General features: G+C 39.8%; 3 protein-coding genes and 1 long non-coding RNA gene across 12 annotated transcripts; 1 reads left to right on the forward strand and 3 right to left on the reverse strand.

The window, feature by feature from the left end:
• The first annotated feature begins 15,368 nt into the window (after window positions 1–15,368).
• Window positions 15,369–15,761, forward strand: LOC130082386 (uncharacterized). The gene is made up of 2 exons (XR_008806767.1): window positions 15,369–15,488; window positions 15,577–15,761. It is a non-coding gene; the product is annotated as an uncharacterized LOC130082386 (long non-coding RNA).
• Window positions 15,762–17,604: 1,843 nt separating this feature from the next.
• On the reverse strand, window positions 17,605–19,651 carry LOC130082383 (uncharacterized). Of its 5 annotated transcripts, none has more exons than XR_008806766.1 (3): window positions 19,576–19,651; window positions 19,407–19,486; window positions 17,605–18,751 (listed from the first exon to the last, which is right to left on the reverse strand). XR_008806766.1 is itself a non-coding variant. In XM_056247239.1 (2 exons), exon 2 carries the CDS (start codon window positions 18,734–18,736, stop codon window positions 17,984–17,986), a length of 753 nt encoding a protein of 250 aa, XP_056103214.1. In that variant the 5' UTR covers window positions 18,737–18,754; window positions 19,576–19,645; the 3' UTR covers window positions 17,605–17,983. The 5 variants fall into 5 exon arrangements, 3 of the variants coding, with proteins under 3 accessions (XP_056103214.1, XP_056103215.1, XP_056103213.1); XR_008806765.1 differs by having other exon boundaries at window positions 17,605–18,754; XM_056247239.1 differs by lacking the exon at window positions 19,407–19,486 and having other exon boundaries at window positions 17,605–18,754; window positions 19,576–19,645.
• A 5,987-nt stretch (window positions 19,652–25,638) lies between these two features.
• On the reverse strand, window positions 25,639–28,010 carry LOC130082385 (uncharacterized). The gene is made up of 2 exons (XM_056247242.1): window positions 27,928–28,010; window positions 25,639–26,749 (listed from the first exon to the last, which is right to left on the reverse strand). Exon 2 carries the CDS (start codon window positions 26,738–26,740, stop codon window positions 26,072–26,074), a length of 669 nt encoding a protein of 222 aa, XP_056103217.1. The 5' UTR covers window positions 26,741–26,749; window positions 27,928–28,010; the 3' UTR covers window positions 25,639–26,071.
• A 3,500-nt stretch (window positions 28,011–31,510) lies between these two features.
• osbp (oxysterol binding protein) lies at window positions 31,511–60,262 on the reverse strand. Of its 5 annotated transcripts, none has more exons than XM_056247230.1 (17): window positions 60,171–60,262; window positions 59,050–59,220; window positions 54,333–54,541; window positions 54,034–54,190; window positions 52,171–52,282; window positions 44,119–44,317; window positions 42,580–42,694; window positions 42,349–42,409; window positions 41,421–41,588; window positions 41,094–41,339; window positions 40,859–40,979; window positions 38,250–38,353; window positions 37,938–38,033; window positions 37,598–37,785; window positions 35,373–35,623; window positions 35,228–35,266; window positions 33,863–34,125 (listed from the first exon to the last, which is right to left on the reverse strand). In XM_056247230.1, exons 2-17 carry the CDS (start codon window positions 59,181–59,183, stop codon window positions 33,938–33,940), a joined length of 2,388 nt encoding a protein of 795 aa, XP_056103205.1. In that variant the 5' UTR covers window positions 59,184–59,220; window positions 60,171–60,262; the 3' UTR covers window positions 33,863–33,937. The 5 variants fall into 5 exon arrangements, with proteins under 5 accessions (XP_056103208.1, XP_056103205.1, XP_056103204.1 ...); XM_056247229.1 differs by having other exon boundaries at window positions 33,864–34,125; window positions 42,349–42,412; XM_056247233.1 differs by lacking the exons at window positions 33,863–34,125; window positions 35,228–35,266 and adding an exon at window positions 31,511–31,758 and having other exon boundaries at window positions 42,349–42,412; window positions 60,171–60,261.
• Window positions 60,263–60,948: the final 686 nt, after the last annotated feature.

Raw genomic sequence — 60,948 nt, forward strand, 5'->3', positions numbered from 1 at the left:
CTGCCACATATATCCTCTTCGAGATCACCGTTGAAACTCCCGAAACCCTGCATACTTACCTTTGAGTTAAATAAAGATACATTTATGTTTATCACTTACCTCTGTCTCCGAGCCTGAATCCTGACAGAAGGCTTGACCTAACAACAGAAAGAGGTGAGAGAGGGATTCCGGACAGCCCGCTGTTGCTACCAGCTCCACACCTACCACCGATCCTCCGACAGAACCCATGTTTGATCCAGTGAGAACTTCCGCGAGCGCCGCTTCTTCGATTACCTGCTTTGCAACTCCCCCGTCGCGCCCAGCGCCCTTCTCTGGCCGGGCGGAGGACTGCAACGGATTTTTACTCCAGTGTTCGCTAGCTCTGGAACAGCAAGTTCAGCTCTATCCCAATGAGAGATCGAAAGTGGCATTTATCATTCAGCAACTCTCTGGAGCAGCTCTGAGGTGGGCAGAGGCGTTATGGATGCAGGAATCCACAGTGGTTGCGTCAGTTCAAGAGTTTGTCAAACATTTTAAGGAAGTTTTCGGACGACCCGCGGATGATTCCTCATTTGGAGAACAGCTCCTACAATTACGTCAAGGAAAGAAGTCATTGACTGAGTATTCTGTGGAATTTCGCACACTTGCATCAAATAGTGGATGGAATGAGAGAGCTCTGATTTCTGTTTTCCGTCGAGGTTTAAACCCAGCTTTGCGCCTCCAACTGGCGATCTATGATGACAGCTTAGGAATTGAGAAATTCATTCAGCAAGCCAAGCGAGTCCATCAACGATCTTTGAGTTGTTACGCTGATCAGTCTCATCACCATCCTGTGTCTTTTCAGAATCCCAAGAATCTCAATCCAGAAAATCAAGTTGAAGAGATGCAAGTCGACACTTCAAAAATTTCTCAGGCTGAACGTGTTCGTCGAAGAGAGATTAAGTTATGTATGTACTGTGGTACCAAGGGTCACTTCAGACTTAACTGCCCAATTCGACCGGGGAAAATGATGGTAAGCTCAGTCTTTAATCAACCCATTGTCTCAGCACCACTCACGATTCCTGTGATATTAAAGATTCAAGAAAAACACATCTCTGTAACAGCTATCATCGACTCAGGGTCCGCGGGAAACTTCATTTCTGGAGAACTCTGTAAGAGGCTCAGTCTGCGAGAGATCAACACTCCCAAGTCTTACGCCATCTACGCTGTAACAGGTGAGTTAATTAACAAGACGAACGTTACTACCCAGATTGGTCCTATTCAATTTTGTGTGGAAGAGACGCACCAAGAGTGGTTTGAACCATTTGTGTTGATAAACAGCCAAACAGATCTCATCCTTGGTCGGCCATGGCTCGTCCATCACCAACCCACCATTGATTGGACGTCTGGGAAAATCCTGCAATGGGGATGTCAATGTCCAGAGATCAACGATCCAGTATCCCGTTCATCCAGTAACCCAAGGACCCAAGTGCTCAAAGTTAACTCCACGTCCATAGAGAGTCCCACAGAAAACTTGTCAACTAATATCCCAGCCTGTTATTCTAAGTTCTCTGACGTCTTCAATCCTGTCACTGCTTCCAAGTTACCCCCTCATCGACCATGGGATTGTGCTATAGACCTGATCCCTGATGCACGTCTCCCCAAGGGTCGGATTTACTCCTTGTCCATTCCAGAGCAAGAATCCATGAAGAAATATATCCACGAAGCTTTAGATCAGGGTTACATCCGACCTTCCACATCTCCTGCCGCCGCAAGTTTCTTCTTCGTGGCCAAGAAAGACGGTGGTTTAAGACCATGCATTGATTACAGAGCCTTGAATCAAGTCACTGTGAAGTTTAGCTACCCTTTGCCTCTCATACCCGCTGCTCTCGAACAACTCAGTGAGGCAAAGATGTTCACCAAGCTTGACTTACGGAGTGCGTACAATCTAATCCGTATCAAAAGAGGAGATGAGTGGAAGACTGCTTTCATAACCCCTGCTGGCCACTACGAATATCTTGTCATGCCATATGGTTTGGTCAACGCTCCTTCCGTTTTCCAAAGTTTCATGGATGAGATCCTCAGAGACTTTCTAGGGAAGTTTGTTCTGGTCTATATCGATGACATCTTGATCTATTCCAAGAATCCAATCGAACACCAGAGACATGTGTCTCTAGTCCTACAACGTCCCAGAGAATTCACTCTGTTCCTGAAAGCTGAGAAGTGTACCTTTCATCAAAGCACCATCGACTTCCTGGGATACATACTCAGCGATCGAGGAGTGGAGATGGACCAACAAAAGACCGAGACTGTCCTGTCCTGGCCAACTCCCAAGTCCGTGAAGGAGCTTCAGAGATTCCTCGGGTTCGCCAACTTCTATAGGAGATTTATCAACCAGTACAGTCTTCTCACTTCTCCATTGACCTCCTTGCTAAAAGGAAAACCTAAGATCCTGCAGTGGAACCCCGAGGCTGAGAAAGCTTTTCATGCTCTGAAATCTGCCTTCACCAGTGCCCCTTTGCTTCACCATCCAGACCCTGAAAAACCATTCATGGTGGAAGTCGATGCCTCCACCACCGGGGTTGGAGGAATCCTGTCCCAATGTTCCGAGTTCTCCTCAAAGCCACTCCCTTGTGCATTCTTCTCCAAAAAGTTTTCTCCAGCAGAGGCAAACTACGATATTGGAAATCGAGAACTTCTCGCAGTAAAACTTGCCTTGGAAGAATGGCGACATTGGCTAGAGGGAGCCAAACACCCATTTCTAGTCCTAACCGATCATAAGAATCTCCAATACCTGAGAGATGCCAAGCGGTTAAATCCACGTCAGGCCCGATGGGCGTTATTCTTTACACGCTTTCATTTCAAGATTGCCTATCGTCCAGGATCCAAGAATACCCGTGCAGACGCTCTTTCCCGTATCCATGCCCCTGAGAGCCCTGTTGATCACCCTGAGACCATTCTACCCGAGAGGTTATTCGTAAATCCTATCCAGTGGGAAATAAACGAACAGCTTCAAGAATTGGCTCATCAGCAACCCAGAGTTCCCGGATGTCCTCCCGGGAAGATTCATGTCCCTGAAGAATTTCGCAACGCCTTGATTTCTTCAGCTCATTCTTCAGTGGCCACTGGACACCCAGGTATAACCAAGACCTTAGCCACACTTCAGGAGAAGTATTGGTGGGCTCACATGCGCCAAGATATCACTCAGTTCATTCAAGGTTGCATCCCATGTGCCATCTCCAAGGTCCCAAGAAATCTGCCAGTGGGGAAACTGGTCCCCTTGCCTATTCCAAATAGACCTTGGTCCCACATCGGAGTGGACTTTGTTACTGACCTTCCGATTTCTGACGGAAATACTTGCATCCTAGTAGCTATCGATCGTTTCGCGAAAGCATGCAAGTTCATTCCATTAAAGGGACTTCCAACCGCCTTTGATACTGCTGAGCTTCTCATGGAACATGTCTTTCGAAATTTCGGTCTACCAGAGGACATTGTCTCCGATCGAGGGCCACAGTTCATTTCCCGAGTCTGGCGATCATTTTTCACTCTCATGAATGTGACAGTGAGTCTGTCTTCCGGGTATCATCATCAAAACAATGGACAAACCGAGAGAAAGATCCAGGATCTAGGTCGGTTCTTGCGCACATTCTGCCACTCCAACCAGAACATCTGGAGTAGGTACCTCATCTGGGCAGAATATGCACAGAATTCTCTCCGACAAGCATCCACTCAATTGATTCCATTCCAATGTATCCTTGGTTACCAACCTCCGTTATTCCCATGGTCCGGTGAACCTTCAGAAGTGCCCGTGGTTAAAAAATGGTTTGAGGAGAGCGAACAGGTCTGGAACCAAACTCATCAGCACATCCGACAAGCTGTGAATAGACAACAGCAGTTCGCTGACACCCGCCGAAGATCCACGCCAGAATACCAACCTGAGCAACTAGTCTGGCTTTCCACTCGAGATATCAAACTGCGCCAGTCATGTAAGAAATTAAATCCCAAGTACATCGGACCCTTTCCAATTGTCAAGCAAGTCAACCCAGTCACTTACCAGCTCCGGTTGCCCCCAGAATACCGTATCCATCCCACGTTTCACGTCTCACTTCTGAAACCCCATCATCCACAGATTCCCCAGTCAGTCAACGAGGTCGAACCCGAAGAAAACCCCCCGATACCACCCGTTGAACCCGAGCCCATCTACCTCATCAAGGAGATCTTGGACTCTCGACGTCGGGGAGGTCAGTTAGAATACCTCATTGATTGGGAGGGATATGGGCCAGAAGAGAGAAGTTGGGTACCTCGTAATGATGTTCTTGATCCCAGTCTGCTCCTAGAATTCCATGCTCAGCATCCCGAGAAACCTGCACCACGACCCAGAGGCAGACCCCCACGACGACGAGGTCCAAGGTCCGCTGGCGCGGACTCTGGAGGGGGGGGGGGGGGGGGTACTGTCAGGAGCCAATCAGATCCCTCACATGTCACCACGCAAAGATCACTGTCCCCAGATTACTGATCACCTGCACCTGTTTCCACTCAGCACTCACTTCCCAGCCAGCACAAAAGCACCCGATTCACTCCCAGTCATTGTCAAGCCTCCAACAGGAACGACCCTTACCAGTCACCACTTGTCTCACTCTGAGCCATCCTTCAGCAACGGACGTAAAGTATACTTACCAGAAAGAAACTAACCTTGTTGTCCTTGTTCTGATGTTCCCAGGATCCGCTCCATGACTCATGTTCTCCGTTTCCTGGAATCCGCCACGAGTCCCGTTTCCCACTGGATGAGCTGCAAGAGAAAGTGAAAGTATCACTGAACTGGTGAGCTCATTGTCAAGTGCACTTCAAAGGATCTACTCACCTGGAATCCTTCCTGAATCACGCCTATCCACGAACGATCTGAAAAGAGAGAAAAACTCAAGTTATTGATCTGTGTTACCCGCCACGTTATTCCTTAAGAAGAGGATTCACTCACCTGGATGCATTCCTGCCACATATATCCTCTTCGAGATCACCGTTGAAACTCCCGAAACCCTGCATACTTACCTTTGAGTTAAATAAAGATACATTTATGTTTATCACTTACCTCTGTCTCCGAGCCTGAATCCTGACACATACAATGAAATATTATTATGCAATAATATTAAATGTTATATTATTATTAACTGTAAATTGAAATCACTCTTATTACTGGAGTGAACACTTTCTGGGTTGGCTTGTTTTTGAAAGCCAGTAAATGATGACAGAATTTTCATGTTTGGAGGAACAATTCCTTTAATGCTGTGAAATTAAACAGTTAATTAAACAATAAGAAGTAAACAGACAGAACACAATGCATCTTATTAATTACAGCGATACATGAAGAATCATAAGCTTCTCATCCAGCACACAGTAATGACACGCGCATGAGACATTTATAAGACCCAAATCAATTTACTCAATTCAAATCAATGCATTTGTTATTGGTTATGAAAATTCCAGGAAGACATTTGCTGTTAAATGCATTTTATTTTTTGGATGAACCGAAATATTTGATTTCAATAATGAGTGTCTGTAGGATCCAGACTACTTAGATAAACTTTCACACACACCACAAGCTCAACGCCGATTACGACGCTAGGCTAGATCTTAACTTCACTAATGAAATCTGACCTTTCCATACTTTTAATTATCCTAATGAGGCCTTTGCTGATGGGGTAGGTGCTGTTCTTATCGAAGCGACCTTTCCCTATGTGATGTGTCACGTAAATCATGTCAAACCGTTTGCCATTCCAGACTGAAACGACAATACGATCTGCGTTGCTTTCACGCACATCGGGGTCGTAGTTTTTAGTGACTTGATGAGGCATGTTGCCCGGATAGTGCAGGTTACCCACTTCATAGTACGGTAGGTCAGAATAGGGAAGAATGCCTTCCTCGTTTTTGAATGGATGGAAACCAAAGTCTTTATGTTCTGGGTCGCATCCTTGTGCAATCATATTGCCGCCGCCGTCATCAATTTCAACACATTTATTAGCAAACCACCACAGCAGACTGAGACCATGTCTGGGATACGGCTGACCAAACTCGGTGTCTCTCAGATGGGACAGTTCATTCAGTGTTCTCAGTCGCGCCATTCTGTGTCTAGAAAACGGTAAGAAGAAAACGTAACAAATAGGACTGAATACAGTGAATACAGTTACTGAATAGTTTATCTCGAATATATATTACTATATGCCTATTATTTGTGTATAGGCTACAAATATGACAGCATATGTAGCCTATTTAATTTATTAAATGTAGGCTATTCATATTTTTATAAATGTTTATATTATCTATATATTATGTATTACTACTATAATATAATTATACATATTTTTTTAATTTAGAGGGACCATAATATAGTAGGCCTAGGCTACTAAAATAAATCAGCTATCATTCATTTCCTTAATTCTCCTATTCACTACAAACTTTAGTTAAAACTTTTGTCCTTGAAGAACCCTGAAATTAGATTAAATATTTCTGTAATTTGCTTTCAGCTTGGTACATATTTAAAATGTGTTCTGTGAGTATCTTCAAGAATTTATATCTTCAGATAATCTTCATACAGATGAAAATGTAAAACAAAGTTAAACTGCAACCAAACACAGATCCTCCAACAGTCTGACAGTGAGCTCAACTCTTCATCTAGATCTAGTGAATTGTACTGATATTATAAATAAATAGAACAAAATAAAAGGAGACAAAAACCAAATGTAACTATTTAGGCCTATTTTATATTATTTTACTTTTCAATCTAGTCTGTTTTATCGGACCAACCAGTTAGGTTTCATTTCTCAGTCTGCGCTACAGTCCATCTGGACTACGGACTACAAGTCGGAGTGGAAATCGACGCAATAAAAGCGCTGTTTGGCGTTGTTTAATAACGCATATTTAAGCCACGACATCTGGCGTAAAGTTTAAAATGATCCTAATAAGTAATTAAAGTTGGTCTTATTAAGAAAAAGCAATACAAATCTGACTAACAGAACAAGAATAGGCCTACTGTACCTTGTTCACGCGCTGTGAGAAGATCTGCATCTGTGCAGCGCACGCGCTCCTTTTATTCTTCTTCATGTGTGTTTAGTGGGCGGTGAAAAACACGCGTACAGAAACTATAACTGGACTTGGATGATTATCAAGGGAGAAACTAAACTAAACTGTGTAATGTCAACCTAGATTTGAATAAGAAAATAACAGGGTAGCCTAGTCTTTTAAATTACCATCTAAAATTAAATTAATATAGGCTACATATTTTTTACAGAAATTAAAACGGGTTGGCCTACTATTTCTTTGATTCAGTCTTTAGTTGTGGAAATTTATTTATTTATTTTTAATTTTTGAAACAAAAGCAGACTGACAGTAGCCTGGGTGTGTCTACTGATGAGAGATGAGAAAAGCACTTAAGGGATTAGTATTACCTGGTGACCTCTAGTCATTTGTAATAATTGCGGAGGTTGTCTGTGATCTTAATCCCGTGCGAATGGGGCTTTATTTGTATATTCATAAAGGCATAGTGTCATGCAGTTGAACTAATATTAAATGTTAAAAAGTGTTTACAATCGCCATAGATAGGCCTATATGTCGCACTGTTTTTCTTGGTTATTTAGGTTGATTTTTTAAAGTCCGTTTCTGTATCAGACACTTATAAATGCGGAAATGCAAAATGAAAATATATTATTGTTACAGAAATTAAAAGGTTAGTTGTTGCTGTTGTTTTTTGATTCAGCTTAGTTATGAATAACTATTTACTTTCTCTAACTGCAGAAGAACAGTAGCCTGACTACGTCAGACTTCCTACTTCCGCTAATTTCATTTCGCTCCTGTACTCAGTCTGAGCAGGGGTGGTAAGTAATGAAGTAAAAATACTTCGTTACTTTACTTAAGTATTTTTTTCGGGGATCTGTACTTTACTTGAGTATGTTTTATTTGCATCTACTTTCACTTTTACTCCACTACAATTGTAAGGAGAAAGTTTACTTTTTACTCCAATACATTTCCCCATGCCCGCTCCAAGTATTTATTACACTGGCTTTCCAAACCATTGGAAAACGTGTTTTTCTTTTTTTAAAAAGAACGTGCAAGCTCTTTGCCAGTATACGCTCACATAGCAGTCAGTTCACCATTGACCGCAGAAACCGGTGAAGGTGCAGCTCTCGCTGCCAGCAATGATCCCAAGATTTCCGACAGGGATCACCCATGGCCATATATCAATGATATGTTCAAATTCACTGAAGTCGAGGGAGATTAATATCGGCTGAAATGTCTTCTTTGCCTGCCACGGGTGAATTAAATTTCAGCATTCAAAACTTCACCCTCAAATCTGAGAAAACATATTGAGGTGAGTTGACATTAAAGTCCCCATGAATTCAAAATTGACCATACTTACTTTGTTTGCCTAAATTGAGTTTTGTGGTGAACAATTCATCCATGCAAGTCAATCCACACAAAAAAATTTTTTGGCTTCGTAATCTTTAATCAAAATCAGAAATTTCCCCTCCCCTCTGCGTTGGAGGACCTTGCCTGATGACGTAGGTTTAACGGTTTGGGCGTCGTCTTAACATCCATAATCACGCCCCTCCAACTGACAGTAGACAGGCTGAATGAAAACACCTACTTTTCTAGATCCAATCAGGTGCTAGTTGGGGAAAAAGCCACGCCCACCATTTTGCCTCATTTAGTATTCCGTTTCTCTCGGAAATACGTCACAACACTGGAGAAAAGTCGTTTGCAACTTCCGGTTCACGGGGACTTTAAAGCAACACTAATTTTTTACCTTAAAATAATGTTTCCAAAATCGTTTCAGCGGTTCATCAAGTCGTAACAGGGTGAAAGGCACTTCTGCCTTAGCTTTGTGGTCCTATATCTGCTAGAACCACACTATATAAGTTTGCCAGATCGGGTCGCGTTTCTGTAGTTCGAATGAGACATAAGAAAACTACAAATTTGACTTGCTTTACGGCAAGCGTTACAATTGGACATCATTCACTCTAAAGCCGGTGCTGGATAAACAGTGGATAAACAGCGAGCATGCGTGCGACAGTAGGCTGTGGTAGGCTAAATTATTTACGACAGCGGTAACGGACAATGCCGCTTCTAACCTGTAGGGGGACCGCAGAGGAAAAGTTATTTAGTGTTGCTTTAATGTTACTATTGTTAGCCAGGTGATTTCATATTGAAACATGCCTTGTAAACAGCTAGCTAACATTCTTAATTGCAGTATCTAATCTTATCATTTGTTCAAAAAAACATTGCATATCACTTCCAAAACAATTGATCTGCTTAATTATTGATATTTACAGTTAATTTGAATATTTACTTTTTACTTTCGGTACTTGAGTATGTTTTAAATCAGATACTTTTGTACTTTTACTCAAGTGATGTTTGAATGGAGGACTTTCTACTTTTACTGGAGTAATTTTTTATTTAGGTATATATACTTTTACTCGAGTATAACCTTTGAGTACTTTTACCACCCCTGAGTCTGAGATAGCAGCCTATCTTTCTGTTTTCCACCGGCCTGAAAACAGCCTGGCCAATCAACGAACAGAGGGCGGGCTGAAAGCCGTGACGTAGTCGGTAAGCGCCGTGTTTAAGATTAGGTCAGGGAAATCGAAAACGACCGCTGATATGGAGACGCGGATGCAATTCGCTCTGTTGTGGAGAATATTCCCGGCATTAGCAAACTGAAGCCCGAACACGAAGAGTGTGTATTAAACATTTTGAATGGAGGTGATGTTGTGGCCCTACTCCCTTTGGGAAAAGTTTAATTTATCAACTATTACCGATCGTCAGCGAGAAACTGGGGAGCCTTTTGACAGGTCAGTGTCTCTTTTCTTTTCCAGGTCTTAAATACCGTAAAACTTCAAATAATAGCCCGGGCTTTTATTTGCCCAAATCGTCGAACTGCACCGGCTTGTACTTGAGATAGGCGTCTAACTTATATGAGACAGGCCTTTATAGTTGAGATGTTGTTCATTGAGATGTTGTTCCTAGAGTCTATAATCTCTAAAAATCTCCAAATGCTCCACGTGAAACCGCGGTCTTCCGACCTCTTACTATCTTGTCGATTGATTTTTATGAATATGCGCGAGGGAGAGAGAGCAAGACAGCGCTCGTGTTGTTTGTAGACGTGGGAGTGCGCGCGCGCGGCCGGGGCTCTCTCTCTCTCTCTCTCTCTCTCTCTCTCTCTCTCTCTCTCTCTCTCTCTCTCTCTCTCTCTCTCTCTCTCTCTCTCTCTCTCTCTCTCTCTCTCTCTCTCTCTCTCTCTCTCTCTCTCTCTCTCTCTCTCTCTCTCTCTCTCTCTCTCTCTCTCTCTCTCTCTCTCTCTCTCTCTCTCTCTCTCTCTCTCTCTCTCTCTGCTCGTTTGTGCCCTGTCAAGCGCAGCAGTCATTCTATTACATCACTCACAGATCAAAAAAGTCGTTTACAGCCATGTTCACTCGGGTATTTCGCTCGCATCATCAAGTGTTTACAGTGGAAGTTCGATCATAGATTTGAGTTCGATGCATGATGTCTGTGGTTCGATGCGGCTGTGTCGGCGCATAACATAGGTCATAAACAAACTTATCTGATTGGCTTACGGGTAACCAATGATTTTAAACTTCAGTACGCGCCCCCTAGCGAGAGAGAAAACACTTCTCTATTATGCTATCCCAGACTCTGTGTACGAAGCAAAGTGAAGTAGCAGAGTCTGGTATTACCAGGCTAGAAGAACAGGGGAATAACTGGGAAAATGAAACGTACCGGTAAGCATGCAATATGCGATACTAAACACATGGATATGCCAAAAGACTCCATATATGGGAATTCGTTCAGTGGTACGGTCTAAATCCTGACTGAAAATCCTCGCAGATATCATTTCTTTCTAAAAAGGAACATAATTGTGAGGATACTGCCTTTTCTAGTATCTTTGACAGAAAATGTAGATTCGAGATCGGCCTGTAATTGACCAAATCTGTACGATCAAGTTGCGTTTAACAAGTGGTTTAATCATAGCAGCTTAAAGGTTTTTGGTACGTATCCTAGTGACAAAGATTAATTAATGATATTGAGAAGAGGATCAATGACCTCTGGAAGCATCTCTGTCAATAGCTCAGTCGGTATAGGGTCTAACATAGCCTACATGTTGTCGATTTAGATGATTCCTATAGCAATGAATGAATCGAATTTTTCCTTGGGGAGACTACAATGCACTCCCTGATGCGATGCTGTAGTAAACGGTTGCATAAGCAGTGGTGGACAGTAACGAAGTAAATGTAATTCGTTACTGTAGCCTACTTAAGTAGTTTTTTTGCGTATCTGTACTTTACTCAAGTATTTACATTTTGGGAGACTTTTACTTTAACTCCACTACATGTCAAAGTCAAATATCTTACTTTTTACTCAACTACATTTTCAAAATCAGTCGTTCCTTTTTATTTATGAGTGGATAAAAACGTAACTAGTCAAACGAGCCACCAATCACAGTACAGCGCGCGCGCGCTTTGTTTTGAAATTGCCTTGGCGGTCTCTACTAAGCGCGAATCTGGGGTGCGTTTCCCGAAAGCATCGTTAGCCAACTATGGTCGCAAGTTCCGTCGTTACCAATAGAGTTCAATGGGATTTGCGACCAACTTGCGACCATAGTTGGGAAACGATGCTTTCGGGAAACGCACCCCAGAGCCATTAAATATGAGAGTTGCGAACATAGATGGTTGTGACCGTGATCTCGCCGCCGCGCGGTCACGTTATTCGTGTAGCTCTTAATAGTTCCAAACAAATCGCACTGACAATGATTTTAAGCGGGACAGAGAGCAGCAGCTATTATTGCAGCAATTATTGGTAAGTATTGACGCATAATGTACATTGCTTACGTTGCCACTAAAATGACTTGCATATAATAGCTTTTTTTTCTTTCTGGTTGAGTAGCAGAAACACTGCATTAATAAGTTTTTGTGTTTAATTTTGGAGGGAAATTGGCTGCTCCCATAACATAGAATATATATATATATATGTAGCCTATGTGTGTGTGTGTGTGTGTGTGTGCGCGCGCGCGCGCGCGCGTGTGAATATGTGTATGTGTGTGTATATATGTGTGTGTATATATATATATAATGGCGTTGTGCAGGTTTATGTGAATGTATCATAACATTAAGATGTTAATAATTATGACCATAGGCGCTGGAGAAAAATATATACAGTAAATACTGTAAATGTTTTATACCTTATGGGAACAGTCCCCTTCCCTCCAAAATTAAACACACAAAAAATTAATTTTTATCAATTTTTATCAGCTTTATCATTTGTTCATTTGTATTAAATCTGTTTTTTATTTGTTGAACATCAATTCAATTTTTAACCTTAGATGGGTTTGGAAGTTTTTTGTATTTCCTAATTCGGGGAACAGACACAGTCTCTATGTGATGATATCTTGGTGAAAGAGGATGGGATTTATCTGACCTTGGTGACGTGAGACAGCTAGCAGACGGACGGTTTAGCCAGTCTGTTTGCTTCCTGAGCCCCAGATTGTCATGTTTCAGCTCTAAAACTATGTGCCATATTACTAGAGAGAAGAGCAGCACCATCCCAGGAGGGATGAATACCATCTCTTTTCAACAGGTCAGGTCTGCCCCAAAAACATTTCCATTTGTCTATGAATTCTATGTTATTTTGCGGACACCACTTAGACAATCAGCCATTGAGTGAGTACAGTCTACTAACTATCTCATCACTCCTGCGAACAGGAAGGGGGCCAGAGCAAATTACAGTGACTGACATCGTACTTGCGAGTTCACACACCTTTTTAACATTAATTTTAGTGATCTCCGACTGGCAAAGTCGAACATCATTTGTGCCGACGTGAATGATAATCTTAGAGAATTTACGATTAGCATTAGCCAGCACTTTTAAATTTGCTTTGATGTAAGGCGCTCTGGCTCCCGGCAAACATGTGACTATGGTGGCTGGTGTCTCTATTTTCACGTTCCATTGATAGAATCGCCAATAACTAGGGCATATTCAACAGATTCTCAGTGGGTGTTTCACTGAGTGAGGAGAACCTGTTTAATGTTGTAATCGGAAAGGAAAAGCGGTGTTTTGTCCCGCGACTATAGCGGCGTCTTTCCGTCACCCAATTGCCCTGCTGCACGGGCTCTACTTCAGCCGGAAGCGAACAATGTACAGTGTTCACTAAGCTAGGCGCATGAAAAGCAGTATCTAAAGCCCTTGCACTCTTACTACCCTCGATTAAAGTTTGGATGTATCTAGTTCTGAAATCTTTTTCCGTCAGCCTGACTATCTCCCTGCATTTATCACATGTAAATTCTATGCTGACAGAAAGGGCTATGGTATACATGTTACAATAAGAGGAGAAGATGACACGACTCACCGTGTTTGTTGACTGATTCTACTTACCACAGCTTTGATGGATTTGTAAAAGGCGCGAGCTAAATAAATAAGTAAACTCCAGCAAAACAAGCTTCTTCTGCAAGCATCCATTGTGAAAAAAATACAATGTTAGGGATCACATAAATGCTGTGAAACCTGTTCCACCTTGAGTCAAAGGAAACAATATGGCATCAGTGTTGCTTTCATCTGACCATCCTGTGTAATTCTTAACACTCACAAGTTGTGCTACAGGTTGTATGTGTGTGTGTCTGTAACTGTAGTGATGAACAGAAGTGCATCAGTGTGGAAAGAGAATCTTATGCAGAAACACATTAGTGCAGGTGCCGGTTCATGAGGGGATTTACATTAAATCTACTTTAGGTTGAACTGTATCATGTGCCTGTTACATTCTCACTCATATTCAGAGTTCTGTCTGTTTGAAATCTCCACACTGATTAAAGCGCTGCAGTGATGATGTATATTTTTGTAGGCCAAACCACATTTAAGTTCACATCACCCTGGATCCCTCTACAAAAACCCTTTAGGATTTTTCCATTGTCCTTTAAAGGGAGGGTAGGCGATTTGTTCCAGAATTTTTCATTTTTATGCTGGTTGAAAGTCTCTTCACATCCTGATAGCAATCACTAAGTTAGGTGGTCTAAATGTATTTATATGTATATATATCGTCTGTGGAAGCGTAAGATCATAAAATGTCCATCCAATAATTGCATTCGGTCCGAATGCAGTGATACGATGTCCTACCTATCAGCCTATGTTTTTCCATATCTCCGCACACCTGCTCACGCAGACATCACACGTCATCGGCGCATTTCATGCTATGCAGAACTAGACAGACGTCAGTCACAGAGAGCCGCAAACGAAACATCATCCTCCTTTTACAGTTCCAGATGGAAACCTGTGACGTTATACTCGGAGCGGTTCGTGACTTGAATTTATGTGTTTCCCACTGCATGTTAACGCTTTGGAGACACTCTGAGATTTTACACTGCTATTTTAATTTTTGCAAATATTTTTTTTTTGAACTTGTTCACCACGGACCTTATTTTAGGCATTCAACCAAAAACGCAGGATGATGGAACCGGAGGTTCTTTATGCTACCTCATTTCTGGGTTATAAGCATGAGATGATCGACATGAACATATGCATGTGACCCTATGTAATAATAGCAAATGCTATTTTATTAATAACTATAAATTGAAATCAGTCTTTTTACTGGAGTGAACATTTTCTGGGTTGGCTTGTTTTTGAAAGCCAGTAAAGGATGACAGAATTACAATTTTTGGGGAACAAATCCTTTAATGCAGTGAAATTGAACAGTTAATTAAACAATAAAAAGTAAACAGACAGAACACAATGCATCTTATTAATTACAGCGATACATGAAGAATCATAATGCATCTCATCCAGCACACAGTAATGACACGCATGAGCCATTTATAAGACCTAAATAATTACTCAATTCAAATCAATTAATTTTTTGTTGGTTTTGAAAATTCCAGGAAGACATTTGCTGTGAAATGTATTTATTTTGGATGAACAGGAATGTTTGATTTCAACTATGAATGTCTGTAGGATCCAGACTCCATAGATAAATAAACACAGACACACAACACAAGCGATTCTTTTTAAATTCTTTTAAAAATTATTGTTTCTTTTTGGAAAAAGTATGGATTCATTTTGGAAAAAGTATCGATTCTTTTTGAAAAAGTATCGATTCATCTTGGGAAAAGTATCGATTCATCTTGGAAAAAGTATCGATTAATTTATGGAAAAGTATCGATTCAATTTGGGAAAAGTATCGATTCTTTTTGTAAAAAGAAGCGATTCATTTTGAAAAAGTAGCTATTCATATTTGAAAAAATAGCGATTCATTTTGGGAAGAGTATCGATTTAATTTGGGAAAAGTAGCGATTCTTTTTTTTTAAAAAGTAGCAATTCATCTTGGATTCATCGTTTCTTTTTGATAAAAGTAGTAATTCACTTTGGAAAAAGTATCAATTCTTTTTGAAAAAAGTATCGATTCTTTTAGGAAAAAGTATCGATTCATTTATGGAAAAGTTTCGATTCAATTTGGGAAAAGTAGCGATTCTTTTTGTAAAAAGTAGCGATTCACTTTGAAAAAAGTAGCGATTCATCTTGGAAAAGTATCGATTCACTTTGGAAAAAGTAACGATTTAATTTGGGAAAAGTACCAATTCACTTGGGAAAAAGTATCGATTCATCTTGGAAAAAGTATCGATTCTTTTTGGGAAAAGTATCGATTAAATTTGGGAAAAGTAGCAATTCACTTTGAAAAAAGTAGCGATTCAATTTGGGAAAAGTAGCGATTCACTTTGGAAAAAGTATCGATTCTTTGTGGAAAAAGTATCGATTAATTTTGGGAAAAGTAGCGATTCTTTTAGGAAAAGTATTGGTTCATCATGGTAAAAGTAGCAATTCACTTTGGAAAAAGTATTGATTCTTCGTGGAAAAAGTATCAATTAATTTGGGGAAAAGTAGCGAATTCTTTTAGGAAAAGTATCGGTTCATCATGGAAAAAGTAGCAATTCACTTTGGAAAAAGTAGCGACTCTTTTTGAAAAAAGTATCGATTCGGGAAAAGTATCGATTGATCTTGGAAAAAGTATCGATTCTTTTTGGGAAAAGTATCGATGCAATTTGGGAAAAGTGTCGTTTCAATTTGGGAAAAGTAGCGATTCAATTTGAAAAAGTAGCGATTCATCTTTGAAAAATTAGCGATTCTTTTTGGAAAAAGTAGTGATTCATTTTGGGAAAAGTAGCAATTCAATTTGGGAAAAGTAGCAATTCACTTTGGAAAAAGTAGTGATTCTTTTAAGAAAAAGTATCTATTCATTTTGGGAAAACTATCGTATCGATTCAATTTGGGAAAAGTAGCGATTCAATTTGGAAAAAGTATCGATTCAATCTGGGAAAAATAGCGGTTCACTTTGGAAAAAGTATCGATTCTTTGTGGAAAAAGTATCGATTCATTTTGGGAAAAGTAGCGATTCTTTCAAGAAAAAGTATCGATTCATTTTGGGAAAAGTAGCAATTCAATTTGGGAAAAGTAGCAATTCACTTTGGAAAAAGTATCGATTCTTTGTGGAAAAAGTATCGATTCATTTTGAGAAAAGTAGCGATTCTTTTAAGAAAAAGTATCGATTCTTTTAAGAAAAAGTATCGATTCATTTTGGGAAAAGGAGCAATTCTTTTAAGAAAAAGTATTGATTCTTTTAAGAAAAAGTATCGATTCTTTTAAGAAAAAGTATCGATTCATCTTGAAAAAAGTATCGATTCATCTTGGTAAAAGTTTCGTTTAAATTTGGGAAAAGTACCGATTCAATTTGAAAAAAAGTAGAGATTCATTTTGGGAAAAGTATCGTATCGATTCAATTAGGGAAAAGTAGCGATTCACTTTGGAAAAAGTAGCGATTCAATTTGGAAAAAGTATCGATTCAATCTGGGAAAAATAGCGGTTCACTTTGGAAAAAGTATCGATTCTTTGTGGAAAAAGTATCGATTCATTTTGGGAAAAGTAGCGATTCTTTCAAGAAAAAGTATCGATTCATTTTGGGAAAAGTAGCAATTGAATTTGGGAAAAGTAGCAATTCACTTTGGAAAAAGTATCGATTCTTTGTGGAAAAAGTATCGATTCATTTTGAGAAAAGTAGCGATTCTTTTAAGAAAAAGTATCGATTCTTTTAAGAAAAAGTATCGATTCATTTTGGGAAAAGGAGCAATTCTTTTAAGAAAAAGTATTGATTCTTTTAAGAAAAAGTATCGATTCTTTTAAGAAAAAGTATCGATTCATCTTGAAAAAAGTATCGATTCATCTTGGTAAAAGTTTCGTTTAAATTTGGGAAAAGTAGCGATTCAATTTGAAAAAAAGTAGAGATTCATTTTGGGAAAAGTATCGTATCGATTCAATTAGGGAAAAGTAGCGATTCACTTTGGAAAAAGTAGCGATTCATTTTGGGAAAGGTATCGTATCGATTCAATTTGGGAAAAGTAGCGATTCACTTTGGAAAAAGTAGCGATTCATTTTGGGAAAAGTAGTGCTTCTTTTTAGGAAAGAATCGATTCATTTGGAAAAAGTAGCGCTTCTTTTTTGGAAAGTATCGATTAATTTGGAAAAAGTATCAATTCATTTGGAAAAAGTAGAGATTCATTTTAAGGAACATATCGATTCTATCGAAAAAGCAGCGATTCAAAAAAACTAAATCACACAAACACAAGACAATGGTTTTTGGAGTTTTAATACATTCTCTGTTTGTATATGTCAAAGAATAAGCACAACAATTATGAAACGAAATTACTATAAATCAGGTCGCAAACACAGAAGACATTGATTGGAGTGTGTAGCCCAATATTCAGATTAATATTAATATTGATTCTTGGTCCTTCTAAATCTTGGATATTTATTTACATCAGTGCAATGAACCATTAATAAGAACGCAGTGATAAACATGCAACGCTCACCATTGTATTTTATGCTATATAATAATAAACATGAAAATGTTTTTACTTTCTTTCATTCCGATAAGCAATTGTCCAAAAGGAAACCAACTGCAACATGCAGCTTCAAAATGAGCTGGAATAACAACAGAAATGGACGAAAACTATTTAGGGATAAATTTAACACATAAAACGACAATAGCAATAATGAGCAACAGTAAAATCAAGACGCATATCAGCACACACCAGCATTTCTTACTCAGACAGGATTCACTATGCACTGGCTGAGGTGTGTATGGCTGAGGTGTGTGTGGCTGAGGTGTGTGTGGCTGAGGTGTGTATGGCTGAGGTGTGAGTGACAGTCTTGCTGAGATTGAAGGAATATATGTGCTGGGCATGTCTATGGACACATCCTGAGAAGGATTGGGTTGATTTGTGCGGACGGGTCCTTTGAGGAATTCCTCACGGCTCAAACCTATAATGTCCTTCATGAGTTCAATGCTAATGCAGTAAGTGTGATTCTGGTCAAAATTCACCAGATCTGAGTGCTGTGTCACATAAATGCTGTCAAATCGGTTCCACCTTAAGTTAAATGAAACAATGATGCGATCTTTGTTGCTGTTGTCTGAATATCCTGTGTAATTCACAGTGACATATTCAGGCAGTGAGTCAGTGATGTGCAGGTTGCCCACCTCATAGTACGGGAGATAAGACTCAGGAAGAAGATTCTCCCTGTTATAGAATCGGTGGAAACCAAAAGCGCCATTTTTAGGGTTGCAGAGTGCAACTATACGACTGTTGAAATCAATCTGAACACATTCATGAGCAAACCACCACAGCAAGATCAGCCCGTGTCTGGGAGGAGGCCGACCGAACTTGGACTCTCTCAGATCAGACAAATTATTCAGAGTCCTCATCGTGTTCCTGCAATCCTGCTAGAAAGAAAACAGTGCACTTGTAATGCAATAAATGTTATAATATTATGTTTTTTTATATAAACTATACAATTACAGGGAAAACTGCTAAATGTAAAACCAAGAAGCAACAGAAATCAGTTCGACTTCATTTAATCAGTTAATTTCATCATGTCTGCAGAATTGGAACGCCTGTCATTGATAAAGTTCTGTAAATCCCCTTCTGTTGATCATTGATCACATGTTGATCACATGATAATTTGTTAAATATTTGGGGTAGTGGTGGTGGTGTTTTCAGCTACCAATAAGAGTGTCTCTGTTTAACAAATTTGAATGTATTTAGCAGATTTTCTCTCAAAAGCAGCACATTGACCAAGACCAAACAGCAGCCTCACACATATGTGGTTAATGGGGACTCTATATAGGCGTGAGGGTTTTTATACTGTACAAACTGTACATTCTCTCCCCTTACACTAACCCTACCCATAACAGAAAACTAATTAACATAAAAAACAAAAAACACAGTTTAGTATGTTTTTAAGCCAAAGGAAGTCTCCTCATAAACCACATTACGTTGTAATACCTGTCATAAGACACATTTGAGTTCCTCATAAACCACATATGCCAGGACGAGGGGAACGGCTAAACACTTTTACAGACACGGATTACTTACAAAGAACTGAGAAAAACTGATCCTCCCAAATGATTGGAGTGAGACGAAGGGTTAATCTGTAGTGCACTGATCTACCATTTCTGTAAAAGTAAACCGTTCAAAATCAATAAAACACACACAACTATATACACTGTATATAAAGTATATATTCAAAAATGATATACCATACCTTGTAGTGATACACCTTACTAGACCTTTGGCACTGACTGCCTCATTTATATGACATGACAACAGCGCATGTTTGCTGATGTCACTTAACTAGTAGTAACATAGAAACAGGAAGTACTCTAGAGGTTGTACGTGTTTACAATGTTGTACATGTTGATGAAAAGAAACTCACAATGCAGAAAGCGAAACCTATGCAGAAACACATTAGGGACTGTTCATGAGGGGATTTACATTAAAGCTACTTTATATTAAACTAATGTCTCACTCATATTCAGATTTCATATTACAGCTTTGCCTTCTGTCTCCCTCGATCTGAAATATTTATCTACATCATTGTAATAAATCATTAAGAGAATCAAGTGATAAACATGCAACGCTCAACACCATAGAATGATGAGCATTTATATTTAATATCATAGATTATATTCATTTAGCATCCAAATGGAGACAAGCTGCAATACAGAGCGTCATAATTCAAAACAAACAGCATAAAAACTATGGCTGTGTTTAAAATCACCACCTCATTCACTATTCGCTGCATTACTTCACTAATATGTAGACTATGTTGAAGGAGTGAATGAAAACGAGTGAGTTTGGATATTTGCACTGGAAGGGCTGCCGCTTTTGCAGTTTGTGCTTGCTGTTTAATAATAATAATATTAATTGAAACTTAGCAAACTGGCAGCTCCAGTAGTAATATGAAAAGATTAGTCATGGAAACTAGCATGTATAAACCTTAATTAAACAATTTAATAATCAATTAAAAAGCAACTTACACTTATGAGCCTATGATATTACGCTGTAGCCACATTGGACCAGCGGTTTGGGAAATGGACGGCTGGATGATTCGGCTGCGGGCGCCATTTGAAGAGTTGCCAAAAGCTCCATTTGCAGGATTGCATTTCTCCAATTGCATTTCAGAAAGCAATTATATGTCCATTGGAGTCAATCTGAACACATTCATGAGCAAACCACCACAACAAGATCAGACCGTGTCTGGGAGGAGGCCGACCAAACCTCGACTCTCTCTATATTATTCAATATTTGGGATATTTTGATGGGGTTTTCAGCTCAGCTCACAACTAACATAGCCTTTTAAAATCGATTCAGCAGACTTTCTTTCTTAAAATCAGCACAAAAAAGTTTGTTGGGTCCTAGACTATGACCGAAACACATCTGCAGACATTATTAAGAAAGTAGAAATATAAATATAAGAAATATAAGTAGAAAGATCACTGCATCAGTATAAGTCTGAACCTCTAAGAATCTTGTAGTGAGATGAACAGTTAATCTGAGATAGAGTCAAATTTTAAGTAAAACAAAGTCCAGATCGGATGTGCTATTACAGCTAATTTGATTCTGATTCATAATTTATCTTTTTAAATGAAAAAAAGGACTCTCAATAGGGACTCTCACCGTGTCTCTGATACTTCTGCATTTGAAAAAGATTGTTGTATCCAGCCTTGCATGTTGCAGCTTCCACAGAGTCAAGATGCTATATAGATGCTCCTGACCTGTTTTGTAACAGGAAAGTAATAATAATCAGATATGAGCGCATTAAATGAATCCACCCTGCCCTGCAGAAGTGATGGGAGCTCGTGTAATAATATCTTTTGAGGGTGGAGCAAAGATCTGCAAACAGAAACTGATGCTGCTCCATGCCAGATATTTGCATGAGCAGAAGAACTGACAGGCTAATGTGAGTTAAGTGGAAAAAGTTTGGTTTAATATTATTAGCATTTTAATTGTTGCTTCCCTTTTAACACTAAAATCATGTTTGTTCCATCAGAAATACTCAATAAAGAATGGAAATTCTGTTAACCAGCCCCAGTCTTATTTCAAACCAAGCCAGACAAATCACATATTTATGGAAGCTTGTTTCCGCCACTGAATAAAAAAAATAAAAATAATAATTGCGACCTTTTTATCTTACAATTGCGAGATATGAAGTCAGAATTGTTAGAAATAGTCGCAATTGCAAGATATGAAGTCAGAATTGTGAGAAATAGTCGCAATTGCGAGATATGAAGTCAGAATCGTGAGAAATAAAGTCGCAATTGCGAGATATAAAGTCAGAATCGTGAGAAATAAAGTCGCAATTGCGAGATATAAAGTCAGAATTGTGAGAAATAAAGTCGCAATTGTGAGATATAAAGTCAGAATTGTTAGAAATAGTCGCAATTGCGAGATATAAAGTCAGAATTGTTAGAAATAGTCGCAATTACGAGATATGAAGTCAGAATTGTGAGAAATAAAGTCGCAATTGTGAGATATAAAGTCGCAATTCTGAGAAATAGTCGCAATTACGAGATATAAAGTCGCAATTATGAGAAAAAAAAGACAGAATTGAGAATTTATATCTCACAATTCTGACTTTTTTTCTCACAATTGCAAGTTTACATCTCGCAATTCTGACTTTATAACACATAATTGCAAGTTTATTTTGCAAAATTCTGACATCTTTTCTCAGAATTGTGAGATATAAACTCGCAATTGCGAATTATCAGGCCAATTCTAAGGGAAAAAAAATACTTTTTCCCCCTCAGAATAGTTTATATCTCACAATTCTGACTTTACAACATGTAATTTCAACTTTATATCATGCATTTCTGACTTTATATCTCGCATTTCTGACTCTATAACACGCAATTGCGACTTTATATCAATCAATTCTGACTTTATATCTCACAATTCTGACTTTATAACACGCAATTGCGACTTTATTTCACGCAATTCTGACTTTACAACACGCAATTGCGATTTTATATCAATCCTGACTTTATATCTCGCAATTGCGACTTTATATCAATCAATTCTGACTTTATATCTCGCAATTCTGACTTTATATCTCGCAATTCTGACTTTATAACACGCAATTGCGACTTTATATCTCGCAATTCTGACTTTATAACCTGCAATTACGACTTTATATCAATCAATTCTGACTTTTATATCTCGCAATTCCGACATTATAACACGCAATGCGACTTTATATCTCGCAATTCTGACTTTATTCTGACTTTATAACAAGCAATTGCGACTATATCAATCAATTCTGACTTTATATCTCACAATTCTGACTTTATAACACGCAATTGCGACTTTATTTGTGTATGAAAATTGTGTATGAAATGTGCTATATAAATAAACTTGCCTTGCCTTATTTCACGTAATTCTGACTTTACAACACGCAATTGCGACTTTGTATCAATCAATTCTGACTTTATATCTCGCAATTGCGACTTTATATCAATCAATTCTGACTTTATATCTCGCAATTCTGACTTTATAACACGCAATTGCGACTTTATATCTCGCAATTCTGACTTTATAACCTGCAATTGCGACTTTATATCAATCAATTCTGACTTTATATCTCGCAATTCTGACTTTATAACACGCTGTTACGTTCCACGTGGGGTTTGTTTTGTTTTCACTAGTCTTATATTGGCCCTTTACCTGAGTGTTGTTCCATGGCTCACGAATATAGCCTACCTGCTGATACTCTAACTCATCATTTTTAAACATTATACTTTTTTGCGCTTAAAAATTAAATATGTGTAAGAGACTCATGCTAGGCTAATTTATAATATCAAATCTTTGATGGTGTAATTCTGTATTTAAATATATTAAAATGGCAATACTATAGCAATGCTATAGTATTTGGCAATACAGTTTTTTACAATCACTTTGTTACTATTTTCAGAACCTTGATGTCATTTTTTACAACTCTAGACACAAAACTCACAACCAATGATCAAAATGCACATTTTTCAAAACTCTAACCCTTTCCTCAATTGCTTGGATACAATACACATATTAAAACTTGCATTATTTGTTCATTCAACAAAAAACACCTGTTCAATATGACACAACTTAACATCAAAGTATTCAAACTATTCATTTCCTTACAATGATCTAACTATCAACTGATACAACTGATCAAAATTATAAGTAGGCTAACTGTTGCGTTACTCCTAATGCAGTTGTATGGAAACAGACACACAAAGTGCCTGGAGAAAAGGTAAGAAGCTCTTACAGTGGCAGACCATTTACTGGAAAACAAACACACAAACAAACAAACCCAAAAATCATGCAGATTTTACAGAAAAAACTGAGAGGTTACCAGAATAATTCAGTAAAAATACAGTAAAAATGTAAACGTATATAAAAGATAACGAGATTCATTGTCACCAATTAGCGTGGAGCATAAACCAATGGATGTACGTAATATTTAATATTTTTGCTTTGATTTCAATAAACCTGTGTTGTGATTGTACTGTAGTGTTTTGCATCAATATATTACACACTTTGGTCAGTGATTCCACTATGTCTGTATTCTCTCTACTTCTGCAGTGCTTTTACAGAAATGTGTTTACTGTACATGTAGACCATAATGAAACCTGGATCACCTATTTTGTTCTACAATATTTAATGATTGTACGAACAATGACACAGTGAAACTATCGGTTGCTTGTGTGTGGGTGATCTATAGTTGTGTAACATAGGGGCAGTCGGGATCAAGACGCGCGCGCCTTCGCGGGGAGCTCCCGGTTGATTTGCCATAATACAGAACTAAATAAATAACAACTCTGTGCTTATCATGATGCCCGATAAAGAGCGCTGTAGGTCCATTTCTTTTTATTTATTTATTTTATGTTACTTTTGTTGTGCGATTCCCCCAACAGGAAAAGTAAATCCCTCTACTGGACGCATCAGGAACAACAGGGTCCCAAAACTGCCGGGGCGTAAAACTGCCAGGGGCGTATATCTGCCGGCTCCAGGTCTGCAGCCTCCCCCTACTCGCCGATATAACCATTTTTCTCACAGATGCCATCCTATCCACAGCTCTCGTGGTAACGACTTGCACAGACAGACAACATCCCGATGTCAATGTTATTTGACGCTCAAGAAACGTAAAACACGGTGGCACAGTGATTAGTTATGAAATCTTACTACATAAATTCAATCTTATTTAATCCTCCATGTGAAAGTTTATCTGCTCGAATTATTTATATTTATTAAACAATAGTTAAAAACAAATCGTTTATACTGATTATTGTTGTCCATAAATCGAACTTCCATGCCTCTTATATAGTATATATTACTATGTACCAATTAATATAGGCTACTAATGCCCGGACACACTCGGTCTCTCTCGCGCGCACTAACACACTCGGTCTCTCTCGCGCGCACTAACACGCTCGGTCTTGCGCGCACTAACACACTCGGTCAGCAAAATATCTTCAATGTGTATCCCAGTGTGACGCTGTGGGGTCCTGTAATTCGACTCTCTCTGGGAAAGAGAACGACAGGTCAGTATGCCGCGGTATACACAATGCCCGTAGTGTTTATTTGTTAGATACACTAGGTTAGGAGTGAGCGCCACTCTGTGTATGTTTTGTTTTAGTAGTTAGCTTATTTAGGAGCCGAATGCACTGAAGATTTCGGTTTTCTTTTCACCTTTTTCTTTGGTTAGGTTTAGGGTTAGTATAAGGCTTGTTTTGTTATATTCTGTTCTTTTCTTTGGCGCCACTTTTTGGTTCTCTTTCCTATTATTTGATTATTGTAATATTTGTAAACATTGTAAATAGCGCACCCATTTATCATCCGAACTGGAACTAGTGGCTTCGGCTTTGTGACAATAAAATCCAGTTTGTTTCTCTTCAAGTTGAGTCTGTCATGGTTTCCTCTCCCCCGTATTCATCCATCAGCAGTAGGCTACTAATAAAACAAATGTTGCGTAACATCTCCTAGACTTTAAAAAGATCGTAACACACGCAATTGCGACTTTATATCTCGCAATTCTGACTTTATAACATGCAATTGCGACTTTAAATCTCGCAATTCTGACTTTATAACACGCAATTGTGACTTTATATCTCGCAATTCTGAGAAATAAAGTCAGAATTGCGAGATGTAAACTCGCAATTGTGAGGAAAAAAGTCAGAATTCTGAGATAAAAAGTCGCAATTACCTTTTTTATTTTTCATTCTGTGGCAGAAACAAGCTTCCATACATATTTAATAAAAACAAATTCAAGGAAATAAGGAATCAACTTTCTGAAACTTCGATTCAACTGAACCAATTGCTTCGCTAAATGAATCTTCGAGCTCTCGAAACTCCGCACGCCGACGACATCTGCTGGTTTCACTCATGTAAATGCATTCCAATCAACTTTGATAAAGTTAGATTATAAAAATGACTCGAGATTGTTTTACAATCACACGTTTAATACATTTAATAATACCATCCCATCCTCACACCACTAACATTTCAAAACAAAGAAGTCACGTGACTTGGGCGGGTACTTGATCCGATTCACTCACTCGATTCACTTATTCGATTCACACACTTGAAAGATTCATAAAGACACGATTTCCCCCACATCACACACCAATAAATATCTTAATCAGTTCAAGGTAAAAGATTATACAAATGTGTATATAATAATCACGAATAAAATAAGAGTAGTTTAATTACTCTTTATAGCCTATTTAAAGAATGGTACACCAGGAGTCGTTGTTAGGCGGCGGGTTATAATGACTCTGTGGTGTATGCCTAAATCCGACCTGTTCTCCAGGTGTATGCCTAAATCCGGCCTGTTCTCCAGGTGTATGCCTAAATCCGACCTGTTTTTCAGGAGTGCTGGAGAGCTGGGAGAGATACTGATCTCGACTCATGTTCTTGATGATCTGGAGGAGGCCCTGACTCACACGGAAGGTTTTGCTGCTGTCGAATGATTTCGGGTCGCTGTGTTCAGTCACATACACCCTGTTCAAGCTGCCATTGACGTCCAGACGCACAATAACCCGATCTTTGTTACTGTCAGGAATAGGATTATTGCGCCTGTAATTTGCCCTGACATAATCTGGGAGGTCGTCTGCTCCTGGAAAATTCAGGTTGCCCACTTCATAGTATAGGAGATTCTCCTGGGGCACAATGGGCACAATGGGATCCTCTTCATCAATTCTGTTGTGGTACTTGTGAAAGCCAAAGTCTCCCTTCTTAGGCTTGAACCTCAGGACAATTTCACCATAGTTAATAAAGCCTATGTATTCATGAGCAAACCAGTACAACAGATTCAGGCCATGTCTCGGTGGCCACGGCTGACCGAAGCCTGACTGTTTCAGCTGGGACAGTTCATTCAGTGTATCTTTCACCATGATGGAGGACTGTGTGAGAGAAAGAGCCAGTGATGAAATATTCAAAGATTTAAACTAATAGAAAAACATTAAAAAAATAAGGGATAAAAAAAAAAAAAAAAAATCTAAGTCTGTTTTTAAAGGGATAGTTCACTCAAAAATGAAAATGTTGTCATCATTTAGGCTACTCACCCTCTGATTGTTCCAAACCTGTATTAGTTTCTTGTTTGATGAACCATACTTTTTTTTTTTTTCATACTATGGAAGTCAATGGGGCCCATGAACTTTTGGGTGAACTATCCCTTTAAAAAATAGACTTGAAATGTTTTAATCTTTTTAAATCCAGTTAAAATCTATTTATCTTTTTGAAGGGAAAGTGCATTTTAGATGCATGATTTTTCAAACATTTTTATTTTCCAACCCCTTTTAATAAAAAAATGAAAAAATCATTTTAGTGGTGATGTTATGATCAGTGTGTGTAATGCATTAGAAAGAAATGCATTACTGTAATTTAATTATTTTTCCCTTGAAAAAGTCAAGTACTGGATTACTCTTCATTTTTCTATAATTTAATTAGTTACTTCTGATGTAATTGCATTGAATACTCTATAGACTAGAACAATTCTATATATTTGATTTAACATCAAAATTGAATGTCTAATGTTAAAACGTATATGTTTTTAATGTAACTTTCTCCCTTAAAATACTTTGGTCAGTTCAATAATAATGCATGCAATTTTACATTTTTTATTTCCAAGAAATAAAAGAGCAGTTTCATGTATTGTTCAACACTGAGGTTGATATGGGATTTAGAAATTAGTAACAAGTCATGCAATACTTTTTAGAGTGTACAGTAATCTAATTACACTACTGTAATTAGAAGCTAGTAATTACGTTTTTTAGAGTATAAAATATAAAAAGAAAATAATGTAATACAATTTAGTGTTTTTTACAATTCAATACAATGTACAATAAAATGATATAAACATGAACTCGTTTTTTATATATATTTTAGAATTTCTTTATATAAGGACAGTGAAAACATGTCAGCTACTGTACATATCCCATATTAACTAGCAGAAAATGTGAAAAGTCAATGTATAAAGGTTATTTTTCTGCAGTTGCTTCTGCTTCTCAAAGCATCCCCCTTAAACCAGAAGAGAAGCACATGGGTTTAAAATATGGACAACACAGATATCTGAACTTACCTTGTATGTGGTAAAGACGGATCCTCCAGGTTTCTTGCAGTGATCTGGTTCAGAGGAAGAGTCTGCAGTGCATTTTAAAATGATTCCTTCAGGACACGCCCCCCTTTGAAAAGTCAAGAGTTGGGAAATAGAAACTTAAGCTGTGTGCTAGTTTTCAGATAAATGATCAATGGAAAGTATGTACTAAAATAGTTGCTATTCTAGTACATACTTTCCATTGTTAATTTATCCGAAAACTAGTAGCCTACACAGCTTAAGTTTCTATTTCCCAACTCTGGACTTTTCAAAGGGGGGCGTGTCCTGAAGGAATCATTTTAAAATGCAGACACTCTTATTGTCTGTAAATATGTATATTAGTGCAAATGTACATAAATAAATAAATAAATAAAAACGTTTTATTTCCAAGATCCCACTCCTTGCATTAAACGTTTTTTTTTTGTTTTTTTTTTTATGTACATTTGCACTAATATACATATTTACAGACAATAAGAGTACACTATTGTAAACATCTCATGTCAGTGTTATTACTGTTAACTAAAACAAACTATTAAAACACAATTACTTTAATTGACGAATGCGTATGAAATTTAACATATAGCCTACATAAAAACATTAAAAAAAATGTACATTCAAAAAAGCAGTTAATTGCCAAGGCAAAATTTCTACAGTAATTTTGGCTTAAAAATACTAAAATTAATAAGACAAAATATGTACACGAAAACTGACAAAAACAATAAATTTACTCAAGTTTAAGCTATAACGAAAAAACTAATATGTCATGCATGTCTGCAGCTTTTTCCTAAAAAGATGATAAAAATTAAGTTAAAATCTAATTCAAAATATATTAATAAACACTTAATAGCACTAATAATAACTTGTGTGCATTGAGTTAAATGTTTTAAACTTTTTGTCAGCAGTAGTTATTAGGACCTAAAGAAATCAGTTAAATTGAACAGTGTAAATATGCCTTTTACCATGACACATTACATAGACAGTGTTGGGCAAGTGTATTTTACTCATTTACTGCTCTGATATGACATGAACAGATTAAAAATGTATTTACACTAATATGACTAGTTTGAGAGTAAAAACAAAACAAAAAACTAAAGGCATTGAACACACTTTGACCAATAATTTTCAAATACTTTTCCAGTCGCAATTAATATAAATTAATTTTATAGAGAATATGGGTGGAATTGCATTTGAATGTCTAGGCAGTTTTCCATTGGTACGGTACAAATCCCTATAATTCACTAATTTACAGAATAATACTTCTTAGTGTACACATTTCTCAAGACAAAATCTAATGAATATCTATCCATATTTAGCCAATGAAGTACTTTATAGCAAAAAAAACAAAACAAAATTCCAGGCCTGCATATCTCATGAGAGCCTGCTTCAGCTGCATATCTCGAGGAGGAAAACATGTGTTTTTCTGTAGAAAAGGGTGGCGCTCCTCCAGAGCAGAAATCAGGAAACCGAAACTTACTGGCATTCTTGATCGGCAAGAAAACTATGCAAAGGGTGACGCTTCATAATGACAGGCGTGACAGAATGTTGTGTGTTTGACCGTTTCCTTCTCAAACCAGCTTTTATTATCATCATCATCATCATCTGCACCATGACGACAGTCGAGAGCAATTCTGTGCCGTAACACACTGATCAGAGGCCAAGAGAGGGACAACACGGACAGGACAAAGAAGAACCAAACCTTCAGGAATGACAGTCAAAGGAAAACTAAATCAAATGATGACAGTTGTACAAATAAAAAGAGACTGCAAACAAAGAAAATAGAATCTGTAATTATTACAAACTCACATCGAAACTGCCGTTTTAACGGAATAGGACGATGATGGGATAGATGTACATATATATATATATAAAATTTCCATTAGTCTGGATCCATTCAAGGACAATGAGCGAACGAATCGTCTTCCCAATTCCCGTGTCAAGCAGACAAAAAAAAAACCATAGATAAAAAGTCTAAATAATTGTGTTGAACCCTCAAACTACATCAAAATTACCATCATAATTATAAATCTAGCTGTCAGTATCAGCATTAGAAGAATTGGTATTATTAGTATGAATATTTTACTTCATTATGTGATATATATATATACACAAATATCTGCAATGTTTTTTACATTGCTGTATTCTTGCTGTTTTCCCCCACATGTGTTTAAGTACACTTGAAAATAAAAAAGTTTATTTTTTGTTTCACTGGAATATACAACCCCAAATACGTTACTCATGATCACACACACACACACACACACACACACACACACACACACACACACACACACACACACACACAGTAGTTTGAGAGTTCTCCCTTGACCTCACATGCCCATTTGAAAACACTCTCACACACACACACGTTCACACGCCTCAGTTTGTGGACACCGTTTTCCTTCACCACGGACCCATAATGCATCTGTGAGCAGGCTGAAAGGGAGTCGCGTGCACATCATCACAGCGACCTGTCGGTTTCAGCAGCGCACCGTGGTCCTCTGGCTACACTCATGCTTTTCTTTTACACGGCTCTCCTAGAAACACCAGCACAATCCCTCGAGAGGATCCACAGATATCATAGAAACACACTCAGGGCAATTCATTTGTCAGTTTAAGTCATTTTAGCGGGTGTTAGTAAGAATATCAGAATGACGCCGACATCCCTCGGCTTCAAATGAGGACAATTCAAGTGTGATTGATTTCAAAGGAATAGTTCATGCACAAATGATGAGAATTGCCATCATCTACTCGCACTCGGGTCGCTCAAAAACCCATGTTTTGCGGACTTTTTCTGTAAAACAGTTCGTGGGCTGACTCAAACGCACCATAAAAGTGATGCATATGACTTATATTTCATTATGTCAAGTAATACGATAGCTTATTGTGAGGAAGAGACTGAAATTTACAATGATAATCTTCCCATGAGCCAAAGCTCCTTTAAAACCATGGTGCGATTTGATGGTCACCTCCCCCAAACGCCACGGGTTCTTGCGTCGCAATTAGTGTGCCAGTCGAAACTCCTCGCATCGTATAGATTCAGAAGACTCGGAACATACAGCTTCGCGAATCGCATTCATGATACTTTAATCATGTGTTTTTTTTGGTGCTTCACAAAAGAGCTGCCAAAACAAGGCTGCGAGTAAGCAATGACAGATCTTTCATATTTATGCCAACTAGTTCTTTAAAATCCACAAACCAAGGCGAGCTCTTAAACCACGTCTCTCACACAAGCAAATGAGCACTACAGCGCTTCTCTAAACTCACTCACACATTCACCAATTCACACACACACACGAGCAAACAGGCCTCATATCCCCGGGATGTTTAAGAAGGGTGACGTCCACAGCCTGAGGAAGACGTGTGGAGCGGGACAGGGATTCGGAAGGGTGTGTTTTTCTAATGCTAATCCATGAACCCTATGGTTTAATAATCCCGTGACCACGAGGAATCGAGAGCGACACACAGTGGATGGTGTTGGGAGAGCGTTCCCGAACCGTTTGGGTGTCCCTTATTGTCCACTGAGTACAGCACGGCTGGCGAAAGAGAGAACGTGTGTCTTGATGTACTACAATACGGAAAGAGAAGGGGGCAGCTGACTGAGCTTTCGTTCGTTTGTTTGTTTGTCTGGGCGAGGGGAGGGCGAGGGTGTTGTGGGGCATGTGCGTGATTGGGATCAGAAGATATCCGGGCAGGAGTCCCAGCTGCCCTGGTCCTTGGCCTCCCAATATCCCCCTGTGTAGATGTGCGTGGGCTCTCCTGTCGCGGGGTCGACGCGTCGCTCGAACCACATCGCCTTGTAGTTGTCCTGATGGCCGCCTGATCGAACACACGGACATACAAAAGCAAACAAACAGTCACTTAATTAAAGAACTGTTGAGTAACTTGCACCCTTTCCTACAGAACAGACGCCTATTAGAAACTATTTCAAATGTAGCTAGGAGGAGCTTACAAGACAAATGTTGAGTAAACTATCAGGTCTAAACACACACGATCACCTAAAATCTCTGATTCAACACATCTCGCACTCTACGGTCACACAACAGGAGCTAAGAAAAACACATGGTCAATAGAAGAGGAAAAAATAAAGCGAACAGGGAAACAAATAGTGGTAGAGTTTAGAGATGGGCGGTATGACCAACAATTTATGTCATTGTCCAAGTTATACAGTACAATTTGATATTATAGCAATTGTAGGATATATAACAACGTTTTTTTTTTTGATGGACATTGCACACAAAAACTTTACCAATTAATTGTACTTCATTATAGAAAAAAAAAACTATATATATACAGTATATACAGACACATACACACACACAATGTATTTTATTTATTTATGCACGTATAAATAAAATACACTGTGCGTGTATATATAAATATATATAGTTTTATAAAAAAAATTATAATATATTTTACATGTAATATTTGTCTATATACTGTATACATATGATTGAGTAAAGAAGATAGATTTTTTTTTTTTACTCAAATTTCTTATTAATTAAATACATTTTAATGTATAATTATTTTTAGATTTTTCCTCCGATTAATAAAAAAAAGTAATCTACAGATTAATCGATTATCAAAATAATTGTTAGTTGCAGCCTTAATATATATATAACTTTATTAACTTTTTATATTTTAAATATAATATTGGTCTATATATACACATATGGAATATATTTGTATAATTTAAAAAAATAAATAATATTACAATAATTATAAAATATAATATATATAAATAAAATTCTGTTATATATGCATAAATTAACAGTTATATGAATATAACTACATAATAATTACATAATATAACATTAATTACATTAACATCATATAATATTAATGTTTAACTAAAATATAAACAATTCAATAGTTTACATATATATACTGAATTATATTTTCTTTGGATATTGATTATTATTCATATTTTTTTAAAGGCCACATAGGTGTGCATATATTGGAAACAATCCACATGTTCACACTTGATGCGAGTGGCAAGATGTGCCAAAATTAAGCGGTTCAACAACTCCAGTGTCCGGCTCGATCACACTGCCCAGCTCTATTAGAGGTGAGAGATGGAGGGGCTGGAGGGGTTTTGGGTGGATGTTACTTGCTTTTGACCGGAGCTCCAAAAGGACCCTCCACTAGAGCGAGAAAGAGCAGAAAGTGAGACAGTGCTCACAAATGGTCAAAGTCTGACCACACGACTGCCATTTTACAATGTGTGTGAGATGATATGGGTGGGTGTGTCATGTGTGCTGTTTTATGAGATAATACAGTTTATCAGTGTATATAAACCTTGTGTTTGTAATAATTAAAAGGATCATTTGAATATATTAACATGGTTAACTGTGGTTCTTGTGTTGTTAGCAACAACAAAAAAAGGTTTTATTCTATGGGTCATGAAGAAATATTGAGAAGAACTAAACAATGAATGTTTTTGGTGCCAATTTAAAAAAAAAAAACATTTTAAAGAAGTGTTTGATCTGACCCGTTTAAACATGCAGCTCTAACAAATTGCGAACGATCAGCGTGAACTGTGTGGTACTTGCTTGAGTACGCCGGTGGATGCGAGCCGTGCAGTGTTTCAGCTGATGTTGAAGATGGAGGGATGCAGGCAAAGAGAAGAGGAGTGAGAGTCATGTTAGCATGCACCAGAGGAGTGAACTGAAGAAATGAAGATTAATGGGGAATGAACTTCCACACTGAATGTTGTTTCGGTCTATACTGCTGCAATTTATGCACTCACACTGCCCTCTAGTGGAAGTCAAATGTCTGCATCGTGGAACTGATTTCAAATGCTTGTTCAAAGACCTATTATCGGAGTGACTTTGTAACTTTTCAGACCTACACACTAAAGAACATTGAACATGTAATAAAGCATAATTTAAATATTCATGATGCAAGGAAAAAAATTCAAACAAAACTAAGCAATCGCACTAAGTGTGAAAACTAAGGCCTAAGCGACACTACGCAGCTATGGTTTGTGTTGATTCTGCTACTTGCTTGAGAGCGAAAGATCGGAGGAAGTTTCATCCATGTCAGCTGATGGAGGGATAGACAGATGGAAGATGAAGATGATTGGATGATAAACGTGGGAAACAGATTGATTAGGGAGAGGGATGGGATGGTACTTGCTTTTGTAAGTGGTCTCAGAGGGCTCACTGGCAATCTCGACTTCTTCAGCTGATCAGAGTTGAGAGACGAGCAGCCGAAAATTAAAAAAGGGGATGCAAATTAAGACAAAAACAAACAAAAAAAGAAAGAATACAATGAGTGAATGGCATAATGGAGGCGGGAAGTGCTCCTATTAAAGGAATAGTTCACTCAAAATAAAAATCCTGTCATCACTTACTCACCCTCATGTCGCTTCATACAGTATGACCTTTTCTTTTATACGTATAAGAGTACATTTTTAAAGAAAAAAGTATTAAAAAACTAGTCATTTTTCGCTAACAAAAACTTTTAATTTTTTATGTTAATTCAAATAAAATAACGCTAACTGAAAATGTAAAAAAAAAAAAAATAACTTATTGGTTGCAAGGCAACATTTCCATATTTCAGTATTTTAGTACAATTTGAAGTACGAAATTACAAATAATTTACTAAAATAACCAATTTACTAAATATAACTTAACTAAATAAAAATAACTAAAATGATCAAATAAAAAAACGTAAAAATAATTAAAAATAATAATAAAAAACGTACTAAAGTTTGCCTTGGCTTTTTGTTGGCTTGGCTTTTGCCTTGCTTAGTTGGGGACATTTAATATTCAATAATATTATTGATCTGCCTTACTTAAGGTGGACGTTGACGCAATTTTCTTTTAGAAACAAACTTTGTTGTATTATTTTCATGTTGTCACTGTGAAGCTGCTTTGATACAATCTGTATTGTAAAAAGCGCTATATAAATAAAGGTGACTTGACTTTACTAAAATGGAAAATAAAATATAAATAATCATTTTAAATAATATACAAAAATCTAAAACTAATTCAAAATATAAATACATGCAATAATAGTATATTATTGATACTAAAATAACACTGTTTGAAGCTCAACAGCGCGAGTCCCTTTCATTGATTATATGGAAAATCTCCACGCATGGAAGAAAGAAAAAGTCATACGTATTTGGAACAAGATGACAAAATATTCATCTTTAGGTGAACTACCACTTTAATAATATGCAAATAAGCACTATTACAGTGTGTGTTTGTGTGAGATGGGAGAAAATCCAGAAGACGACAATTTAAAAACAGGGAAAACGAAGTAGAACAGGAGTACTTGCTTTTTAGTGGCGAGTCAGATATTGAGTCCTCAATGAGAGCTTGAGGGAAAGACAGAGACAGTCACACGGGAGTGAACGAGAGACGCCGAGGCGGCGGAAGAAACGAGGAGAGACGTGTAGAAGGATAAATAAAAGGATACTTTACCCCCGTCTGCCGGCTCCTTGCCCTCTTCGGAAGGGCTGGCGGAGCAGTTGGCCTCTCGCTCTCTCTCTCGGCGGACGGTGCGCTGCTTCTCCTCCAGCCGCTGTTTCTCTGCGTTGGCCTCCTCCCAGCGGCCCTGCTCCATCAGACGCTGGTCCGGACGCCTCCTGCTGTCCGTGGGGGCAACGCCCTCCTCTGGCTCGTTCAACGTCAGCGCCAGTGTTGAGAAGTAGTACATGTTTTCAGCTCCATCCCTGCATTCACAGTAGAGAGAGAGAGAGAAGAAAATGGAGGAGGAAATTGAGAAATTTCAGCTGAATTCAAACTTGAGCATCATAAATCGATCCACTAAATATTAAGCCAAGGCTGCAACTACTCACGCATTATAATTAAGCAACGCCGATGTTACTTTGTAACATTCCTTGGAAGTCCAGCCATGTATTATAATTAATATTCGTTAAAGGAATAATGCGTGCTCAAAACTATTTAGGAGGATCTGTAGACCGAAATGCAATATAATATACATAACTATGTTTTCAGTGGTGAATAAAGACCTTATATAATGAAACGTAATGTTTTTGTTATTTTGCGCCGACATGTTTCTACAGGAGCCCTAAACAGACAAACGTGTTTCGTCACTATTGCTGTTCTTCATGCAAAGAAGCTAGCTAAAGTCACACAATGATGAACAAGTAACAATAATATTCACAAAAACATATCGTTTTACTGAATAATTAAGTAAACCTATTTTTTTTTTTTTATCTTGGTAAAGAAACCTCATTGCTTAACTGGCTACTCTCTGCTGTCTCAGACGACGACATCTTTTCCTGTCGGCCACAGTAACTTTTGCTGGTTGCAAATTGCAACCTCACCACTAGATGCCGCTAAAAATCACACACTGCACCTTTAAAGCAGCACTCAGTAAGAATTACGTTTTTGTCAAACAGCGACCCCTAGAGTCGCTGTGGAGTACTTGTACTGTCGTGAATAGCACTAACGCAGAGATGGCTCGCACTCACGGCCGGATCCCCTCCCCCTGTACACCGGTACCTGTTCAGTAGGATGGATGCTGTAACGAGTGGAAATAAGGTTTGGCCCCTTTAAGAGCTGCGCGCGCCCAACACCACATGTATACGGCGCCGGGTTATTTCTGTTTGATGCTCATTTTATCAGAATTTTATCAGATCTGTTTTTTTGCCGTAAAGCAATTCGTTACCTCGCGAGACCTGATATCACACGATACTTCCTAACACTCAGGCCGGCGGCTCGCCGGCCCAAAGTTGCAAGGGTGGTTTTGCGGCTCACAGGCACCAGGGGGGTGCGAGACGACCACCATTCAACACGAAATCAGTAATATAAACATTACAATGACTCCAAAGCTGTTCGGTTAAGGTAAAAAAGTTACTTAGTTCACCTTTAAGCACAACTGTCAGGCATAATGTTTATTACCGGTGAAAAAAAATTTAAGGTTAGTGTGAGACACAATAAAAGTGAATGGGGGCAATTTTTTATGGATTTTAGGGCAGAAAGGTACTTGTATAAAAGCATTTACATGCATGTAATCAAAAACTGTTTTCCTTTAAATTTGACTTTTATAATAATAATAATTCAAAGTATTTGTATTTTATTATTTAAAATGTTACTGTTGCAATTCTACTGTACTTTAAAATTACACAAGAGTCTTCATTTCTTATTTTCTAACTGTTATTTTCTGTTTTTGACAACAGATTTATAAACAATTCTCATTACAAATTTGTCCCGTTGCGTTTTCAAATGCACATAAGTGATCCAAGTTCACAGCGCTTACAGAGAAGAGTTTGGGTGGAGCAGAATTTCAGAAGCTTGTGCATTTCTGTCTGAATGCATTTTAAATTTATTTGAAAATTGATTTACAAATTTCATATGGGAAATATTTTTATTTAAACTTATATAAATAGATAAAAATCACATCCCTAATTATGTGTATATTATTTGAGCAGTCATTTTTAGGGTTTAAAGTTTAATGGCACAAAAGTGATTTCACACACTAAAATCCTGTTAACATTTCTTTTTACATCTTGTGGCTATACTTTTAAAAGCATTTAATGTTTATGAATTTGCACCATTCACTTCCATCATTAGTGCCTCACTTTTTGTTTGTTTTTTGTTTAAAGAAAAGTAGGGACAAATGCTGTTCAATGAGCTCAACAGAGTACTCTTTTAATTGCTTGTGTTTGGGAATGTCTTACGGCAGCGGCGTCTTCTTCCACAGCTCTTTGGCTTTGAGCGTCTGATAGACGGTTTTCTGTCGTCCTTCGGCACCGTTCTCCCCGCCTCTGCTGCTCTGCATCACACGAGAGTACTCCATCTTCTCGTCCCACGTCCCAGACAGAACGAAGTGCGCTTTCCCATCTTTATCCGTCACAACCCCCGTGACCTACAGAGAGAGGCATTGCACAAGAAGGAAGTGAAAGCAGACATAAATTAGAGAAGGAAAAAAAAAAACATGAAAATGTTACAGAGGGTGACGAATGAAAGGGGACAAAACTGACACGTCTGCATTCCGGGAGAACGAAGATGCTGACTCACCTTTCTGGCCACGTCTCTGGAGAAGTAGCTGTACGGGGCGAATTTGAGATGACAGCGGTCGCCTGTTCTGTGGTTCACAACGTCTATTTCTCCTGACTGAATCGAGAGACAGACACAACTGAGCTTATGTATGAAATGAAATGCCACACTATAGATATAGCAATTTAAGCGCAACATTTGTATAATAAAAATGTACATGCACAAAAAAAACAGGGTGGCCAGTGGCTGAAAATGATTGAAAATGAAAATCACGGACTGATGCTGAGAATATGACAATATATTATGCATTAATAAGTAGACTGTGTTCTCAACCTGATCTATCCAGAGTTTCCCGACGATTATATTGTGAACTGTGGTTGTGACTTTCTTCCAGCTGTAGTGATTGTTACTCTTCTCAAAGATGCAATGAATAGAGCCTGGAGAAACATACAAGCAATTCAAAATGAGCTCACCAACTCTTGCTTGAAGACATATATACAAGCATAAGACATTCAAATATCCATCTTTTCAAATGAACTTGTGTCCCAAATGGCACACTAAGCACTCAACCATGTAGTGTATACATTTTATATGGTTATTTTGTCATTCATCATCGGAGTCTGTTAGCCTCGGCATCATAATTAAACCTGCGATAGTTGAGTGCATGAAGTATCCAACATGCCACACTTCGTTTTTTCGGTTAATTAAGTGGATCATCCGGGGATTTAAAGTGCACTTTTTCTATTTGGTATTTTCAGTGTGAACATGGGGTGGGCGATATGCCCAATACAACAACAATAATTTCACGATAACGATATATATCACAATATAGTTATTTTTTCTTTAAATAAGGTTATTATTATATATATATATATAAAGAATGGTACTATTGAAATTTCATAATTTTCACCAATTTGAATATAATTTTTTTAAATAAAAAAAACACTCAAGCTTACTGAAGACAGGTAAACTGATCAAATAAGAACAAAGACACTAAGTACAAGCAACTGGAAAAAAACTACAATAGAACAAAAGGGGCTTTCGCACCGGAGGAACCTTTTCATAGTTCCTAGAACTATTGGCGGAAGTTCCCGTTTTTTGGCGCGTTCGCACCGCAGGAACTAGGAACGATTTTAGTTCTAGGAACTCCTTTTGGAGGAACTAATTTAGCTCCTACTTCAGAGTCGGGTCTAAACCAGCACTATAGGAACCATCCGTGACATTAGTGTTCGCTGATTGGCCGAACGCACGCGAAACACCAATACCCGCCAGATTATAGCCAATATATTTACTCCAGAAACTAACTCTACGAACTTGGAAAACAGTGATAGATGGGCCTCTCAACCTTTACGCTGAGGAGAAAATCCAACGTAACTTTGAGGGGACCAAGAGAAACATGATTATGTATTTCTGCTCGGCTAGCGACACTGGACATCAACCACACGGCATGCACTAATACCTTTTCATTACAGTCTACTTTCTATGTATGACAGTTCTATCTAATAATGTATTAGACAGGACAGTTAGACAGATCGTAAACTAATGAACACGGAGAATGCTAGCGCTGTGAGCTCAGGCTCTGGCATTCTCAGTGCCGTCAAAATAAAGGTCCACATCGCCGTCAAAATAAAGGTCCGCCTCGCCGTCAAAATGAAGGTCCGCCTCGCCGTCAAAATAAAGGTCCGCCTCGCCGTCAAAATAAAGGTCCACATCGCCGTCAAAATAAAGGTCCGCCTCGCCGTCAAAATAAAGGTCCACATCGCCGTCAAAATGAAGGTCCGCCTCGCCGTCAAAATGAAGGTCCGCCTCGCCGTCAAAATAAAGGTCCGCCTCGCCGTCAAAATAAAGGTCCCCATCGCCGTCAAAATGAAGGTCCGCCTCGCCGTCAAAATAAAGGTCCGCCTCGCCGTAAAAATAAAGGTCCACATCGCCGTCAAAATGAAGGTCCGCCTCGCCGTCAAAATGAAGGTCCGCCTCGCCGTCAAAATAAAGGTCCGCCTCGCCGTCAAAATAAAGGTCCGCCTCGCCGTCAAAATAAAGGTCCGCCTCGCCGTCAAAATGAAGGTCCGCCTCGCCGTCAAAATGAAGGTCCGCCTCGCCGTCAAAATGAAGGTCCGCCTCGCCGTCAAAATGAAGGTCCGCCTCGCCGTCAAAATGAAGGTCCGCCTCACCGTCAAAATAAAGGTCCGCCTCGCCGTCAAAATGAAGGTCCGCCTCGCCGTCAAAATGAAGGTCCGCCTCGCCGTCAAAATGAAGGTCCGCCTCGCCGTCAAAATGAAGGTCCGCCTCGCCGTCAAAATAAAGGTCCGCCTCGCCGTCAAAATAAAGGTCCGCCTCGCCCTCAAAATAAAGGTCCACATCGCCGTCAAAATAAAGGTCCGCCTCGCCGTCAAAATAAAGGTCCGCCTCGCCGTCAAAATAAAGGTCCGCCTCACCGTCAAAATAAAGGTCCGCCTCGCCGTCAAAATAAAGGTCCGCCTCGCCGTCAAAATAAAGGTCCGCCTCACCGTCAAAATGAAGGTCCGCCTCGCCGTCAAAATAAAGGTCCGCCTCGCCGTCAAAATGAAGGTCCGCCTCGCCGTCAAAATGAAGGTCCGCCTCGCCGTCAAAATGAAGGTCCGCCTCGCCGTCAAAATGAAGGTCCGCCTCGCCGTCAAAATAAAAGTCACAACAACAAGCGCGGCTTACGTCACTTCAAAGTTCCTACTGGCAGTGCGAATGCAACCAGGAAAACGTTCCTATGGGATCCATTAGTTCTCGGGGAACCACCCTGGTGGCTTAAGTGCCTTAAGTTTTTTTTGCATTGCACTTTCTGTATTATAATACGTTTGGTTTTAAGAAAAAGAACTAGTGAGAAAAACTCTTCCCTGTTAAATTAAAGCTGATATGCTACTTTAAAACTTGAACATGGTGATGAGGTCTAAAACAGCACAAATAGTTACCCAGGGGCATAATGGAGAGATATTTGCCCCTGAACTTGCTGGCCAGGGCAATCTCCTGTCTCAGGGTCCAGCCTCGCTCGGAGATTGCATGATGAGCCGCAGCCGGAGGGTGATGGCTTACCTGAAGTGAAAGACAGGAAGAAGAAGGGATTAGGTTTCAAACACAACTCGCTTCATTTCAATAAGCTCTTCCTCTAGGGTCTCAGGATATAATCAAAGGCTGATGTCCCCTCACCTGCTCACAGAGGGATCTGTAGCCGCTCTCCTGGGCACGGTCCAGCTCAAACGTCTCTCCCAGCAGAGGGTTGAAGGGTTTGCCCGTGCGGTGAACTGTAGTTGAGTATGAGGAAACGGTGAAAGCTGCCACGTAGCACATCTGCTCCAGAGAGTTATGGCACTTGGCCGCCCGGTCCAGCAGTTCGTAGTACTCGAGATCCTCTGAGAGACGCTGCAGCATGGACAGGGGCTCGTTGAAGTTCACCTGGGAAAAGGAGGATGCGTTAAAAGCACTGCCATAAATCTGGGCCGTTCGGGATTCTCATAAAGACAGCGATGAGCGTACAGGCATAGGGATTTTGGAGAGTTCTTTTCCGATACAGTTCTTCATGATGCTCCACAGATTGAGAGAGTAATTCGGTTTATCTGGGATTCGGGCCCGTCTCTTCATCATAGGCACCACCTCCTGGGACTGAGGAGACTCGGGATTGGATGCCACAGACTGCTCGTCTAGCTGTGAGAGATGGAAAAAAACGGTTCAAACATGAACTTCAGATGTCAAAGGCTACTTTTTCTCTACCTATTTTTATGCAAATTTTAGCATATTGCATTTTTAAAAAAAAAAGCTGGATGGAAACACCAAAATGCGCATAAATTCTAAAAATCTGCATTAAAAAAACGCATGCATTTGATTTTTTTTTATCCGATAAGACGTCGTGCATATACTACGATGGAAACACATTTACCGAATAAATCCATTAATGTGGAACAAAAAACTCACGCGACTTTGCCTCAAGAGAGGATGTGATTGGATAACTGGACTAACCAGTGGACCAATTTCATTGCACAGCATCTCAAATGTTGCCAAATGATTTAGTATAATTACCTGCCAGAACTGTCTCACATGATTGCGTTCCTAAACATCAGGCATCCGCCTCCGAACGCTAGATAACGTCTGCGCGCTCTGAGGTGCTACTCATTTATGACATACGAAAAAGGAGCCACAATGGCTTCCCTAATTGCAGCAACCTCCGTTTTTACTACAGATATTTTCCCCCAATTTCCCAGGAAGTGAAGATTTTTTTTCTGTTGAACACATGGGACGGAAATGGTGCTTTATTCGCAAATGTTTTATACGTTATTGCAATTTTGCGCATAAGTTAACATCTCAACTTTGGATGGAAACAGCTACTAGGTTTTTTTATATCTAGACTGCACATGAAATCGAATTTGGTTCACATACATAAACCCCATATATAAACATAACGCCTTACCGACGTCGTCCCGTCATCCATTCCCATCTCGCTACTGATTCCGCTGACATTGCTCCCAGATCTCCTGAGAGAAATGGAAAGAGGGTATGAGAGAGCCAGAGTGTGTGAGAGAGAGGAGGAAAGGGAAGGCATAGGACACACACTTAGGTCAAGTAACACTTATATGAGAAGCGAGTTAAGGGACAGATAGGGATGAGAGTAAACGACAGGAGCGGGGGAGTAAATAAAGACCTGTGATATTTGGGGTCTGCTGGAACGGTGATAAACTCTTGAACGTCCTCGCACGCGTCGAAGAATTCGTTCTCATCGTCCTCGTCACTGGCGTCGCCCTTTACTGGAGCTGAGCCTACAGGACGGATAATAAGTATAATATATTTAGGAAATCTCTAAGTCATATCCAAATGTATAGCTATTAGTGTTGAGAGTTTTCAGGATTTAATCTTTCTGGGTGATATATAAAATATTCAATACTGCAAGCTTACATTGATATGTTTAATTGTCTAATATGCATTTTAATCATTCCTAATTGTAAATTATTAAAATGTAAAAAATAAATACAAATTAAAAAAAAAAATTGATTCAATGACTCATTTGTATCGCCCAAACATTCAGTTATTAAAACGTTTTAGTAAAATACACTACCGTATCTTACCAAAAGATTGGTGACGGTGTCATTAAGATCTTTTTTTAAAAGGAATCTTTTATTGATTATGTCAAAGATTTGGATTTAACAGATGACAACGACTGAGATGTGTGGACACTGCAGTTCACTTCTGGACAATAATTTGTATCACCTGATTTGTACAACTCATTTTATTTTATATCTTTCATTTTAAAGAAAAGTGATGAATATTTGTAGACTGTTACATTGTACAGTGATGGCTTTCTGATGGGCATTGTGGTTGTTTGTCTTGCGTTTGTGTTTAACAAAACTTATTTAAATAATAATTTAAACTTATTAATAATAATAAATATTTAAAGTTAAAACTTAATAAATATATTCTGGCAAAAAAAAAAAAGGAATCAATATTTTGATTTACCAAGGATGTCTTAAATTGATCAAATGTGACAGTACAGACAGTAAAGATTTCTATTTCAAATAAATGCTGTTCTTTTGAACTTTCTATTCATCAAATAATAATATTGGAAAAAAATCAGTTTCCACAGAAATATGAAGCAGCACAACTGTTTTCAACATTGATAATCATCATAAATGTTTTTTGAGCATCAAATCATCATATTAGAGTGATTTCTGAAGGATCATGTGACACTGAAGACTGGAGTAATGATGCTGAAAATTCAGGTTTGATCACAGGAATAAATTACATTTTAAAAATCTATTTTAAATATATGTGTAACAATAATGTATTTATCATCAAATAAAAACAGCCTTGGTGAGGAGAAAAGAAACATCTGACCCCAAACGCCTGAGCGGCAGTGTATATTTAGGTAAATATTGCTGTTAATTACCATATAGTTCTATTTTTGTGCAAATAAATGAAAAAGATTAAATATTAATCTTCCACATGTTCATTTACTGAAAACCCTGTGTGTTGTGAGGCTAACTCAAACTGACTTGTGACTCAATCTGACTGATTCATTCAAAAGGATTTGCTCATAAGGGTCATTCGTTTTGGAGTCAGACATCACTAGTTGTCTTCTCATTGTTGTGTGCAACTAGTGAAGACAATGGAGTAGAAAGCTGTGTTTATATATTAGTCTCTATATTATTTCGTGGCACCCAGTCTTTCTGTGTCGTTGACTCTGTACCTTTGTTGTCTATGGCAGGGTTGCTCTGGGAAGGAGGCAGAACAGTCGCTCCTCTGAAGGCTCTCTCCAGATGGTTGTGTTGTTTGGCGAGCTGCTCCAGTGTTTCCTCCAGTCGGACTCTCTGCTCTCTCTCGGCCTGCAGGGCTTTCTGCCAACGCTTGCTGTGAGCCTGAGCCAATGATAGGAAGTCCCGGCAGGCCTGGGTATCAGATTGTTATAGAATCGTTAAGAATACTGTAAAGTATGGACTAGTGGTTCTTTTTAGGATGGGAACACTACAGAAAGATTCCGGCCAGAGAATCCTTTATCATCTTTATTTCCAAGATCAGGATGCCAATATACAAGTTCGTATAATTGAGTGTATGTGGTCTAAACAGAGAGAAAGAAAAAGAAATAATACAATGGTAATAATAACCGATTAATAAACAAATAAAGGAATACTATACTATGCTCATTGTCATCATTCACAACGGTACAGTACAGAAAATAATCATTAACATTAATCCAGTGTAACAGAATATGTCACCATATGCCTTTAATATCTGTACTGATGCACCTTTAAGTGGCTATGCAGAATGACACTATATCACTATAACACTCGATGCAGATAGCACCAAATAAACAGTATAAATACACTGCACTCGAACGCAGAAGCATATTTCTAAATAACTAACACAAATAAGGTCTAAATTGACATATAGAGGGCTAATTATTTCACACAGGAAACATGTCGAATATTACAGCACGCTCTGGTATCATGACTACACTAATTAGTCACGCAGTTCAACAAATAAAACTAGTTCGCATGAACATACATAAATTTCACAACATTCCTTACAACGCAGTATAAACATACAACAATAGTAGGAACTTACTTGTTTTTCATAAAACGCACACAAACGTAAAGAAAGGGGTCTCTGAGTCTCCTCTCATCATCACTGAGCGCGAACAACTGAGGCGCGCGCGTTGGATTTTCTATCCAGGCGCAGTTCACGTGATGGAGCGTTCGAACGCACTTAGGAAACCTCAGCGCTGAACAAATAGGCTTTCAGACAAAGCCGCCCCCAACTGTCCGCATGGCAGTTGAAAGAGTAGGAGAAAGTCTATTTGGTCGTCTCTTCTTCGTCCTTGTCCTCCAGAGCTGGGAGCAGGATGATCCGGGCGACTGGACGAATGTAGGTACGGTCCTTCACTTGAACACTGATAGTCCGTACGCGTCCATCTGCTCCTGGATGAGTCTGGGTAATCCGTCCTACGGGCCATGACGCTCGAGGAAGTTGGGGATCCACGATTAAAACAACATCGCCTATGGAGAGTGGCTTACTGTCTTTCCTCCACTTACTGCGCTCTTGTAGCCCTGGTAGGTAGTGGCTGATGAAGGATGACCAGAAGCGATCGGCAATGACTTGACTGTGCCTCCAACGTCTTCTCCCGAGGTCACTGGGGTCGTAAACTGCTTGAGGAAGCGACGAGTCGTGACGGCCCATGAGGAGGAGGTTAGGCGTGACCGGGTCTGGATCAGAAGCATCTGATGCCAAGTAGCCTAAGGGTTTCGCATTCATTATGCCCTCGACTTCCACTAGAATTGTCATCAGGACAGGTTCAGGAACAGTCTGATTTTTGAGGACAACGCGAAGTGCAGTCTTGATAGACTTCACTTCCCTCTCCCATGTGCCACCAAAGTGTGGCGCACTTGGAGGATTGAATCGGAAGGATATCTGCTGTTCAGCGAGTTGTTCTTTCCACTGAGGTGCCATGGCAGCAACGGCTTCACGCAACTCTCTCTCTCCACCGACAAAGTTGGTACCATTGTCCATGAGGAGTTCGAACGGTCTGCCACGTCGAGAGATGAATCTTCTCAGTGACAGCAGGAAAGCATCTGTATCGAGGCTTTCTAATAGATCCAGATGCACCGAGCGGGTTGTCATACATTTGTAGACAATGCCCCACCTTTTTTCGGTGCGACGCCCGATCCTCACTTGGAAAGGTCCGAAACAATCAACTCCGGTTGAATAGAACGGTGGCTTATGGAGTCGTAACCGAGCTGGTGGATAATCTGCCATCTTCGGTACGTCAGGTTTTGCTCTCCATCGTCGGCACTCCAGACATGAATGCTGATACTTTCGAATGGCCTCTCTACCACGGATAATCCAAAACCTGCGTCTGATCTCGGCAAGAACCCGCTCTGGTCCAGGGTGCAGTAGTGACTCATCAAAATCCTTGATGATAAGCTTTGTCACCTGATGGCTTGGGTCCAGGATAACTGGGTGGATGGTATCCAGGTCTAGTCCTTCAGCATGCCTTAACCTGCCACCAACTTTGAGTAGCTCCGTGGCTCCTTCATATTCTGGTGACAGAGATGCGAGACGACTGTCTGAAGGAAGAGTACGTCCAGCTTTGAGAGCTCTCAATTCTTCAGCAAAGCAGTCCTCTTGAGCCTTTTGTAACATTAGCTTCTCTGCTTGCAGAAAATCGGCAGCGGAAAAGTGTACTGTAGTATTAGCATCAGCCGCCCCGTGAAAGGAGCTGGCAGTTTCCTTAAGAAGCTCTTTCCAGTTGGAGAACTTACTGGGGTCCGGAAGTTGTGTGGCCAAGATGCTGGACACAGTTCCCACAAAGGCAGACTTCCTAAACTCTGTGGTGTCTGGTTCTAGCTCAAATGAGGGCATGTGGGGCCACTCCCTTTCAGACAAATGGAGAAAATGTGGACCTTTTTTCCAGCGATGATCCTGTACCATCTCTTGCAGAGTGAGTCCACGGGTTATATCATCAGCTGGATTACTTAGAGTGTCAACATACCGCCATTGAACAGGGTTGGTCAGGTTCTGGATTTCCGCGATACGTGTTCCCACAAACACTTTGTAACGGCAGGATTCTGATTTGATCCAGTGCAGCACAGTTGTGGAGTCTGACCAAAGAGTGATGTGCTCAGATGGTACTGCAAGCTCTGTCTCGATCACTCTAGCCAACTGTGCGCCTGTAAGTGCGGCACTGAGCTCGAGCCGCGGAATAGACAGCTGCTTACGGGGTGCGACTCTCGATCTAGCAAACACGAAGGAAACATAGACTTGCTGACTGTCATCTGTCGTCTGCATGTAGGCTACTGATCCATAGGCGCGCTCCGAGGCATCACAGAAAATGTGAATGTGACGGGTTGCGTTGGCAGTATCGGCGATGGCTGGTGCATATGGACGAGGCAGCTTGAGATGTTGCAAAGTGGGAATTTCCTGCACCCAACTTGACCATTTCTCCAGAAGGTCAGCGGGTTGGATCTTGCCGTCCCAGCCAATATTGGCCTTCCACATATCCTGAACAAGCACTTTACATCTTGTTGTGAATGGCACAATGTATCCCAATGGGTCGTAAAGCTTGGCAAGGACACTGTAGACGTTACGCAGAGTAGCGTCTGAAGATTCAGCCTGGCGATGTTTGTAACTCAGGGTATCATTCAAACAATCCCAGCAGAGTCCAAGCGTGGGCTCTTGAAGGTTGTCACTGGCCTTGGATAGCCATAGCTCACTGCTAGCTGACTGCGGTTCAGGAGGTAGATGTGCTACAACTTCAGGCATGTTACTAGCCCATTGCCGGATCTCGAAACCTCCTTTGTTCAGAAGCGCTCGCAGATCATCGACTAGAACCTTCGCATACTCAGTTTTACTCACACTGTGGAGGCAATTGTCGACATAGAACGAGTGCTCGATCACATGCATGAGAGGAGAATCTGGTGGTTCGTGATCTCTGACGTGCTGCTGCAGGGCAAAGACTGCACAACAGGGGCTGCACGTTGTTCCGAATGGTAACACCTCCCATTGGAATATGCGTGGTTCAGATGTCCTCTGCATGTCACGCCACAGGAATCGCAGAAGTGGTTTATCACTGGGCAACAAGCGGATCTGATGGAACATCGACTTAATATCTCCGCTGATGGCCACAGCATGACATCGGAACCGCATCAGGACTCCAATCATGGTCGGACCGAGAGTTGGTCCCGGCAAGAGTTGGTCATTCAGGGACAGGCCTTTATAGGAAAAGGAACAGTTAAAGACTACTCTGTCCTTGCCATTGTGGTGCACCATATGGTGAGGTACATACCACGACTCTATAGACTTTGCTGCTTCTTCTGTTAAGATTTCCGCGACATAGCCGGACTGAACAAGTTTATCCATCTCCTTGCAGTATGAGGCTGCTCGAACGGTGTCCTTAGCCAACCGGCGCTCAGTGCTGCGTAGGTTTTGCATCACTGCATCTTGCTGAGCACAGAGTTGGATGAATGGCTGACGACGCAACAGTGGAGTAGCGTAGCGCTGGGTACCGTCGACCGATACACGTTCGGAGGCTGTCTGTAAGAGGATGAGTGCCTGCTGGTCTTGCTTGGAATGCGTTGCAGTCTTCTCACTGACATAGGGGACTGTGTCAATATGCCAAAGACGTTCCATATTTCTGAGGAGTTCAGAATACGAAGACTCGGTGGCGATGTGCAGACAGGAAGACTGGTGAGAAGAGACTGGCATAATGTCAAAAGGACCTTGCAAGGACCAGCCTAGCCTTGTGCATATGGCTACAGGACCGCCAGATGGGCCTGCTCTGACTGGCTGTGTAGGAGTAAGAAGCTGAGGCATATCAGAACCAATGAGGAGCAGAGGTTGAGCTCTGTGGATAGGCGTCAAAGGAAGTCCTTTGAGATACTCATAGCGCTTCTGGAGAGCTGCTAATGGGTACGTGTGCTCAGATAAACTCAAACTGCTTGCTGTGAAAGCATGTGGAATCCAAAACTTCTTGTTTGGCTTGAAGATGGGGGAAACATGAAAGCTAACTGAAGAACCTTTCAGCTCCTTCACCTCTTGCTGTACTGTCCTCAGATGAAGCGTCTCTGGATGCTGAGAGAGTTGTAGCTGCTCTACAGCTTGTGGAAGGATAATAGTTCTCTCCGAACCATCATCGAGCACTGCAAATACCTCAAGAATGCGATCTGCATGATGCAGAAGCACTTTGACAACCTTCAGCAACACTCTCTGAGGGCTTCTGGGCTGCTCAATGTAGACAATGGGCTTCGGATTACTGACCATCAGCACTTTCTGGGATGACTCTTGGATAACATCATGCAGGACTGTAAGGTGTTTCTCTTTGCAAAGCTTACATGGGCGTTTAAGCGTGCAGGCTGTAGCTTTGTGGCCGCGGCCGCATTTCCAACATCTGTCGCCTTCCTGAATCCACTTCTTAATCTCAGCTGTAGTCAGTTTCTTGAAGTCGGAGCATGAGTTAAGGTAGTGCTCCTTATTATTGCAAAACGGACAATAAGGACTGAGTTTGAAAGCTTGGGACTTCGAATGGAAAGTCTCCTTGTCGGCTGCCTCCCCAGAGCAGAGGAAGACTGACGCTGTTTTATCTTTGGGCTTTGGACTACGTTGATCTCTCTTTGGAAAGGTAGGCCCTGTAGAGTTATAGAGAAGAGTAGCCCGACTGGCGAGACGCTTGGCTTGAGCCTTCATCTGTAGCCACGCAGCGAGATCGGGCAGGGAGTAGGTGAGCTCTGAACCCGGCTGCAGGATTCCGCGAACGAGACAATATTCCACAAATCCATCTCTGTAGGAAGGAGACATTTTGCTTAAGAGACGGTCAACATGGGAACCACACTTGAGCTCGTATCCCACAGGTCCCTCTAAAGTGCGTAGCATACCGACAAGCGACTGGACCGAGAGGGCAAAGGAGTCGAATGCCTCTGCGTCTCCTGACTTAATGGCTGGGGAATTGAGGATTGCCCCTAGTTCACTTTGAACCAGTTGTCTTGGCTGGCCATATTTATCTTGCAGAGCCCCCAATGCAGCTGTATACGGTGCGGGGTCATACATGTATGATTTGGCCAACTGCAGAGCACTCTGAAGCTTGAGCTGACCCAGAAGAACTTGATATTTATAGTGCTCGCTGAGATGAGGGTGACTATTCATCAAGTTGTCAAGCGCCATCTTCAAAAGTGCAAAATCACTTTCTTTGCCACTCTCGAAGAAGGGAAGTGTCGGTTTGGGAATGCCATAAGATGTAGCAATCAAGGTCTCCATACCCGGGTAGGTCCAGGGTGGTGCCGTCTGAACTGGTGATGCGGTTGGTATACTGCGGTGAGGGTACTGCACTGCAGAAGGTGGCGGTGCCACTGTAACTGCTCGTGGTGGCATTGTGAAACTTGTACTGGCAGCTGAAGCCCCTAGGTGCTGAGACGGGAGACCAGTTGTGACAGAAGACATTGTCATCGGTAACGCTCCACCTGCCTGAGTAGTTACCGTGGAGAGGCTGGGAACGAATGAGACAGGTCCAGATGGAAGTACAGAGACTGGTACTGCAATCGGTGCTGCACTGACAGGAACACTGATCTGGGCACTTGTGACGGGATTAGTAGATGGTGCTAATATCTGATTAGGAACAGTGGAGAAAGGTGCTACCTGAACTGGCGCTAGATTTGGCTGTTGCACAGGTGGGTGCTGTATGGGAACCGATGGCACCAGAGGTGGCTGTTGAGTCAATGGTGATGACAGACGTAACTTGGAGAACGTAGCAGGAGCTGACGACGTAGACAAAGAATCATCGTTCGTCCCTGTCAGGTAGGTCTTTACAAGACTGGCAATGTGCACCTCCTTCTCGAGTTTCTTCAAGCGCCTGCGTCTCCCCATTTCTCTAGCTATTCTCTCTTTAGCCAGATGTGCTTCCTCTTGTAGCCGCTGTCCTTCTCTAGCTTGTGCATCCAATGCTGCAGCTTCTAAGTCAGCTTTCCTTTCTTCTTCTATTTCCTGTTGTAGATCAGCTAGCTCCAATCCTTTGATCTCCTCCTCTAAAGCAGCTTCTTGTATATCAGACGTACTTCGAAACAGATGGAGTCCGTAAGATAACTGAGAGGACCGTCGTGAATGTGTAGCTGACCGGTAACTTGTCAAACTCCTAGCCCTGGTTGACTGAGCCTGGTCTGGTTGTCCAACAGGGGTAGAGGAGGCTTGGACCACAGGCTGTTGAGAGGGCAGCAAAGTGACTTCGTACTGGGCCAAATGTGCAGGTGGACGAGGTTCTCTCTTAGGTCGGTCCGATGACTCCTGCTGCTGACCATCAGTTGATGACTCCATAGTGTCGAGGAAACCCTATATCCGGCTCGAAGGACCAATGTAAAGTATGGACTAGTGGTTCTTTTTAGGATGGGAACACTACAGAAAGATTCCGGCCAGAGAATCCTTTATCATCTTTATTTCCAAGATCAGGATGCCAATATACAAGTTCGTATAATTGAGTGTATGTGGTCTAAACAGAGAGAAAGAAAAAGAAATAATACAATGGTAATAATAACCGATTAATAAACAAATAAAGGAATACTATACTATGCTCATTGTCATCATTCACAACGGTACAGTACAGAAAATAATCATTAACATTAATCCAGTGTAACAGAATATGTCACCATATGCCTTTAATATCTGTACTGATGCACCTTTAAGTGGCTATGCAGAATGACACTATATCACTATAACACTCGATGCAGATAGCACCAAATAAACAGTATAAATACACTGCACTCGAACGCAGAAGCATATTTCTAAATAACTAACACAAATAAGGTCTAAATTGACATATAGAGGGCTAATTATTTCACACAGGAAACATGTCGAATATTACAGCACGCTCTGGTATCATGACTACACTAATTAGTCACGCAGTTCAACAAATAAAACTAGTTCGCATGAACATACATAAATTTCACAACATTCCTTACAACGCAGTATAAACATACAACAATAGTAGGAACTTACTTGTTTTTCATAAAACGCACACAAACGTAAAGAAAGGGGTCTCTGAGTCTCCTCTCATCATCACTGAGCGCGAACAACTGAGGCGCGCGCGTTGGATTTTCTATCCAGGCGCAGTTCACGTGATGGAGCGTTCGAACGCACTTAGGAAACCTCAGCGCTGAACAAATAGGCTTTCAGACAAATACGTTTAACAGAGTGGTTTCTGTGTGTGAAACGGATAACCACAAAGCAAATTCCCCAAAGCAAATATACTGCCTGGTTGCCTTACGTTGATCATGGCGTTGGAAGTGATGCGGAAGAGCGTGGCTCGCTCCGTCACCTGCCGAATCTTTTCACTCGTCTGTCCTTCCAACCGAACGCCCTCCAGCTCAGACAAGGACCTGAAAGAAAACATAAGAATCAACTAATTGAACGTCACATAGACACTTTGAGCACAAAGGCCAAATCTTTGAGTGAAAAAAAGAATAATTTATGTACAATTACAAAAAAGTTAATTAAAATTATTACTGGAATATAAAATTTAAAACTAGCCACTCAGCATTTTCCCTGGCCACAATTTTGACATTGATACCATGGGGAAAAACTGCCATATAGATATTTTTAATATTATCTCATAATTTGGCAGCAGGAATATTAGGCTGCTGTCACTTTAAGACCTGATGCACGGATCCATTAAACTGTTACACATGTTTTCTTTCTCAACTGTCAACGTTTACTTAAACCATAACTGACTGTGTTTATGTGAATACTCGCCAAGACAAGACCAGCATTTTGACAATATTTTGTGTGTATTTGACTGTTTAACACAATAAGCAGCAAAAAATAACTATTTAGTACTAAGAGGCGTCTTTATGTGCCGCACTTTGGGTGTGAGTAATGAGTAAAATTATGCGCAATACACACATTCCCACGCCGAAATTCAAGCCCCGTAACACCAACAATATTCATCCGGAGCACATGAAACGAGTGAGTGAAGGGAGGCGGGTTTGTGTGTAACTCGCTGTCAGAGAGATCATGAGAGAGCGAGAAAGCGCAGCTGGTGCCGTGCATCTATTCTGCAGAAAATTAGTATTTCATATGCATCTAAAAATCACTTAGTTTATTATTTCAGATTCCTTTTTAAGACTACATTGAAAAATGTACATACACTATGTATAAAATCCAACTTTTATTCATATATATATTAGGGCTGTCAGTTAAACGCGTTATTAACGGCGTTAACGCAAACCCATTTTAACGGCGTTTTTTATTGCGCAATTAACGGTCTTTTTGGCCTAGCAAACTTTGTAGTTTTTTTCACATGCTTTTGCAACAGGACGCGGCAGCTATGAAACTCATTCATTTCAATGGCTTGAACGTTTTGTTGCTTCGTCGACCAAAGCGCAAGCGGATCTAGCTAGACCGCAAACAAAACAACAGGCACGCCGCACACACTTGTTTGGGCTTGCAAGCCGGCCATATAGTTGGTTAACGTTACGTTTTGAGTGGATGACGAGCGCGAAACACCGAAATGGATGCCAATAAGATTCTGAATGGAAAGTTTACTTTTAAAAAGTTGCCAAATGGTTCCATTGACAAGACCAAAGTGATCTGTGTGTTTTGTCGTTGTGAACTGAGCTATCATCATCGCAGCACGTCCAGTCTGAAATACCACTTGATGATGGCCAAGCACACACACACACACACACACACACACACAGCTGATGCGAATTCTCCGCCCCCTCGTCAATATCAGGACCTCGTCAGTATTTATTTCACCCTTTTATTGATGGACAGTGTTACATTGTGTGAGAGATTATTTGCTCCTAGTGAGAATGTTAGTGTGAAATTGAACACTGTATATGCCAATGTTGTTTTCAATAAAAAACATTTGCACAAAGCAAGCCGATCCACTTTTCCATGTTGATAAGAGCATTAAAATGAGAAAAAAGAATGGGACAAAAAGAAATCAAGAGACATTTAGAATAGATAAAAATGTGCGATTAATCGCGAGTTAACTATGACATTAATACGATTAATCGGCACTAATATATATATAACATATGTCAATGTATTTTTTTTTATTATTTATATACTTATTATGTACTTGAATAATAGTCAAGTGTGTCCAAACTGGTAGAGAAAGACTGACCGCTGAAGCGCAGAGCCGTGTTTGGCGATGAGGTCGTTGCATGTGCTCAGATCCTCCACTTTGCTGCTCAGGGTCCGGAGCGTGGACTGCACCTCTGAGTTTCGTGAGCCTCCACCCTGTCCTGCCGCAGGAGGACTGGACTCGTCCCCGGAATCATCTGCAGAGAATGATGAAGAAGAAGAAGAAGAAGAAACTGTGAAACGCCTTCCACCGCAAACTGTATTGAGTGTGCAGTGTTGAGCTAATCTCAAATGTGGTTTCCCGTTCCTTTCCCAGTGTTAGTGATGGGCGTGACTGACCTGATTCGGCCTGCATGCGGAAAGCTTTGGCTTTGGCCAGCTCCAGTGCTGTGATCCACCGCTGCCGCTCCACCTCTGAGCTGGCCTTCAGGTGATACGTCTGCGTGCCGCCATTAGAGATGACGAAATTGCACGAGTCCTCCACCGCGATATTGGCTGTGGCCAGGTTAATGGTGCCCCGACACGTGTGACCCATCTCCGCCTGGGTCCTGGAAGAGCAAGAGGGATGGACATGAGATGTTGTGTTCAAGATGAAACACTTCATTTGGTCATAGTATATACAATTTTACATGTAAAAATGGTTTACATGATGCTAGAATAAGACTAAATGTGTTTCCGACATGATAACGATACTCAAAAGTCTGGTTCTGCGAGGTTAGAGGATAATTCATGAGGCTCTTTTAAAACTCTGCCAGCAAAAACTTGAACAAAAGCCCCCTGACAGCTGTTTTTCGGCATCTGATGTAATATTCATGAATCAGCACCGAAAGGTAAGCATTCGAGAAATGGCTTCAGCTAGAGTTTCTTTTACTCCCGAGCGTTTATGTGACAGAAGATACGTTACCGCTGTTATCGCAGTATCTGATATCAGATTGAAAAAAAGCTCCATGTTATGATCTTAGCAAATATTCGGAAAAATTTGAGACATGAATCAATCCAACCAGCTCCAAGACAACAAATCAAATGAGAAACAACAGTACAATATAAAACTACGTACTGTCAGTCATTGATTACAAATACAAAACTCTATACATTACACGTGTCTTGCAAAATATTCAATAAACTAAATTCATATTCATAATGAGATAAGTTGTTTGAGACTGAAAATATACAAATAAAAGCCAATTCAAAGCTGTAATAAACACTATAATAGTATACAAGTAATCCTAAAATAACACTGTTGTAGTAATCCTGGTAAGCCGCTCATATGTAAACAGCACCAAATATATGACATATAAATAAAGTTTCCATCTTTAACTGTAATTTGCCAACACTGATGAATCCTCAGTTCTCAGGATTTTCCATGCTCAGCAGGAAAAAATGAGACAAGACCAGTTTGGACGGTCCACGACATGGCACAAGACCGATGCCAGGCGATTTAACAGAGGCACAAGAGTCAGAGCCTGTAACCTGTGAAACTGAAATCTCTTACTCGCCCTGTACATTTCCTGATCTCTTTATCTCTCTCTCTCTCACACACACACACACACAATAAGAAACTGTTGAGAGCTGCCTGCAGGAGCAGAGGAAGTGCTGAAATCAAGCCTTAAGTAGAGCGTGTGATCCTCCTAAACAGAGATGACCTGTTAAGACGGTCATGTGACCCAAACTCACTCAGCCAATCAAAGTGGTCATGTGGAGGTGGAAAAGACAATGTGCACTTGAGCCTTTTATTTACACTGTAATGCTACAGTCAGACTTTCCACACGTTGACTCATGGTGATTAATGTATTTAAGAGTCGTTTAGTCGTTGCAAATCACAAACAACAATTTCTAGCTGAATACAATTTTTAGAGTAGTCCATGCAAAGCTATAAAAATGTATATTCACTATAGAAATCAGAACCTGATGTTGGAGACAGTGCTTAATAATGCCCTAAAATAAATTATTTTGGTAACTGTATTACACCAAATGATTGGGAAGTTTCCACTATATTTTGAAAGCAAAGTTATGTTGTTCAAATATTTTATATTTTATGACATCACACAGTATGTAATGCGCTTTTGGGTGTATCAAAAAAACATCTGCTATATTAGGGAAGGAAAATATTTAGGTTCTTTTTGAACGACGGACAAAATCAGTTTCAATTTAAATTCAGTATTTAAATCCGATGCACATGTGACAGATTGTGTGACGAACATTTAAATTCATCATTTCTAAAGAGTGCAAAATGCTCTTTAACTGCTTTAATACACATTTCACACAGGAAGTATTTGAGATTTATCAAAAGTTACTAAATTACAAATAAATAATAAATTTATTTACATACAATACTGTTCAAAAGATTGTGGTTGGTAAGATTTTTAAATGAATTTTCAGCATCCTTACTCCAGTGTCACATGACATGATCTTTCAGAATCAGTCTAAATATGATTTTCTGCAGAAGAAACATTTCTATTATCAATCATTTTTGTGGAAACTGTTATTCAGGATTCTTTGATGAATAAAAAGTTCAGAGGAAACAGCACTTATTTGAAATAGAAATCTTTTGTAACATTATAAATGTCTTTACTGTTACTTTTAATCAATTTAATGCGTTCCTGCTGAATAAAAGTAATAAGAATAATACATTTTATTTGTAACACACTTTATATTTAAGCAAAAATCAAAGGATTTTTTTTTTTAAATTAACCAAAATCTCTACTAAAAAGGTGAGTTTAAGTCCGCGTTTAAAAGCATCCACAGTCCAAAAGCAAAAGTACATTTCTTTCTTTAAAAAAAAAACAAAAAGGCCTTTCCATTCACAAAAAGGCAGTAAGCATCATAGTTGTGGTGCATCTGGCTCCTGTTAGAATATCAAATGTCTGATAATTCACCATATATCTGTGCCTGCAGTGAAAATCAGCTATATTTGTGAAATTAGACGATTCAGCGACACACGCAGCAATTTTCAGCTCGATCTCAATGAAGCACTAATGTAAATCAGACATTTTTATTTGCTTTGGCGTGGCTTTAACACAGCATTCATTTAATGACATTTACATTTATGGACAAATACAACATAATAAAAGAAAGCAAAAATAGTGATCATACGCTCATTAGCCAACTGTTGAGGTATTGGACCTTGTTATGTCATGGTATATTTACAGAGTTACACATCAGACCATGAGGGAGGATTTTAAAGAATGTGTTATCCTCTCATCTCAAACTGTTGAGCAAACAGTGAGGATCGCACGAGCAAACAGACACACACGCAGGCGCTGCTGCACGCTCACATGCAGTATTAATAATTGACAAAGCGGCCCAATGAGATGAATGCAGCTTTACCATTAGATCGACTCAAATCTAATTACATAAAACGGCATCATTTTACAGGCATAGAGAAAAAGCTGTTTGGCCTGTTTAGCATCCACAAGTCCAATCGCTTCGAAGTCGTATGACTTGAGACATCATCAATTTAGCACAAACAATATGGGACGGGTTATGTGCATAAGCCTAAAGAGGACCTATTACGCTTTTTTTCATGTTCAACGATCTTTAAGCGCATTTTGTTTGCATAAAAAAGGTCTGTAAAGTTAAAGCACAAAGTCACTCAGACAGGAGTTATTCTCGGTTTCTGAACTCCCTGAAACGCCTCCCATTGTAGTCTTGAGTTTTCTTCAGGGAACAAACACGTCACAATATTCCTCATTTAAATAATTCCCGCCCAAGACATACGCAAATAAAGGGGAGAGGCCTGGTTGAGTTAGTTATTAGTTTGCTCGAAGAGGTTGACCAATCACAACACACTGGACCAGCTGACCAATCAGAGCACAGTGTGCTTTTCAGAAGGAGGGGCTTCATAGAGACAGGAACTAAACCGAGTGTTACCAGAGATGGTCTTATATTAGGGAGATGAGAGGGTCTGTATCTCTTACTATTGGAGAAAGCATAACGGCTAGCTTGGATCACGCGAGGCACCTCAGCCTATCGTGTAACCGCAGTGACGTCAGTGCCCGCCGTTCAAAGTTTTATGACAGTCAATTAGAGTTCACGTTAATGAGTTTCTTGTGGATTATTAGCGCATTGGTCTTGTGAATAAATGTTCTAGATTTGGTGTCATATGGCTAGTAAATGTACAGTAGGACTGCAATGTTTGTGGAATGTGCTTTATTGCGAGAAAAAAAAAAGCGTGGATAAGTCTATTACCTGCACAGTACTAGTCACTGCAGGGTGCAAAAAACATACATTTAAGAATACTTAATTGTAATTTAATACATTTAATTCACTAACATTATATGTATTTTTACCTTCATTCATTAAAAAAGCGTTATATCATCATTAGGCACAGCAGTCATAAATCATTACAATACAAGTCTCACCTGGCAGCGATAGAAAGAAAACTTCATTTTTTATTTTAATTAAACAACATACATTGATTACCTTGATTCATTAAATGATAAGCCATTTCCTCACAAAAGCAGTTTATTCAGTGTCGTGGAGCCTCTTCTCCATTGACATCCATTACAAAAACAGCCTCTGGTCTCATTCCCTGCGTAACGCCACAGCCGAGTGTTAGCATTAGCCGAGCCGTTACACTTTTTTGGGCTAAAGTTTGCAGGCTTGCCTTCTATTTGCTTTGGCGTTACTGACAGACTGGGAAAAGAGGAGCTGCAACAATGTCAAATATGTGAAAAACAAGGTGTTTTTGATCATTCAAGCATGAAAACCTATTCTAGTAGAGCCCCCAATAATTTATTTTTTAATTTTTTTTAATTCAAGGCTTTGTAAAAGGTCATAATAGGTCTTCTTTAATACTCAGGGTTAGAGGTTTGGGTTAGCAATAGCAATGCTTGCCATACCCAGAATATCAAGTCATTTCGCTATCTGAATCTTTGCACCTTATCAGATATTGGTGAACGGCCAAAGAACACTTGACAGCATCACAAAGGGTTCAGTAGGACATCAGACGTTCCTATCAGAAATTGGGAGACCTGTTGTCTGACGGAAGCGAAACCTGATTAAAAAAAAAGTGCTTTCTAGAGTTTGATCAATCAACAACATGTCACAAACTCACCTGTAGTAAGACAGCAAGCCATTGCTCAGGACGAACCATCGCCTTTGGTATCCCTTGATGTAATTAGTCCATTTAAAGAGCCAGCCTTTATAGGTGTCTCCAGGAGCCGGGACGGGTGCTTTGGGCTCCGACATCACGACAGCCCTTGGCTTCACAGTGTCTGACAGGGGTCTGGTTTGAACACAAAGGGTTAAACGAGTTAGTTGACACAAATGCCTGTGTGATTCACACCAAGATGGACAAACTCACTGCCTTTCTCTATTCCAGGGCACCTGAAATGTTTACATACACACCCAAGTTGTGTTGTTCCCCGCCTAGACAGCATTTTTGTGCTGCCTAAAGGGTTCTGTGCGGGTTGACAGCACCCTAAGTTTGTGAAACAACCCAAATCTTGCTAAATAACGTGTGTTATACTTAGTGGATATCATGTCAGTGAGCTCGTTTCGCCTACGTGTCACTCAGTGAACCTACTTCATTTCATTTACAGACACGAATTAAAACAAAACCATTTAAACAACAGTGTTTATGAGCGTAACACATAACCACAAACATATCTCGGGCTAGTTTAAACTTTGTTTAGATAAACGAGGCCTGTGTGTAGGAGTCATTCACACAAAACTACGAGTCCAAATGACCTTAACACGACAAAGTTTATTAACACCGCTATGAAATACATTACAAACACTCTTAATGTTTTAATAAAAATCCAGTTTCTTATAAGCATATGCCTAATGTAAACGTAAAATGACTTTGACGGCTAATTCTGCTAACGGCTAATAAAACTGACGCGCTATCGCGAGACATGGACGAGTACAGTCAAAAACACGAATATAGCCGTAAATTAAGCACTTACGTGACGATAAATCATCTATAAACCGCTCAAATGCGCGTTTACCCTCTAAAAGACCTGTAGTAATGTTAGCGTGCGGGGGGATGTGTGTTAAACTGAAGCTAACTAGCCTGTGCTAACCTTCAAGCTCTGTATAATGAGAGAAATCCCGTCAATTAATGCAAAACATCAGGTGAAACCTCCGGACAACAACCGAAAACAACACGATAAGACACATGAGATGGCCGGTGTTGACATGATTTAAAGTGTGTTAGAGCAGGCCAGCTCTTACCTGATCTCTCAATGATCCCCTCTGAAGAAGGAAGTCAGTGACATGAGAAGATCACAGGAGTGAGTTACTCACTCACACACACAAAACTCGCGTTAAAGTCACATTATCGCATCATTCCCAATTCACAGAACACAGACACCGTCCTGATTCTGGTCAACACACGTGTAAAAGTGATTTTACTTACTCGTTAAGGACATTTTAGCTGAGACTGGTTTGTTTTTAATGAGTAAATGTGATAAAATAGTAGCCTAATAATAAAGCTGCTGGAGTTACAGTGATTTTACAAGAAGCTGATTGTGGTAAATTAAGTGTTCGAGTTCATTGTCTTGATGAAAAGGTGGCAACTGTAACATCCTCCTGAGACCCAGGATTTCTTTAATTCAGTGAGTTTTCATGTTATTACTTTGTTTAATTATAGAGCATTAAGAAGCAGATGGAGGGGAAAACATTTTTGCAAAAATGTTTTATTCATATGTTTAGCTGTAGTGGACAACAGGACTCAGTTGTTTAAAAAAAATAAAAAAGACATGAAATGACATAGGCAAAAACATTGCCAATTTCCATTCACCAATACATTTTTAGGTTTCAGGATTTTTTAACCAAACTATAAAGATGATTCATAACAATGTTATGAAAGATATAATTGGAATGATTTGATATAACATTTTACTTTATGCAATATGTGAGTAAAATATATACACTGTATCTAATTTGCATATTAATATGTTCTTGGGCCAATGATGTTATGAAAAAAGAAGTGTGATAATAATGGGAGTAA

This window comes from Rhinichthys klamathensis, unplaced genomic scaffold (genome assembly GCF_029890125.1).
Source record: "Rhinichthys klamathensis goyatoka isolate OS25496 unplaced genomic scaffold, OSU_Roscu_1.1 h1tg000044l_1, whole genome shotgun sequence".
NCBI lineage: Eukaryota > Metazoa > Chordata > Actinopteri > Cypriniformes > Leuciscidae > Rhinichthys > Rhinichthys klamathensis.

Coding starts and splice junctions, on each gene's coding strand:
- LOC130082383 (XM_056247239.1), bottom strand. CDS start 18,736: ATGAGGACTCTGAATAATTTGTCTGATCTGAGAGAGTCCAAGTTCGGT.
- LOC130082385 (XM_056247242.1), bottom strand. CDS start 26,740: ATGGTGAAAGATACACTGAATGAACTGTCCCAGCTGAAACAGTCAGGC.
- osbp (XM_056247229.1), bottom strand. CDS start 59,183: ATGTCGGAGCCCAAAGCACCCGTCCCGGCTCCTGGAGACACCTATAAA. Junction 54,191..54,332: donor CCGCATGCAGGCCGAATCAG/GTCAGTCACGCC, acceptor CATTCTCTGCAG/ATGATTCCGGGGACGAGTCC. Junction 38,034..38,249: donor GGAAACTCTGGATAGATCAG/GTTGAGAACACA, acceptor CTCTCGATTCAG/TCAGGAGAAATAGACGTTGT.